At 47.1% G+C, this 72,089-nt stretch overlaps 2 protein-coding genes across 2 annotated transcripts in view; both read left to right on the top strand.

Annotated features, from left to right (window-relative positions):
* Positions 1–5,404, top strand: part of cbsa (cystathionine beta-synthase a) — a 6,142-nt gene extending 738 nt beyond the window's left edge. Inside the window, 5 exon segments of the mRNA XM_052126314.1 lie at positions 712–787; positions 790–850; positions 1,009–1,086; positions 1,246–1,380; positions 5,275–5,404. Of these exon segments, the coding sequence (XP_051982274.1) occupies positions 712–787; positions 790–850; positions 1,009–1,086; positions 1,246–1,380; positions 5,275–5,404 (480 nt within the window).
* A 19,067-nt stretch (positions 5,405–24,471) lies between these two features.
* cryaa (crystallin, alpha A) lies at positions 24,472–35,952 on the top strand. The gene is made up of 3 exons (XM_052126620.1): positions 24,472–24,845; positions 25,491–25,613; positions 35,015–35,952. The coding sequence occupies exons 1-3, from the start codon at positions 24,654–24,656 to the stop codon at positions 35,216–35,218; spliced, it is 519 nt and encodes a 172-aa protein (XP_051982580.1). The 5' UTR covers positions 24,472–24,653; the 3' UTR covers positions 35,219–35,952.
* Positions 35,953–72,089: the final 36,137 nt, after the last annotated feature.

Here is a 72,089-nt window from a genome sequence, read left to right on the forward strand (position 1 = left end):
ACTCAAGTGAGATTTTGAGCATGCATGTTTGATTGACAGACTGCACGTGAGCGCACATGTACTGTGTATGAACGCGCTCAGACCGACCATAGCTCTCATAACATCAGCCATGCTCTTATTGTATTTTTGTTTTCTTATTATTCCTCTTGCAGTCGAATTCCCTCTCCAACTTGATTCAGCAATGTAGAGAACTAGTGTAAATCCTCATGTAAATGGTCACCTTACAATTCATAAAGATTTGATAGCCTGCTTATATATATATTTCTGATGATGATATCATAATGCAGGCCGCAAATGATTGCTTGGGGGACGCGTGTGGCCCGCGGCCTACATGTTGACTAGCAATGCTTTACAGATTGTTGTTTATGAAAATCCCAGGAGATCAGCAGTTACAGAAATATTAAAACCAGCCCGCTTGCACCAACAATCATACCATGGGCAAAGTCACTGAGATGAAAATGTTTTCCCCATTCTGATGAACATTAACTGAAGCTCCTGACCCATATATGTATGATTTTATGCATTGCACTGGTGCCACATGATTGGCTGATTAGATGATTGCATGAGTAAGTAGGTGTACAGGTGTTCCTAATAAAGTGCTCAGTGAGTTTAAATCATGACTTTGAATTTTACCACATGCTAAATTATGCCTCAATGTTTATGAGAAGTAATATCATTATTGTAGTGCATTTGTGGAAGTTTATACTGTAGTGTTTATCATGTAATGCTCTGTCTCTGTTGTCAGGTGGTAGCTCGGGCAAAGCCATGGCAGCTGCAGTAAAGTTTGCCAAGAGCTGAAAGAGGGGCAGTGCTGTGTAGTTATTCTGCCAGACTCTATTCGCAACTACATGTAAGGAGAAGTCAGGGAGATAAAGGCACATGATTTACTTTTTATTCTCACCAATCATTGGCTATACTCCACAGAGAAAACGCACTTTATCTAAGGCTTTGCTCAATCTGAAACAATGGGTGTTTATTAATTTGTGATTAAAATTTTACCTTTTCAAGGTCCAAGTTTTTGAGTGATAAGTGGATGTTCCAGAAAGGCTTTCTGAGGGAAGAGGACATGATAGTCATTAAGCCCTGGTGAGGAGAGGATAGTTTTATTACTTAGGATTTAGACAACAAAGATGAAGTTGATTACTTATTTTTTTTATTAAAAAAATTTAGAGCCTGAACACCCTCTCATTTTTTCCTTGTTTTGTGTTTCTTTCCTTCCTTTATCTATTCATTGAAATTTTCCAGGTGGTGGAATCTGAGATTGCAAAGCCTGAAACTCTCAGCACCCCTTTCTGTTCTGCCCACAGTCACTTGCCAAAAAACCATCAAGATCTTGAAAGAAAAGGGCTTTGACCAGGCACCTGTCGTAGATGAAGCTGGGTGGGTCATACTTGCACAATATTTAAAAATACAGAAGATCGGTTCAGTTCTGAGTATTTACTAAGATTAAAATGGATGATACCTGTTTTAAATCAAATTAGGCCATGTTAACGAATTTTATTTGAAATAGGTTAAACAGTTAACATGTTTATTCAATTTTAAATTTTTTAAGTGTTTAATTCTGTTAATTCTGTGATTTCTAAAAACTGATCTCAAGCTTCGGTTCCAACTGACTGGAGCAGTACGAGTGTCTTTCTCACATATTTTCTCACATAGTTTCTAGAGAAGGAACGATTTATTTGTTAATAATGGAAAAAGACACTCTTTATTTATAATTTATTTTTAAATCAAACCCAGACCGAATATTCAACAGAAGTAAAGTAATTTGCTCTCTTTGTATGGTGAAATGTAATAATCATAGGAGCTCAACAAGTAAATTATCACCCATGAGCAGAACACAGTGTGGCAGGGCGGAGGTCGGGGCTGGGTTGTGATTATGCACACCCGGCCACTTATTAGGCTGATGAAGCCCGAGAGGGATAAAGGTGACCGGAGATGGCAGTGCAACAGAGAGAGAGAGAGTTACAGGCTTGTCTTTTGTTTAAGTTTATTATTAAAATATTATTTATATTATCAAGCTGGTTATCTCCTCCTCCTTTCCATTGAACTGTGTTACACACAGTCATTCACATAAATACAAATACCAATGGAGGACTTAATGCATAGGCCAGAAGCTAATTTAAACATATACGATTAGGTCCATAAAGTTTGACAAAAGTTGTTTTTGTTATCAAATTATTGCACATGTTTGTGCTTGCTGTGCTTTTGATTCTGTTTGAGAAGAACTATAGAAACTGTTGTTTTTTGTGGTAGTGAAACGAGTTATAAACACTGAAGTGAATTGATGCCATTAGTGTCATTCATACAAATTACCAAACCTAATAATTAAACATAGGCCTGTTATTTAGTTGGCTTGGAGCTGTGTGTATAATTTGTGTGTAGAAATACATACAGTGCTTAAGTGCATTTTTTAATGTACCTTACAGTTGTATAAATATTTCTTTTGACTTTCACTTTTACTTCTACATTTTGAAGTGAAAATACTTTTACTCCAATACATTTCTCCAGAACTTTTCATTACTTTTATGAATGCACACAAAAAATAACACTGCTGCAAATGTAAAATGCATCCGGCACAGTGATAGTGATTGCTTTTGTAAGGCGGGGTGCCAATGTGTTTGCATTCAAAGGCAAATAGCAAATGCTTCCTGAGGCACCACACCCCACTGAGCGAAGACTGAAAAATCACACCTCATTGTCGCCCTTCCACATCTGTCCCATTCTCTCCCCTCTCCTCCTCCTCATCCATTCCCTTTAAGCCCAGAATCACCCCAAACTCACCTAAGATCTGTATGTACCATATCTGATGTATACAAATAATGTAACTTTTGTAACATGTTTGGTATCATTTAAAATGTCTCGGTGCGTCTGGTATAGTGTTTTGTCCCCAGCTTTATAAAACTTAATGACAACAAAGTTATAAGGTCTATGCCAAATACTGAATAATTCTGGAGGCCTATCCCCCTCCTTGAAGGTTTAACACCAGGAAGCCAAGAACCCTTTCACCCCCAAATTCTCATTGAACAAAGGATAATACCATTTGGTACACAATGTGTATTCTGTCTGGATATTTAAGGAAGGCTGGCCCAGAGCTCAAGGTTCTCTGTAGTCAGATGATCCCACACCTCAATGTGTGTAACTGTAATAATAGGAATCTGCATTCAGATTTCCCATGCTTTGCAATTACATGTACTTTTCTCAACTGCCAGGTATGTTCTTTGACTTGCTTCTTTAACTTGTGTTTTAAATCCTACCTGGCAAATAAATTGTTACTTTTTGATTTATTCTGTATTCCTCTGAAATCATTTATATCAATACTGGGTCTTTAAAATAGGAGAAACCGCTCTGGAGGAACCGAGCAGGAGAATCCCATTTTAAGAATCATTTCTATCATAACTGAAGCTTTAATGTAGGAGGAAGCCACTTAAAGACTATCAGTTTGAATCTCATTAGAAACTGATCAAAAGGTAAATGAATAGAAGAGGATTCAGAGTAATCAATAACTTAAATGATTAAAATAAAAGAATAATCAGAAAGAATTTAGAGCTTTAATCTAAATCAGAGGTCAACTTAAAATTGGAGTCAGATTAATATAAAATTGGAGTCAGATAAAATTAATAACGGGATGAATTTGTAAAGTGCAAATTATTAACAATAATTGCTTTACTTCAGTGCTCAGAAAAGACAGAACAACGCAGAGACCTTCAAGGGGCAAATCTATGTATTTTTAGCAGTTTTGCCTGCCATTTTACACTTTTTACTAAATACCTGTGGCTTAGAGAATGATGTCATCCTAAGGGCTGTGGTTTGTTTACTATGTCAAGTGGTATGCAGAGTTTACATGCTCAACACTGCCTGCAAACTTCAAAAGAAAAGGATGCTATTAGCGGAAAAAATCGGACTTTGACTATAATATGTATAATAAAATAATCATTCTAAAAGCTGTCGATTTATCATGTTAATTCAGTGTGATTTATTTTATTTAAAATAATGCGTTAAAAATAACTAAATTATCAACCATACATAAATTCCATAATAAGAACTTTTCCTACCATCAGAGCAACTCAAGTTTGGGGGTGGGTCCCCCTGATAGTTTCGCCATTTGTGCTCCGTTGTATGCATGATGAGTACATTTTAATAAAGGATATTTTCCTTTATTAAAATCTGTCCAAGAACATTCAGCATAGTAAGAACTTGAGACAACATGAGTTGTGGAAAATCAGATGTGATCTAGGAGCTTTATACAGCTTTATACCATTCGTGCCATTGAAGAAACTGTAAGTCTATCCCTCACAGCCTCGTTGTCATGTCCATTAAAAATCAAAGATGGTGCTAGCGTGAAAAAGGTCTAAAGATGCATTTTTGTGACATCATTGAAACCCCATTATGATATTTCATAAAGTACACTTTGTTAATAGCTTTGTGGAAGGGCCCTACTTTCTGCACTGCCACTCAACTAGTTTGCCATGGCTATAATTATTACATTATTAATTATAACATTATTTATGTCTTAAACTTATATTTTGAATAATTAAGTATGTTTTTTATTAGTTGCTTTAATCCTTTACATAAGTGTTTTTCTTGTGAGTTACTTTAACTTTTACTCAAGTCAATTTCCATAAAGGTATCTTTACTTTTACTTATGTCTGAGAATTGGATAATTTATACAACACTGGAATGCAGAAACATGTTAACTATGAAAAAAATCTGATCAATAACGAATAAATAGTTTAATTGACAGGCCTAATTAAAATTAGATTTTATTTCATTGTAAATTGTTAAGGGTGCTGTAAGTGATTTTAGCCATTCTGGAACTGCCACTTGGACGTGGGCAAACTTGGCCATTGATTTCCCATGCAACTCTTTCCAAAACCCAGCACTCCGAAGACACATGCACAGACACAGACACACTTGGAGACATTGTATTAGAGCCGATGAGTGTTTCGCAGGAGCAAACACTTCCCCTGGGCATTTTGCAGAAGCAGGACACCGTACCTGCAATTATAAAATAATATATGGGCTGCCCTGTGAATGCGCACAATGATTGACAGGCAGAAAGTTTTCTGATTGGCTAAACAAACGATCAGACCATGGCCCACTGACAACTTTTTCGCTGATGTTAATCGAGCCAAGGGCTGTTACAGAGACATATGTGATATTTCATGGCACCTATAATGATATCTGATAGGTATGAAGGATGTTTTCTGCATGCCATTTAATAAAAAAATCACTTACAGCACCTTTAAAGAAAGCAGTTTTGGATTCAATCTGCAGGCAGATTCTTGGGATGGTGACTCTGGGAAACATGCTTGCTTCTGTGCTAGCAGGAAGGTCAAGCCCTCTGACACTCAGCAAAGTGCTCTAAAAGCAGTTCAAACTGAACTGTTTCAATTTCTTTTCTTAAGTCCATTTTAACCTTTCTCTCATACGCCCAATTTAGATTTGTCTTACTGATCATTTGGGAATGCTTTCTCGGATTTTGGAAACTGATCACTTTGCCCTGGTAGTCCATGAGCAGATTCAGTGTGAGTGTTTGTTCACAAGGTTGTTAGTGTTTATGAATAACTGTCCAGTCATTGCAAAATCACAGATATCCAAGCAGTATCATCTATTTACAGTACATTGTATGCTTGTTGTAATTTGTAATTTGAAAAATTTGACATGAGCTACTCACCCTTCATGACTTCTTGATTTGACTAATCTGTCGTTCCCACCCCATGTTATTTTCTAATTCTGCAAAATATCCAAGCAGCTCAACTTCATACAAAAAAGTGAATGGTGTATTTATTACTCTGTTATTTTTACTGTCAAGCTCCAAAATCTTTAGCAATATCACACAAGCAAGAGTGCGATATGGCCCTACATCAGCACTGCGGCCGAGTGCTGTAAGTAATTGTACAGCAGTGCTGATGTAGGGCCATATAGCATGGTTGCGAATGAGTTATTGCTATATATACAACTGTTCAATGAACAAGTACATTTTAAAAAATTTGGAAAAATTTAGAAAAAAACTACTTTATTACGCGACAGATCAGAATCTGCCGTTGCTGGTTCAAAACAAATAATGCATCCAAGCCTCCATTAGTAATTCAAAATGTTCACTTCAGAAATAGTATCACGGCTTGTGTTGTTTCTAACAAGTCATAGGATAAACAAGGATAGACAGATGGATGTGTGTTTTTGTCTGTGTGTGTGTGTGTGTGTGTAGAGAGAGAGAGAGAGAGAGAGAGAGAGAGATGGAGCATGTGCGATCACCTGTTGCCACACCCAATCATAGATGCATACAGCTTTTTGAAGGTCAGCTTTCTCCCATTTTAATACAGTATGTATCCAATGTGGAGGTTAAACTCACAGAGCGCTGTTCTATGTAAACAATGATTAACAGATTCACTTTGCATCACCAACTGGTTCATATTACACACAAAAATGATCTTTTGCCACCACCTGCTGGCTAACATATGTAATTTCAAAAATAAAGACAGTAACTCCTAACACATATTCACTACGCTTACACTTTAGTTTAGAACAGTACAAACACAAGCGGAGGGATACACACACAGTGAAGCGTCTGAGTGCTGATGCTGTCAAAAATCAGTGCTCATGGAATGTCTCTCGTCCAATCAGATTCGAGGACTGGAACTAACTGTGGTATATATATATATATATATATATATATATATACGAATCCTAGATACCCAGCCTTCAACATGACACCTCCACAAAAGCTGCCACCTTCCCCATCTCCGCGCACCACTCCGTGTTCCAGCCGACTTCCATCCCCTTAAAACAATCTGTCTGCCTATCAAAAAACTGGACAGGACCCACATTTTTATGTGTTAATCCCAATATTGATGACCACCCCATTGCCTAAAATACAGAGTCTTGGGCAAAATGAAATATGAGTGCCCAATATGTCACACATATGTCACAAACACTAAACCTTCAACCAAAATTCTTAGATCTTAACATACCACCAAAAAACATGGGTTGGCAACGCCAGCAGCTGGGTGTGTCTTTAAGATCAAGCCTTTACAATCTAGAGAGGGTCCAATAGAATCTATGTACAATCTTGAATTGCATAAGGCGCACCCTTGCATCTCTATATACAGACTTGACGTTTTTTAGAATCCTAGCCCACACTCCCTCCTCCAATACCAAGTTTTAATCTTTTTCCCATAATCTCTTGATAGAAGTTAAAGCTCCGTCCCCCAGATTCTGAATTAGCAGGGAGTAATACACTGATGCCTCATGTACTATGACTTTTGCTCTTAAGCCATTAGCTTGGTGTGAATATCAGATCAAGATTCAAGCCATTTGTAACACAGTTAAAGGATGGGCAAGGAGGAGGCGAGAACCGGCTTGTCAATATAAATAATATTTAATGAAACTCAAACCAAAAGCACAAACATAAACACACACGACGGACATGCCCATAATTCTCTCACTCTCTAACCATCATCACCGGCTGCCTTTATCCCTCTCGCGCCTCATCAGGCCGATTGGGGACCGGGCGCGCGATATTCCGACCCGGCCCCGCCCCCCTCCGCTCCACACTAATCTTGACCAATCATTTTTGAGATTTTGGTCTTTCTCCATTCAAGTAGATAGGAGCTGCACGGGCATGACTGGAAATAGCCTCCCGAGAGCGTTCCAAAATTGGCCAACTGTGGACTGACTTACAAGAAAGAACTTTGTACCGAGTACAAAGATAGCAATTCTTCTGTGATCGACCATAATGCCCGTTGATTATTTTGAATTTGGTCATAAAATGCTGCATTTTACAAGTGCTCTGGTGTATCCGGTTGTTAAGTCTGAAGTCACGTGTGATGTAATAGCCATTTCCGGGTCCAACCGCTCCTTCAGATCCCAAAAGCAAACAACAATGGCAGAACCTCAGGGTTAAATATGGTCTAAATTCTTTCAACTCCAATAGAGTTTTTTATTATTAGTTGAGCTGTCCTCCCAGGTGGTATAATCAAGGGTAGAGTCTGGCATCCATGATAAAGAGGTTTTACAAGGTTAAGGTGAGTAAGAAGTTAGCAGTAAGCTTGCAAGAATTTGTCCCACACTGATGTGAAATGCGTGTGGAAGAGGGCGAAGACAACTAAAATGACGAATTTGCAAACAAGATGGTGTCTGAGATGATACCATCCACAACACAAGGTTAGTAATTAATTTGCAATTGATGCTGATGTTGGTGTGTGGTTTGAATTATTTGCTTAATGTTATGTGGTTTAAAGCCATTGTATTATGTGAAGATGAATCGTATTTATCAGACATTGCTAACATACACTCACTAACTACGTTTCCATCCAAGGATTTTTTCAGAAAAAGTTTTAGCGCATCAAAATTAAACTGATTTCGACATAATATTTTTCTTTTAACTCTAGTGCATAAACTCTATGTCGATACTTCAAATGTCACGAAAAACTGGTTTGGAACACTTTGGTAGAGAAAATTGGCATTAAAGCAAAAATTTGGTGTCACATGACAGAATTTGCCCCAATCGTTAGCCTGTGTTAATCATGATGACACGGAAAACATCCTTTTTATTGTATTTTATTATGGATTGACCTTAACAGCATATAGATCCGATGCTGCAAACATGACACTTCCAGGAGTGCCAACACAAATATCTCATATCATGCACATTGACAAGTGCACAGTGAACAAATGAATGGCCACTCTTTGTGGTTTATTTATTAAAGATTATTTTCCACACCATTCAAAATAATAAATGGTAGTCATGGAATTAGCCCAAAATAAAAAAAGTTTTCATTTCTGTGTACAACGATGTTTTAAATTAAAAATAAATGAACAATACTAGGAGAAAAACATCAGTGTGCTTTTTTGGAACACTAACAGCCCAATTCTATAGATGAAAAAAGTCAGCTGATTGACATTCTCAGAATATTCTACACTTTTTTCAAGACTATAAACTATCAGAACTATTTGTCCAATGCCGAGTTCATTTTCAGAAAATGAGCTTTTGAACTTTTTAAAACGTTTTAATATTTTAAATCTAACCCTCTTTACCTCGGATCGCATTTTCTGAGTTTCTTCAGAAAATGTTAATTTCATTATGACACAAAAATTAATTTTAGATGATAATCAGCTCAGTTGGTCGTTAAAAGTTTTTCCCCAAGCAATCAGACTGTTGAACTCTTGATCTATCAGGATCAATAATTAGCACTGCACTTTATTAATCTATAATCTCACACTGGACTGTCAACATATTCTCCTCAATACAACTGCTATATATATATATATATACACATATATATTTCATATACTCCCACTTATTGTATTGTATTGTATATTCTGTTCTATATTCTGCATTGTATATAATTATTGTGTTGTGTAAGTATGTGTACATCTGATTTGTAAATTGTTTTGTGTAAGTATGTGTACATTTGATATGTAAATTGTTTTGTGTAAGTATGTTGTTTATTGTAATTGGTATATGTCTCGTCACTGTCATGACTGCTATGTTGCTCGGAACTGCACACAAGAATTTCACCTACTGTTGCACTTGTGTACATGGTAGTGTGACAATAAAGTGATTTGATTTGATTTTGATTTGATTTGAGTTGCTGGACAAATATGCGGGATATAATGCAGTTGTAATGGTGATGCTTTAGATTAGATGATTGTTCAAATTAGCCTATTGAATACCAGGAATATATCATATTTTAACCCTGATATTACATTGCAACAATTTTTCTTTACTAGTTGTGCACATGGCGTATACACATCAGTGGATGGTACTTATACTAAGACCAAAAGTTTTCCCCCACTTATTGGTGCAGGTTGTCAGCTTGAACAGGGCCATGATGATTCACTTTCGGGTCGGAACCGGTGGCAATCTGCGATAGGCGCAACATCAGGACAAATATTACAGTCCTATCAGAAGGGTAACTTGCAATTCCATCTTCTGATTATTTAGATCAATGACAGTAAACTGTCTAATTTCAGTGAATTATCTCAATACTCTCCCCATTTTACCAAAACTTCGGAAGAAAAAAAGTAGGGACATCTGAGAGGCAAAAGGTACACCATTAGCGTTAAACACACATTTCTGTTTGAAAAAGGCTTGAGGGCAGATTTCTTCTGTGATAAACCAAAACTTGTGCAACAAAGTGTTTTTTTAGGCATGATGTCATCACGCACACCATTTTTATCGACAAAAGGCCATTTGAATGGAAACAGGCAGAAGACGGCAAATTTCGCTAACTTTTTTTTAACACATTTTTACTCTGTTGATAACAATACAGAGTGAAAAGTGGATGGAAACTTGACACTCTGAAAACATTTAATATCTGCACTTGTAATTACCCTACATTCATGATCTGTACTAATGTCTTTTGAATTAATTGTGACAGTTAGGCTATAATAAATTAAGTTTTGGCACTTCACACAATAACATGATCACTTCCCAATCCGTCGCGCTGGTTGGCCAGGACCATCCGACTCAGCTACGCAATTCAGTTCGCCCGGCTCCTGCCTCGTTTCAGCGGTATTCGCTCCACTCTAATGCGCAGCCAACAAGCCAGTGCCTTACGAGCAGAGATTTCCACCCTGCTCCTCAAGGACGCGATAGAGCCCGTCCCTCCAGCCGAGATGAAGAAGGGTTTCTACAGCCCTTACTTCATCGTACCCAAGAGAAGCGGTGGGTTGCGACCAATCTTGGACTTGCGAGTTCTCAACCGGGCCCTGCACAAACTCACGCAGAAACAGATTCTCACCTTCGTTCGACAGCTAGATTGGTTCGCGGCGGTAGACCTGAAGGACGCGTACTTCCACGTCTCCATTTTGCCGTGACACCGACCCTTCTTACGGTTCGCGTTCGACAGCCAGGCGTATCAGTACAAGGTCCTCCTCTTTGGCCTGTCCCTGTCCCCTCGCACCTTCACGAAGGTCGCAGAGACCGCTCTTGCCCCCCTAATGGAAGTGGGCATCCGCATACTCAATAACCTCGACGACTGGCTGATCCTGGCCCACTCTTGAGAGTTACTATGCGCTCACAGGGACCAGGTGCAAAGGCACCTCAGCCGTCTAGGGCTTCAGGTCAACTGGGAAAAGAGCAAGCTCTACCCGGTTCAGAGCATCTCTTTTCTCAGCATGTTGTTAGACTCAGTCTCAATGACAGCACGGCTCACCAACGAGTGCACGCAGTCAGTGCTCAGGTGCCTAGCTCGCTTCGAGCCCGGCACAGCAGTTCCTCTAAAACAATTCCAGAGGCTCCTGGGGCATATGGCATCCTCAGCCGCGGGTTGATGCATATGAGACAGCTACAGCACTGGCTACAGACTCAAGTCCCAATATGGGCATGGTGCCACGGCACACATCGTGTGATAATCACTCCCTCCTGCCGTCAGACTTTCAACCCTTGGACAGACCTCTGCTTTCTGCGGGCCACAGTCCCCCTGCAGCAGGTGTCCAGACGACTTGTGGTAACCACAGACGCCTCTCGACAGGGTTGGGGCACCATGTGCAATGGGCGCACTGCCGCTGGCACCTGGAAAGGACCCCGGCAGCGTTGGCACATCAATTGCCTAGAGTTTATGGCTGTAATTCTTGCCCTACAGAGGTTTCTTCCACTAATCCGAGGAAAGCATGTTCTGATCCGTTCAGACAGCACCGGAGTGCGTACATAAATCGTCAAGGCGGCATGCACTCTCGTCATATGTCACAACTCGCCCGCCATCTCCTCCTTTGGAGTCAGCCACGACTCAAGTCGCTGCTCACCACTCAATCCTGGCAACCGCAACATGGCGGTGGACGTGATGTAGAGGCAGGTTTTGCCCAGCGGAGAGTGGGGGCTCCACCCCCAGGTGGTCTAGCTCATTTGGGACCGATTCGGCAAGGCACAGGTAGACCTCTTTGCCTCCCAAGACAACTCCCACTGCCCTTTCTCATGTTATCCTGAGACCCTGACCGGGCTATGTGCCCAAGGTTCCTACGACCCCTTTCAGGGGCCAGGTCATGAACCTGCAAGCGCTGCCTCTGGAGGAGGCAGACCCAGCCCTTTCGTTGCTGTGTCTGGTGCATGCTTTGCGTGCCTATGTAGACCACACGCAGAGCTCTAGATTTTCTGAGCAGCTCTTTGTCTGCTTTGGGGGACGGCGGAAAGGGAATGCCATCTCCAAACAGAGGCTAGCCCTGTTTTTGACATCATTGCCTTAGCCTATCACACCCAGGGCATGCCCGTCCCCCTGCAGGTCCGAGCACGCTCTACAAGAAGTGTGGCGTCCTCGTGGGCACTGAGCCATGGCACCTCCCTAGCAGACATCTGCAGAGCAGCGGGCTGGGCAACACCCAATACCTTTGCCAGATTTTACAATCTAAGGGTTGAGTCGGTCTCGTCGGCACAACCGACCGGGTGTTCCACTTGCACCTTGCGCCCTTCACCAAAGTGATCCAGTGCACCTTCTCTCCCAGGTCAGCCACTGGGTGTTGCTGCCTGGATGTTTTTCCTCCCTAGCCTTCTGGCCTGTGAATTCAGTGGAGCAACTTGCGGCTAGACCCACTACGAGCCTCAGGGCTCTGTAATGGGGTCGGGCTCCACGGGCCTAGTTCCCTCTTCAGGCTAACTCCCCGTGATGTATTTTCTGCGGTATGGTCCCCCTCTTGGCGGACCCACGTTTCCCTCAGGCAGCCCCGCTGCCTCGGGCCTGTGCTTGTAGAGTTACCCCCTTCATTAGGCTGGACCTAACACCGCGCCGTATCCCACGTCTGGCTTCAAAACCCTCGTGATGTATTTGCCACACATCTCCTCCCCCTGGACTGGGCAGGGTGTGGCCTCCGCAGGGTCTTCCCCTCCTGAAAGAATAGGACATTCGCGGACTGGACAGTTACCTTACCTCCGGTCTCGCTTCAGCGCCCGGCATGCCGGCGTTGGGGAGGGCAACGTGCACTCAGTACAGGTGCCTCTAACATGCAATAGCCTGCTGTGCACCTGTTTCGACAGTCATGTAACACGGTCAGTGCGTGGCATTTTTATATGGACCCCTTGTGTCACTTCCTTCGACACAACATCGAGAGAGTGACAGAAGTGGAACATCTGGTTACTGTTGTAACCTCTGTTCCCTGAGGGAGGGAATGAGACATTGTGTCCCTCCTGCCACAGCAATAGACCTAGCACTGTAAATGGCCATGCTTAATTTTTGACTCAGTGCAAAATCCTGACTGGCATTCGCTGCCCCGCTTCCCTTTATACCTGTATGTCCGGGGCGGGGCATGCAAATTCAGTCTGCCAACTTGACATTGGCCTTTTCTCAGGTTCAGAGGTACGATTCGGTGTCCGAGAAGACCCCTTGTGTCACTTCCTTCGACACAATGTCTCGTTCCCTCCCCCGGGGAACGGAGGTTAAAACAGTAACCAGATGTTTTAGGCACTAAAGAAAAATGTTGCTTAGTTAGGATGTCTTCAAAAATAATGCCATAAATAGTTTTCATTTATCAATTAACATCATACAAAGTCCAGTAAACATAAAAACGCTATATCAATATTTGGTGTGCCCACCTTTGTCTTTAAAACAGCCCCAATTCTCCTAATTACACTTGAACACATTTTTTCTTGGCTGTTGGCAGATAGGATGTACCAAGATTCTTGGACAATTTACCACATCTCATTTGCTTCTGTCTGTTCATGTAATCCCAGACTGACTTTATGTTCAGTGGGGGGCTCTGTGGGAGCAATGCCATGTTCTTCTATTCTAATCTTTTCTATTTGCAAAAGTAATGTTTGTGAGTATAACATTTATTTTTCCAATTGACACACTAAAGCTGAAGATATAAATAACCATCTTAAAACAAATGTTTTTGTGAAACATCTTAAGTGCCAAAAATTTTGCACAGTACTGTATGATTTGTAAGTTCGTACACAAAGATGCTACAAGTTGGGATAAGTGACTCAAATCCATGTTGTTTGCAGTACGAGAGGTCCCACAAGCCTCCACAGGGTTTTTCCCACACGAGCTACTGTATAGGCGTCGGCCACGAGGATTTCTCAAAGTCATATGGGAAGCTTGGGAGGAAGGACCTTCGAATAGCAAAAACCAAATTCAATACATTCTTGACCTCTGAGCAAAAGTCTTTGGGGCAGGTAACACGGGAGTACACACATTTGCAAAGGGAGATAAAGTGCTTGAATTGCTGCCCACTTCGAGCTCCAAATTACTCACCAAGTGGCAAGGACCCTTTGATGTCACACGACGAGTTGGAGATCTTCATTACGAGGTTAGGTGAACAGATAGCGGAATGGTATGTCAAATTTAACATCTCAGTCTCCGCAAACCATGGAGGGAGGTGGTACCTGTAGACTTGGTACCACCATGGTAGTTGTAGAGAGGGTTGAGCTCGGGCCGGAGGTAACTCCCAAACCAAATTCATTCACCCCGGTCCCTTGTGAAGACCACATCTCACCGTCGGCCAGTTGCAAGCAGAATTCGCGGACGTGTTTCACCCCTTCCTGGTCGCACGATCCTTGTAAAGCACCTTATTGAGACCACCCACCCTGTTCATAGCTGCCCCTATCGTCTTCCTGAACACAAGAAAAAGGTTGTTCAGGAAGAATTAGAGAAAATACTTGACATGCGCATAACACAAGAATCGCTCAGCGATTGGGCCAGCCCGGTAGTTCTGGCACTGAAGAGCGATGGCTCAGTCCGTTACTGTGTTGGTTACCGGAAAGTGAACGCAGCGTCCAAATTTGATGCTTATCCAATGTCGCATATTGAAAAGTTTTACTGGATGCTGGGCTTAACAAAGGGTTATTGGCAGATACCTTTAACTCCAATATCCTGAGGAAAAACTGACTTTTTCACACCGTTCGGATTACACAATTCGTGACGCTTCCGTTCGGTTTGTTCAGAGCCCTGGCCACGTTTCAGCGCCTCATGGACAATATTCTCAGTCCACACACGGCATATTCTGCCCCATATCTAGACTATATTATCATTTATAGTAATGACTGGTGGTGGCATAGCCCTCAGATGATGGATGTCCTGAGATCGCTGCGACAGGTGGGACTCATGGCCAACCCTAAGAAGTGCACAATTGGGAAGGTGGAAGTTAGGTATCTGGGGTTCCACTTGTGTCACAGGCAAGTGCATCCACAGTAAGATGAGTCCAACTGAGTAAGATGAGTCAAATTGGCACAAAGGAAAACATTTTGAATACAAATCTTCTGAATCCAATGAAGAAAACTTGAAAAGGAAACATCCCAAAACACTCATTAAGTCCAGCAAGGGAAAAAAATTAGAACTCACAACTCGTAGTTGCAGGGCAGGCTAAGAGAGCAACACAAGGGACTGGTGGCTAGAACATTCGAAAACCAAGTGACAAACAAGGGAACTGAGGTAACTTAAATACATAGTACCAAACAAGACACAGGTGAAAACAATGACATTAAAAATGGCGGGAAAACAGGACACAAAAACAGAGAACTAGGGACATCTAGTGGGCAAAATGAGAATTACAGATAAATACATGACAACAGGTTAACAAAACCACAGCAATCGCAGCCTAAGACCAAAAAGGAGGTAAGGTTTTTGGGGCTGACTACCGGAGGTTTGTGCCTAGTATTCTGATGTCACCAGCCAACTGACTGAACTTACTAAAAAGTGGGCCCGATCTGGTCCAGTGGATAGAGTCGTGCCAACAGGCTTTCCCTAAGGTAAAATCTGTATTTTGTGGGGGGCTGCCTTTACATGCTCCTCTCTCCCCTTTATTTTGCAGACAGATGCATCTGACAGGGGGCTGGGGGTGGTGCTCTCGCAGGAGGTGGGAGGGGAGGAATGACCGGTACTGTTTATTAGTCGCAAGCTCTCCTTCAAAAGAGAAAGTACAGTACCATCGAGAAGTGTCTTGTGATTAAGTGGGCTGTTCTTACCCTCCACTACTACCTGCTAGGGTGGGCCTTCAGCCACTGTTCCGATCATGCTCCTCTGCAATGGCTCCACCACATGAAGGATACTAACGCGCGGATCACCCGAGGGGGCTGGATGTTGCCCTGGCCTGAGTCGGCGGTGGTTGTATGTGGCATGGGGGACGTGGTCATGTGTCTGTCTGCAGGAGAGGGAGAGCATTAAGGCTCATTTGCGTATTTTGGCCACCAAGTGCCCTTTTTGTTAAAATGTTGTATGATGCTGAAAGATTAATAAAACTACTCACATTGACTGTTTGCTGTCTCCTGACTCAGAAACTATCACAGCTACAGAGAGCTGGCGGAAGCATCGATTTAAAGTTAAAAACATTTTAATTCGTGATTTGTTTTTCACACAAATGTATAGATTCACTTCAGAAGACATCGCTAAATTGACTGGACTCATGTGGATTACTTTGATGCTGCCTAAATATGCTTTTTGGACCGTCACAAATTGTTGTCCATTCACTTGCAGTGGATGAAGCTAAAAACCTGGGATACTTTCCTAAAAATCTTCAATCCTGTTCTGATGAAGAAGGACATATACATCTTGGATGGCCTGAGGGTGAGTAAATTATCAGCGAATGTTCATTTTTGGGTGAACTATTCCTTTAAGGCAGCTAGCAGACTACTGATTTAGACAGTCTGCCTGCTTCCTGACCTGGGCCCCGGTGAGTTAAACACTAACACAATTAAGACTATGAGCTAAATTGCTAGAGAGGAGAGAAATCATAGCAAATCTACGTTTAGTAGCCAGCACTTTAAAATTTGCTCAGATGTCAGGCGCATTCACCTCTAGAAGAAATTTGGCTAAAGTGGCTAGAGTCGCTTTGCGTCAAAACTTTGTGTCATTGCCACCATGCTCTGGCATATATCCTATCAGTTTGGTGGCTTATATGAAATGTGCTTTCTTACCCTGCAGCATAGGCAGTAGTTTTGTTCATGGTGCAGTTCATTGAGAAAAAGCCTCAACTGATCAAAGCTGCTGACTGAGCTGAAACTGGGCCAAAGCTTAAACCCCCCATCCGGTCGCTTGGTCAACCATGTTCATTCCATTGGCCTGTGCACCCCTCCCTTAGCTAGGGTTGTTTGCCTGGGCCTTTGTGTCTGTGGTATAGGAAAAGGGCCTTGCTGGTGGTTTACAGTTAAGCCTCACCAACATGCCAGGTGAAAGCCCCAAGGGATTACTCTAATGCTATCCCACAGACCAGAGGGGAAGCCATCACATCTAGGATCAGAATTATGAGTTAAGAGCTGCATTGGTCGTACATATAATAGATATGCTAAATATTTCCCATTCTTTGCCTTTTCACTATACAAGTGTATTTGAGTCTCTGCTCTTATATAGAGTATTACATTATTACCACAAGGTTAAAACACAGTCCACCTAAACCCACAAACCACACAGTATGTTGTTTATGTTGATAATCATCATTATTACCATGTTACTTACAATCATGTCATGATAAAGTCTCTACCTTATGTCAGCATCATCATGAAGTGCTTTTTAACCTTTTTTTAACTTTTATAATAGCAATACATGAAATACTTTGATTGTTCCTTGGATCTGCAGGTGAGTTTACAAAAAGAGGTTGAAAAGATTCATTTACTGATTATATCATCAAAACTCAAAACGTTTGGTTACGTATGTAACCTCCGTTCCCCGAGGGAGGGAACGACACGTTGTGTCGGAGAAGCGACACTAGGGGTCTCTCTTGAGTGCCGATATTCACCTCTGACCTATTGAAAAGGGCCAATGAGAGTTGGCAGTCAGTATTTGCATACCCCGCCCCCGCATACAGGTATTTAAGCGGGGCAAATACGGAAGTTTAGTCAGGATTTTTCTGAGGAGCCGGAATGGTCCGGCCACAACAGTGGCTCGGTTCAGCGACATGGCGGAGGAAAGACACAACGTGTCGTTCCCTCCCTCGGGGAATGGAGGATACATACGTAACCAAACGTTCCCCTTCTGTCGCTCTCTCCATGTTGTGTCGGAGAAGCGACACTAGGGGACCCATTCCAATCTTGCCACGCTCTGAACCGTGTACGTGAACCGCCGATACAGAGGTGGGCAGGGATTTCATCCAGTGCCGTGCATCATCTGCTTTACCTGGCTGCACGTACCCTTCCCCATAAGAACATCGGAACCCTTCTAGTTACCCTGGGAGGGGAACAAGGTGATGTTTGCCAACATGGGAACGGGCCAGCCTGGCTGGGCCTTCATTTCTCTCTATGTTTCTCGCATAGAGCAATCACGGCCGGGGCCCTTACACGCATATAGGGAAGGGGGTCTTACCCAGACCCTGCGGAGACCACACCTGCCCTTTTTCTTGGGGAGGAAAAGTGGTAGACACGTCACACGGCCGTCTTAGGGCTCGTGTGGAAAGTATGGTGCGGTGGTAGATCCAGCCTCGAAAGGGGGGAGTTGCTACAGCACGGCGACCGGGGCAGCTGTAACTGCCTAAGGGAGACACGGGGGTCTGCTCATAAGGGGACAGAACCGTGGAATTACACACAGGGGGAGTCCGAGCAGGAGGTCTTACCTGCGGAGCACCTATACCAGTACAGGGTAGCCATCAGGGTACCCGCAGTGGCTTCTGTCGGCGAGTTCCTCCGCTGAACCACGGACCTGGAGGGCTGAGGAGGAATCGACCAGGGTCCTGACTCGGAGTGGGGCGCCCTGGGAAGAAGGGTAGGGGCACGGCCTGGGTGTGATAAGCCAGTGTGATGGCGTCGACAACCCAGTGGGCGAGCCTCTGTTTGGAGATGGCATTCCCTTTCTGCCATCCCCAAAAGTAGACAAAGAGCTGCTCAGAGCGTCTGGTGCTCTGTGTGCGGTCCAGGTAAATGCGCAGGGCGCGCACTGGACATAGCAACGCAAGGGCTGGGTCTGCCTCCTCCCGGGGCAGCGCCTTTAGGTTCACTACCGGATCTCGGAAGGGTGTGGTATGAACCTTGGGCACATAGCCCGGTCGCGGTCTTAGGATCACAGACGTATCTGCCGGACCGACCTCCAGGCAAGTGTCGCTGACAGAGAACGTCTTAAGAGAGAGGGCCCTGAGTCCAGTTGATTCAAGCTGCTCGAAGGGAGGTCTCTGGTGTCCTGCCAAGACTACCGAGAGATCCCAGGAGGGAACTAGGCCTGCCCGGGAGGGATTCAACCTCCGGGCGCCTCTCAGGAACCTGAGGATCAGGTCGTGCTTGCCCAAAGACTTGCCGTCTACAGGATCGTGGTGGGCGGCAATAGCGGCAACATACACCTTGAGGGTGGACGGGGACAGCCTCCTGTCCAGCCTCTCCTGTAGGAACAGAAGCACTGACCTAATCGCGCATCTCTGCGGGTCTTCGGCTCGGGAAGAACACAAATCTGCGAACAAGCGCTACTTTAGGGCGTAAAGGTGCCTGGTAGAGGGGGCTCTGGCTTGGTTGATTGTATTCACAACGGTCGCCGGTAAGCCGGCTAGCTCTTCCGCATCCCATCCAGGGACCAGACGTGGAGGTTCCAGAGGTCTGGGCGCGGGTGCCAGAGCGTGCCCCGTCCCTGAGAGAGGAGGTCCTTTCTCAGAGGAATTCGCCAGGGAGGAGCTGTCGCGAGGAGCCTGAGTTCCGAGAACCAAGTCCGAGTGGGCCAGTAGGGGGCCACCAACGTGACTTGCTCCTCGTCCTCCCTGACCTTGCACAGCACCGGTGCAAGAAGGCTCACTGGGGGAAATGCGTACTTGCGCAGCCCCAAGAGCCAGCTGTGTGCCAGCGCGTCTGTCCCGAGGGGAGCCTCTGTTAGGGCATACCAGAGCAGGCAGTGGGAGGTTTCCTGGGCGGCGAACAGGTCTACCTGGGCCTTGCCAAACCGTTCCCAAATCAGCTGGAACGACTGGGGGTGAAGCCTCCACTCCCCGCCGTGCAGGCGTTGTCGTGATAGCGCGTCCGCTACGTCGTTGAGCTTGCCGGGGATGTGAGTGGCACGCAGCGACTTGAGTCTGCTGGCTCCATAGGAGGAGACGGCGGGCGAGTTGTGACATGTGGCGGGAGCGTACGCTGCCTTGGCGGTTTATGTATGCCACCACTGTGGTGCTGTCCGATCTCACGAGGACATGTCTGTCCCGTACTAACGGGAGGAACTTCCTGAGAGCAAGAAGGACGGTCAGCAACTCCAGGCAGTTGATGTGCCAACGCAGCGGGGCCCCTTTCCAACGGCCCGCTGCTGCGTGCCCGCTGCACACGGCACCCCACCCGGACCGGGAGGCCAGACCAGAACGCGTTGGGAAACCTGCTGCAGGGGCACCCCTGCCCGTAAAAAGCAGAGGTCTGTCCAGGGTCGGAGTGTTTTGAGGCAGGCGGGGGTGACCCGATGCGTGCCGTGGTGCCATGCTTGTCTCGGGACTCGAGTCTGGAGCCATTGCTGGAGTGGTCTCATATGCATCAACCCCAGTGGCGCGACCGCCGCGGAGGACGCCATATGCCCCAGGAGCCTCTGGAAAGGTTTTAGAGGGACCTCTGTGCCTGGCTTGAAGGAAGCGAGGCAGTCCTGCTCCGACTGAGCACGCTCGCTCGTGAGACGTGCTGTCATTGAGACTGAGTCTAACTCCAACCCGAGAAAAGAGATGCTCTGAACCGGAGCGAGCTTGCTCTTTTCCCAGTTGACCTGAAGCCCCAAGCGGCTGAGGTGCCGGAGCACCTGGTCTCTGTGTGTGCATAGTAACTCTCGAGAGTGTGCTAGGATGAGCCAGTCGTCGAGGTAGTTGAGAATGCGGATGCCGGCTACTCGTAGCGGGGCAAGGGCCGCCTCTGCGACCTTCGTGAAGACGCGAGGGGACAGAGACAGGCCGAAGGGGAGGACTTTGTACTGAAACGCCTGGCCGCCGAACGCGAACCGTAAGAAGGGTCGGTGTCGTGGCAGAATTGAGACGTGGAAGTACACGTCCTTCAGGTCTACCACTGCAAACCAATCTAGATGCTGAACGCCAGCCAGAATATTTCTCTGCATGAGCATTTTGAACGGGAGTTTTAACAAGGCCCGATTGAAAACTCGCAGGTCCAGGATTGGTCGTAGGCCGCCGCCTTTCTTGGGTACAATGAAGTAAGGGCTGTAGAAACCCTTCCTCATTTCGTTTGGAGGGATGTGCTCCACCGCGCCCTTGGCTAAGATGGTCGCGATTTCCGTGCGCAGGGAACTGGCATGCTCGCCGTGTGCTGCGGAAAAGCGGACACCCTGAAGGGGCGGGAGCCGGGCAAACTGAATTGCGTAACCAAGTCAAATGGTCCGGTGCAGCCAGCGAGATGCGTTGGGAAGCGAAAGCCACGCTTCCCAGCTCTGCGCTAGGGGCACCAAAGGGACGAGTATTTTGGACGTACCCGGCGGGGCCTCGCAGCGGGGCGGAACAGGTAATGCAGCGTCGGCGGCTTCGTTGCGGCCTGAGGCTGCGGTGCTGAGAATAGACTGAAATTGCTCCGCGCACCCGGCAGGGGGCGGGTTCGTGACTGAGGAGGAGGTCTGATGCTGGCGTCCTCTGGACTCGTCCAAACCGGCCGGCCAGGGGACAGTCGTGGGCAGGCGGAAGGCGGGATCGCCGCGTCCGGTGTACCGGGACAGTCGTAATCTGAAAGCAGATTGCCGTGAGAACGGCATTTGCGGGCCAGGTGACCCAGAGGCAAAGGAAATAGCTCTTTTATTAATAATGTGGGTACCACAGCCCCCGTCAGGGGGTGTGGCAAATGAAAAAACAAAGGATTCTCCTCCCGGCCCTCCACCGGGGGACGGAGCGGTCTTACCACCTCCGGAGCTAACGTCTTCGGCTCTGGGTCGGCTGTCTCTGGAACGCTTGGGAGCCTTCCAGGTCCTAGAGGGGGTTCGTGAGACAGGGGGCGTGCGCCGCCTGCGGGGTGCTCGATGCTGGGGCTGAGAGCTGGGCCCGGGTTGAGGCGGAGCAGGAGCTGGTTTCTTCACAGGGGGACGCCCTCGGCGGGCAGACGGGGCAGGGCCCGTAGCGGCAGGTCTGAGAGATGGCCTCCGTCTGCTTCTTCACCGCGGAGAACTGTTGGGCGATGTCCTCGACGGTGTCACCGAAAAGGCCAATCTGGGAGACAGGTACGTCCAGGAAGCGGTTTTTATCAGCCTCACACATCTCGACCAGATTGAGCCAAAGATGGCTTTCCTGGACCACTATGGTGGCCATCGTCTGTCCGAGTGCCTGCGCTGTGGCCTTCGTCGCTCTCAGGGCGAGGTCGGTCACTGAGCGCAGTTCCTGCAGCACATCAGGATCAGGTCCACCCCCGTGCATGTTTCTGAGAGCTTTGGCCTGGTGGACTTGCAGGAGGGCCATCGCATGCAAGGCAGAGGCAGTGCGTCCAGCCGCACCGTAGGCCTTCGTGTTGAGCGAGGATGTTGTCCTACAGGGCTTGAATGGGAGTACGGGGCGACCACGCCAGGAGGTAGGGCTACCGGGGCATAGATGGTACGCAACTGCCCTATCGACCTGGGGAATCGCGCCGTATCCGTGGCGCTCTCCGCCGTCGAGGGTGGAGAGAGTGGAGCGGGTGGCACCTAGACGAGCGGAGAGCGGGGCTCTCCATGTAGATGTCAGCTCATCATGCACCTCCGGGAAAAACGGGACCCGGGGGACGCAAGGCCGCGAACGGCGCGCTGCCCCCAGGAACCAATCATCCAACTGCAAAGGCTGTGGGGAGGACGGAGGGTTCCAATCCAACCCCACACTCACGGCGGCCCGGGAAAGCATGTCGGACATCTGAGCGTCGGCCTCAGCCTGGGCCTGCTGGCCCGAAGGCGGCAGTCCAGGGGAGTCCTCGGCAACAGACACCGCACTCTCCGATGCAGCGGCGAGCTCATCTGCTTCGGACTCGGGAGGATAGACAGCCAGGCCGTGAGGCGAGCTGCTATCGCCACGAGCATGGACGGGGACCAGCGAGCGTGTCGGGGAACGGGAGGTTCGTGGGGGGCTACCCGGCGAAACTGCACCCGCTGCTGCCCCCAAATCGCCCCCAGCGCCAACCGCATCGTCCTCAATCCCGTGGGAAGAAGGAGCAATGCGGGGTGCAGCTGGGGTGGCTTGCTTTCTGTTGAAAGCAAGCCGCGACCGCAACGTGGTCATGGTCATGTTCTCGCAGTGAGAACATGAACCATCCACAAACGCAGCCTCGGTGTGATCGCGGCCCAAACACACGAGACAGCGCCTGTGGCCGTCTGAAGCGGAGAGGCTTCTACCACATCCAGGAATGACACAGGGGCGGAAGGGCATCTTGAAAAAGATGCGCCCTAAGAAGGACGTTCAACGCCACTGTGTTTGCTCTTTTAGAGGAATTTGCTCTTTTAAAGGAAATTACTCTTTTAATACACAGTGTGTGTGTGTGTGTCTGCGCTGTCGAAGCGCTCAGGGGCAACAATGCACGCCGTGCAAAGTAGGAGAAAGCCGCTGTTGTGCGCCGTCAAATCCAACAGCAGGCAGATCGTCAGAGATACAGGCTCGCAGCAGACTGCAAACAGACCATCGGCTCCGTAAACTTCCGTATTTGCCCCGCTTAAATACCCGTATGCGGGGGGCGGTGTATGCAAATACTGACTGCCAACTCTCATTGGCCCTTTTCAATAGGTCAGAGGTGAATATCGGCGCTCAAGAGAGACCCCTAGTGTCGCTTCTCCGACACAACGTGGAGAGAGCGACAGAAGGGGAACCATGTTTCTAATTACCTTTTGAGTTACTTTCTAAAACACTTCACAAAAAAGTTTGAAATGTCTATATTTTCTCCTTGTTCATTATCGCACTCACTTCAAAGAAATACATGCAGATACGCAGACAGTCTTCAAAGAAACACAGATAAACATATGAACATATAAATTAATATTTTAAATGTATCATACATAAAAATATTATTTTAGAAATATGTGTAACGTACTTTACACATTAAAGTAATTACTTTAATTGAAAGTCAGTAACTGTAATCTGATTACAAGAATTTAAGGTAATACATTTTTATTTGTTAAAGGGATAGTTCACCCAAAATTTAAAATTCTCCCACCATTTACTCACCCAAATATCATACCAGATGTGTTTCTGATGTGACTTTCTTTATTCTGCTGAACACAAATGAAGATTTTTAGATGCATATCTCTGATGTGTAGGACCATACAATGCAAGTGAATGGTGGCATGTTGGTGGCAATGTTCTAGCAGTAATTTTGGTGTCAATTCTCACAGAATTTGAACAGAAACAAAAATTGAAGAGGAAGTAAGTCTCCAAAATAATGTGCTTTTAATTAATGGGCTAATAACAAACCATAAGTATTTTTAAGGCACTCCACTTAATTTGTATGCTTCGGTTTGTTTTGGCAGACACTTATTTTCCGTCAATAGCTAGCCACCAGTGAACTGCCTGAAGCTATTCAAGGCTAGACTCTCATTCACAGGTCAGTTTGCACCCCAAATATTCTGCTGACAGCACTGTTCCCACCATTAGATATTGACATACCAGAGAGATCCACTTGTAAGCCCCTCTTTCTGCAGCACAGGTATATAACCATGGGGTTGCCTCCACTAAGGACATTTGGGGATCTCTGTTCACTCTATCGGCCTCTCTATACTCGCTTTAGACTTCCATCTTCTCCTTGAAACATTTCTTTAACATCAGGTAAAAATAGTCATAGTCATAGGCTCAAAGTGACTTGACAGTCCACATTTAGCTGATCCAAGCCAAGATTTGCAAAGCCTGACATTATGGATATTGCCATCCAACACCCCTGGTTCAGACGCACACTGGGCTACCCCACTCGTCTTTTCGATCAATTCTTTGGAGAGGGGCTCTTCGACTATGACCTCTTCCCCTTTGCTGCCTCAACCATCAGCCCTTTCTATCGACACTCACTGTTCCGCAATTTCCTGGATTCCACCAACTCAGGCATCTCTGAGGTAATGAGCTGCTTTATTACTTGTTGATATGAGAAGCCTTAATTGTGATAAATCTTTACCATTGTTGTAACATTACAGCATATACCATAAATATAAATGCTGTGATGTGGGTGCAAACTCATGGTTAGGTATATTGTGCAGCTGAGAAAACTTGAACATTTTAGGCAGCTTAATTCACCTAGAGAAGATTTGTTTCTAGAAGATCTGTTTCTGGAGGAATAGAGGATATAAACTGTACGCTATTAATTTAAGCAAGTGACATGCTAAATGATGATGGAATAAAGCACTGAGACATTTACCTGCAGATAAATGCAACATAGGTACTTAAAAGCATTTCAGTCTGAATAAAATCAGAAGTGTGATATGACAGTTTCAGTAGATGCTTTGTGTGACGCTCTACTGATGTTTGCTGAACGAATTGATCTGTAAAAAATAAACATGCTTTATTTTTTTCTCAATTAAAGGGCAAAATCATTTAATTTCCTAAAGTGTCTCTTATTATTTTGGTTTTGCATTCCTTACCTTATTCATTGAAGGACAAGGATCTACGGATGAACTTTAGAAGTGTTTCATGGTTTATTACAATTGTTAAGTGTGTACACCACATTGTTGTTGAGACTCCACTGTGCTTGTCCATCTTTTCAGGTGAGGTCTGACAGAGATAAGTTTACAGTATACCTTTACGTGAAGCACTTCTCTCCTGATGAGATCAGTGTTAAGGTAGCAGATGACTATGTGGAAATCCAGGGCAAACATGGAGAGAGACAGGTGAGGTCACCACACACACACACACACAGGTGAGGTCACAGTTCAGTGGCATCTTCAATGTGGACAAAATAGTATTCCTCTCTCATTCTTAACAGAACACAAACCTGATTGTTAGTTCAGGTGTGAATCATGAATGAATCCAGCTCTAAATATTGTCTATACTTCTTCATTTACACCCATTCAGCTTGATTGTGCAGTGAACTATGCAACACTACTTTCTCAACATGTATGTGCATGGTTGTTTAAATGTATAATGTAAAAGTGCAAATTTATGTTTGTGTGTTTAACAGTTTTGAAGAGCTGAATAATAATAATAAAAAAAATAACAAATGTAACATTACATTTTTATTTCTTGTTATCAGATTACAGTTACTGACTTTTAATTAGTTTATTTACTTTAAAGTACACTAATAGAGTTTCACATAATTTTTAAATAATATTATTTACAGTATGTAGAATGCATGTAAAATATGAATTATGTTAATATCTACATCTGTTTGCATTTCTGTGACAGCTGAAGGGTGTAAAGAATGACCCCTAACAAGTCATTGTAAGGGAGAAATGTGATGTGCTGAGTGAATGACATGTATTCAACAATGGAGGAAATCGTTGAGCGAAAACATGTTTTAGAATGTAATTTTAAAGTACAGTAATCAGTATAGCAATTAATTTTCAATGGTCAAGTCATTTTTATTTGTGTACACATCATTTCATAGCAGCTTTACAGAATATCAGGCATTAACAGATGATAAACTGTAATGTCTATAATGTCGATGAATCATCATTGTGTAATTAGATAAAATACAATTGTTAATCATGTTTAAAAATAAGTAATTAAATAATAATTGTATTAATAACCCCAGTGAGCAAGCTGAAGTCGACTGTGACAAGGAACACAAAACTCCATAAGATGTTGATTAATGGAGAAAAATAACCTTGGGAGAAACCAGACTCACTGTGGGGGCCAGTTCACATCTGGCTAACATCATGAATATAATGTAAATATTACTTTTATGTATAGTTCAAGTCGTGGTCAAGTGTTATGGGTCAGTGTTTAAACATCGATTTAGTTTGAACTGTAATATTAATGACCAACGTCTTTGAAGTCCTGTGAAGGGACAGGCAAGGAATTTGGATCTAAATGCAACTTTAATAAATAAGTTAATTCCAAAGGAAAAGCAAAACACAGGGAACCTGGCACTGAGCATAGACAAACCCTTCATTCCCCTTCTGTCGCTCTCTCCACGTTGTGTCAGAGAAGCGACACTAGGGGTCTCTCTTGAGGGCCGATATTCACCTCTGAACTATGAAAAAAGTCCAATGAGAGTTGGCAACCAGTATTTGCATGTCCCGCCCCCGGACATACGGGTATTTAAGCGGCGCAAATACGGGAGTTCATTCATAACATTTCTTCGGAGCTGATGGTCGTGCATGAACTCTGCTGCGAGTTACACACCAAGCTCCTGTTTTAATCCTCTGACGCTCTGTATGCTGTTGGATTTGACGGCGTACAACAGCGGCTTTCTCATTCGTGCACGGCTGTGCCCTGGGCGCTTCGACAGCGCAGACAACTCGAAAGAGTTATTCTAAAAGAGTCATTTTCGCTCTAAAAGAGCAAAAACACAGCGCCGTTGAACGTCCTTCTCAGGACGCGTCTTTTTAAAGACGATTTTCCGCCCCGGTGTAGTTTCTGGATGCGTTGATTCTCCCCACCTTTGACGGCCATAAAAACTGCCCTGCATTCCTGGGTTGCGATCACACGCAGGCAGCGTTTTTATTAGTGGTCAATGTTTTCAGTGCGAGAACATAACCATGACAGCATTGCGGTCATAGGCTTTTATTTGTAGTGAGAAAAAAACGCTTCAAACGATGAAAACGATCTGGGGACAATGACGGGCTCCGTTTTCGCCGGGTAAACCCCCTAGAGACCCCCCGCCTCCCCGGCAAGCTTGCTTGTTTCCGTCCGAGCTCGGGATGAGCACTCTCTCCAATGGGTTATGTTTTCAGTGTGAGAACATAACCGCAGCAGCGTTGCGATCTCTGCTTTCTCTTGTAGTGAGAGATAGCCATTTCAGCCGCCCCTGCGCCTCGCCTCCTTCCTACGAGATTGAGGCAGGCGCCGTGGGGGATGAAGAAAGATCTGGGGAGAATAACGGGGCGCTTTCGCCGGGTAAATCCCCTCGAAACCTCCCGCCTCCCCGGCACGCTTGCCTGCTTCCCGCGAGTTCAGGATTAGTGCGGCCCGCTTACTGGCCTACCATCCGGTCCCTCGAGCTCCCCGACATTGGATGATGACATCACCGCTGCATCGGAGAGCGTAACAGCGGCGTCAGATGCGGATAACTCGCCTGGGCTGCCACCTTTTGGGTCCCCGCCCAGTCTGAGCCTGACGCACGAAGGTCCGCTATGCTTCCCTGGGCTTAATTGATTCCACGGACATGTGCGCCGCTCACAGCCGCACCCCCCTGGATCCCTTCCCGGACGTGCATGACGAGTTGAGCAAGCCCAGCTTCCTCGCTCCAGAGCTCTCGCTACTCTCGGTGGTAGAACGGTCCCAGACCGCTCCCCCTGCACGCCATGGCCCCCTCCTGCAAGTCCACCGGGCCAGGGCACTCCAAAATCTGCACTTGGGTAGTCTTGTTCTTGATGTGCTGCAGGAACCGCACTCAAACAGGCGATGGCCACTCCGTGGTCCAGAAACGCAACGATGGACAGGCAGTACAAGAGGCAGACAAAGCACGCTTTCTCAAACACCCCCGTCTCCCAGTTCCGTCCATTTGGCGATGCCACTTGACGACTTCGCCCAGCAGTCCTCAGTGGTGGAGAAACAGACAAAGGCTATTTTCACACATCTTGCCCTGACGCAAACCTGCCGCCAGGGGCCATGCCCTGTCTGCTCGCCGAGGGCGTCCTCCTGCGGCTTTCAAGGAAGAAAGAAAGTGGTGCTCCGCCTCAACTAACAAGTGAGTGGGCCCAGCTCTCAGCCCCAGCGTTGAGCTCCCCGCGGAAGTTGGACGCCCATCGTCTCACGGACCCCCTTGAGGACCCAGAAGGCTTCCAGGCGCCCCTGAGATGACCGACCCAGAGACCGAGAAAGTAGCTCCGGAGCTGGTAAGACCACTCCGTCCCCCGGTGGAGGGCCGGAAGGAGAATTTTTTGTTAAATTCTTTACACACTATAGAGCTATTTTCTTGTTGTCTCTGGGTCACATGGCCCGCAAATGCCATTCTTACAGCACTCTGCTTTCAGGCCTCAACAGTCCCGGCTTCCCGGACGCGGTGCCCCCGCCCTCAGCCCCACGACTGTTCCCCGGCCAGCCGGCCGGTTCAGACGAGTTCAGAGGTTGCCAGCATTAGGATGAAGCCGCCCCCTGCCGGGTGTGCGGAAGGTAAGCGCTTTGAGTTTGTTCTCAGCACCAGAGCCTTGGGGTGCCACGTTGCCCCCCGACGCCCCGAGTTACCTGTTCCGCACCGCTGCGAAGCCCCGCCGGGTACGTCCAAAAAACCCGTCCCCATGGTGCCCCTTGCACGGTGCTTAGAGGCGTGGCTTTCACTGCCCAACCCGTCACGATGGCTGCAACGGACCATTCGACTCGCTTACGCAATTCAGTTTGCCAGGTCTCCGCCCCCCTTCGTGGGCGTTCGTTTCTCCGCAGTGCACAACAGACACGTTCAGTCCCTGCACGAAGAAATCGCCTCCCTTTAATCAAGGACGCGATAGAGCCTGTCCCTCCAACCGAAACGAAGAAGGGTTTCTACAGCCCTTACTTCGTTGCACCCAAGAAAGGCGGCGGCTTAAGACCAATCTTGGACTTGCAAGTTTTCAGTCGGACCTTGTCCAAACTCCCGTTCAAAATGCTCACCCAGAAACAAATTCTATCTGGTGTCTGGAATCTAGATTGGTTCGCAGCGATAGACCTGAAGGACGCGTACTTCCACGTCTCGATTCTCCTTCGACGGCCAGGCGTATCAGTACAAAGTCCTCCCCTTCAGCCTGTCTCTGTCCCCTCGCGTCTTCACGAAGGTCGCAGAGGCGGCTCTGGCCCCGCTCCAAGGAGCTGGCATACGCATACTCAATTACCTCGACGATTGGCTCATTCTGGCCTCCTCGAGGGAATTACGATGTGCACACAGAGACCAGGTGCTCAAACACCTCGGCCGTTTGGGGTTTCAGGTCAACTGGGAAAAGAGCAAGCTCACCCCGGTCCAGAGCATCTCTTTTCTCGGTTTGGAGTTAGACTCAGTCTCAATGACAGCACGTCTCTCCAACGAGCATGCTCAGTCAGTGCTGAAATGCCTCGCTTCCTTCAAGCCAGGCGCCGTGTTACCTTTAAATCGTTTCCAACAGCTCCTGGGGCATATGGCATCCTCCGCGGCGGTCGCGCCGCTGGGGTTGATGCATATGAGACCACTTCAGCACTGGCTCCAGACTCAAGTCCCGAGACGAGCATGGCGCCGCGGCACGCACAACGTAAAAGTTACCACTGCCTGCTGCCAAGCCTTCAGACCCTGGACAGACCTCTGCTTTCTAAGGGCAGGAGTACCCTTGCAGCAGGTGTCCCGACGTGTTCTGGTTACGACCGACGCCTCCAAACTGGGTTGGGGCACCGTGTGCAACGGGTGCGCAGCCGCAGGCCGGTGGAACCGAGGCCCGCTGCGCTGGAACATCAACTGCCTAGAGCTGCTGGCTGTTTCTCTTGCCCTGAAGAGGTTTCTTCTGTTAGTGCGCGGCAAGCACGTCCTAGTCAGGACAGACAGCACCACAGTGGTGGCCTACATAAACTGCCAAGGCGGTGTACGCGCCCTCCACATGTCACAGCTCGCTCGTCGTCTCCTCCTTTGGAGCCAGCAGCGACTCAAGTCACTGCGTGCCACTCACATCCCGGCAACCTCAATGTGATAGCGGATGCGCTGTCAAGACAAAGCTTGCCCGCCGGAGAGTGGAGGCTCCACCCCCAGTCGGTTCAGCTGATTTGGGACAGGTTCGGCAAGGCCCAGGTAGACCTGTTTGCCTCCCAGGAAACCTCCCACTGCCCGCTCTGGTATGCACTCACAGAGGCTCCCCTTGGGACAGATGCTCTGGCGCACAGCTGGCCCGCGGGGCTGCGCAGGTACGCTTTTCCCCAGTGAGCCTTCTTGCACAGGTGCTATGCAAGGTCAGGGAGGACGAGGAGCAAGTTACTCTGGTGGCCCCCTACTGGCCCAACCGGACATGGTTCTCGGATCTCGCACTCCTCACGACAGCCCCTCCCTGGCGAATTCCCCTGAGGAAGGATCTTCTTTCTCAGGGCTGGGGCACGCTCTTGGATCCGCACCCAGACTTCTGGAACCTCCACGTCTGACTCCTGGACGGGACACGGAAGATCTAGCCGGCCTAACTTCGGCCGTCATAGACACTATCAACCAAGCCAGAGCCCCTTCAACCAGGCATCTTTACACCCTAAAATGGCATCTGTTGGCAGACTGGTGTTCTTCCCGAGCCGAAGACCCACAGAAGTGCGCAGTTAGGTCAGTGCTCGTGTTTTTACAGACCCTCAAGGTGTATGTCGCCGCTATCGTGGCCCACCATGACACGGTAGACGGCAAGTCTCTTGGTAAGCACGACTTAATTGTCAGGTTCCTAAAAGGTGCCCGGAGGATGACTCCCTCCCGGCCTAACCTGTTCCCCTCCTGGGATCTCTCGGTCGTTCTCACGGGACTCCAGAGACCCCCCTTCGAGCCGCTAGACTCAGTTGGACTCAGGGCCCTCTCTCTCAAGACCGCCCTGCTGATCGCGCTCGCTTCCATCAAGAGGGTCGGGGACCTGCATGCGTTCTCTGTTAGCGACGCTTGCCTGGAGTTCGGTCCGGCAGACACTTTCGTGATCTTAAGACCGCGACCGGGCTATGTGCCCAAGGTTCCTACCACACCCTTCAGGGATCAGGTGGTGAACCTTCAAGCGCTGCCCCGGGAGGAGGCAGACCCAGCCCTTTCACTGCTGTGTCCAGTACGTGCTTTACGGTTTTACCTGGCCCGCACACAGAGCACCAGACGCTCTGAGCAGCTCTTCGTCTGCTTTGGGGGACAGCAGAAAGGGAATGCTGTCTCCAAGCAGAGACTCGCCCACTGGGTTGTCGACGCCATTTCCCTGGCTTATCACACCCAGGCCGTGCCGGGTCCGAGCTCACTCCACCAGGAGTGTTGCGTCCTCATGGGCACTGGCTAGGGGCACCGCCCTAGCAGACATCTGTAGAGCAGCGGGCTGGGCAACACCTAACACTTTTGCGAGATTCTATAATCTCCGAGTTGAGTCAGTATCGTCCCGTGTTTTCTCAGGTCTGAGCCCGTAGAACTCGGTAGCACGCCAAGGGAAAACAGTGCGCCTTCGTTCCCAGGAGATCCCATGTTTGGGACGCTGGTTTACTCCTCCCTAGCCCTCGTGGGTCGCAGTTCAGCGGAGGAACTCCACTGAACTGTGGACCCATGAGGGCTAGGGAGGAATCAACCAGGGATTCGAGTTGAGTGGAATCTCCTGGGAAAAAAGAAGCACAGTTTTACCTCAACCGAGGGAAAGGGCGCTATCTGCAAGCGATTCACCCGGCCAGCCCATCAGCGTGTTACAGAGTTCTACTGGCTCGGACCTGAGAAAACACAGGATGAAACTGACTCAACGGCCTGAGTGTGATAAGCCAATAAAATGGCATCTGTGTCAGATAGGTACGCAAAGCACGTACCGGACACAGCAACGACGGGGATGGGTCTGCCTCATCCCGGGGCAGAGCTTGCAGTGTCACTACCTGGTCTCTAAAGGGAGTGGTAGGAACCTTGTGCATGTAGCCCGGTCGCGGTCTTAGGATCACATGAATGTCTGCCAGACCGAAGTCCAGGCAAGTATCGCTGACAGAGAACGCTTGCAGGTCCCCGACCCTCTTGATGGAAGCGAGCTCGATCAGCAGGGCAGTCTTAAGAGAGAGGGCCCTGAGTCCAACTGATTCTAGCGGCTAGAAGGGAGGTCTCTGGAGGCCCGCGAGGATTATCGAGAGGTCCCAGGAGGGGAACAGGTTTGGCAGGAGGGATTTAACCTCGGGGCGCCTCTTAGGTACCTGATGATTAAGTCGTGCTTACCAAGGGACTTGGGCATTTCAGAGCGGGTAGTGGGAGGTCTCTCGGGAGGCAAGCAGGTCTACCTGGGCCTTGCCGAATCGTTCCCAAATGAGCTGGACCGACTGGGGGTGAAGCCTGCACTCTCCACTGGGCAAGCGTTGTTGTGACAGCGCGTCCGCTACCACATTGAGTTTGCTGGGGATGTGAGTGGCACGCAGCGACCTGAGTCCTCCAAAGGAGGAGATGACGGGTGAGTCGTGACATGTGGCGGGAGCGTACGCCACCTTGCCATTTTATGTGCGCTACCGCAGTGGTGCTGTCTGACTTGATTAGGACATGTTTGTCTCAAATTAACGGGAGAAACTTCCGCAGGGCAAAGAAAACAGTCAACAACTCTAGGCAATTAATATGCCAGCGCAGCGGGGCCCCTCTCCAAAGGCCCGCAGCTGTGTGCCCTTTGCAAACGGCGCCCCGACCCGATTTGGAGGCATCGGTAGTGACCAGGATGCCTCGGGACACCTTCCCGTAAAAAGCAGAGGTCTGTCCAGGGTTTGAGTGTTTGGTGGCATGCAGGGGTGATTATCACACGGTGCGTGCCGTGGCCGCATGCTCGTCTCGGGACTCGAGTCTGAAGCCAGTGCTGAAGCGGTCTCATATGCATCAACCCCAGTGGCGTGACTGCGGCGGAGGATGCTATATGCCCCAGGAGCCTCTGGAAGAGTTTTAGAGGGACCGTTGTGCCTGGCTTGAAAGAAGCAAGGCATTTCAGCACCGACTGTGCACACTCGTTGGTGAGACGTGCAGACATTGAGACTGAGTCTAACTCCATGCCGAGAAAGGAGATGCTCTGAACCGGAGTGAGCTTGCTCTTTTCTCGGTTGACCTGAAGCCCCAAGCGGCTGAGGTGTATGAGCACCTGGTCTCTGTGAGCGCATAGTAACTCTCGGGAGTGGGCCAGTCTGAGCCAGTCGTCGAGGTAGTTGAGTATGCGGATGCCGGCTTCTCGGAGAGGGGCAAGGGCTGCCTCTGTGACTTTCATGAAGACGCGAGGGGACAGAGACATGCCAAAGGGGAGGACTTTGTACTGAAACGCCTGGCCGTGGAACGCGAACCGTAGGAAAGGTCGGTGTCGCGGCAGAATTGAGACGTGGAAGTATGCGTCCTTCAGGTCTACCGCTGCAAACCAATCTAGGTGCCGGACGCATGTTAAGATACACTATTGCGTAAGCATTTTGAATGGGAGTTTGAGCAGTGCTCGGTTGAAAACTCGCAAGTCCAAGATTGGTCGTAAGCCGCCGTCTTTATTGGGTACCACGAAGTAAGGGCTGTAGAGACCCTTCTCCATTTCGGTTGGGGGGACAGGCCATATCACGTCTTTGCGCAGGGATTTGGCATGTTCGCCGTCTACTGCGGAAACGGACGCCTGCGAAGGGGGGGTGGGGGCCTGGCAAACTGATTTGCGTAATGAGTCGAATGGCGAGTCGAATGGTCCGGTACAGCCAGCGTGACGGGTTGGGCAGTGAAAGCCATGCCTCCAAACTCCGTGCTGGGGGTACCAAGGGGACGAGTATTTTGGACGTACCCAGCGGGGGCTTCGCAGCGGGGCGAAGCAGGTAGTATGGTGTCGGGAGGCAAGGGTGCGTCCCGAGGCTTTGGTGCTGAGAACAAACTCAAAGCACTTACCTTGCTCCGCGCCCGGCAGGTGGGTGGTTCGCGGGGATTTACCTGGCGAACACAGCCCGTCATTTTCCCCCAAATCGCCTCCATCGCCCACGGCGCCTGCCCCAATCATGTAGGAAAGAGGCAAGGCGCGGGGGGCGGCTAAAGTGGCTTTCTCTCATGACAAAAGAAGCCGCGACCACAATGCTGCCTCAGCTATGTTCTCGCACTGAGAACATAACCCATTGGAGAGAAATTGCTCATCCCGAGCTCAGACGGAAGCCAGCAAGCGTGCCGGGGAGGCGGGTGGTTTGCGGGGATTTATCCGGCGAACACAGCCCGTCATTGTCCTCAAATCGCTTTCATCGCCCGGAACTGGTGTGATCTCACGCGCACAGCATGCACAATCATCGGCTCCGAAGCAAATTTCTGAATGAACTCTAGTATACTAGCTGCCATCTTCTCATTGGCCTTTTTTCATAGATCAGAAGTATATTCGGTGCTCAAGAGAGACCCCTAGTGTCGCTTCTCCGACACAACGTGGAGAGAGCGACAGAAGGGGAACAAAAGATAATATCTGTGCGTGGTGGATTTCTGTATATGAGTGTGCCCTGTACCCACACAACTTCTGTTTTCTGTTTCTGTTCTGGTTTGCCTCAGGATGATCATGGCTACATCTCCCGTGAGTTTCACCGCCGTTATCGTCTGCCCTCCAGTGTGGACCAGTCTGCCATCAACTGCACACTGTCTGCTGATGGCCTACTCACTCTCTGTGGACCCAAGACTAGTGGCATAGACACTGGCCGTGGAGACCGCAACATCCCTGTCACTCGGGAGGACAAGACCAACTCGGGCTCCTCCTAGATAAGCTTACCCACAGCCAGGTGGTGATATGGAGGTGTGAGTGGGGCTCACAGGGGGGTCTAGGCTTTAATTGCAGAGGGCACCTGGATTTAAGCAAATCATCTATTTGTTAAATTATCTACAAGCCCTTCTTCCCATGTCTATGTCTAAGGGTATCAGAGTAGATCTGGCTTAATACCCTCTTTCAATAGACTACACTAGCTAAAAATCTCCATAATCCAAAATATTGTTTTTATATTTAATTACATGCTAGTCACACAGGAAATGGATCAAGATGAGTGGATGGGGGGTCTGAAAGATTAAGATGTAATATATGTTGATTCAAGCCTCTTTCCTACTAGTCAGATGTTAAGTGAACAGCCATTGCAGAACCGCTCCAAGATCTTTGACCATCTTGGTGATATCCTATGGAAGTAATCATTCTTTAAAAGCATTATTTTTCTTATACAATATAGTTTTAATTGGAGAACTAAATGGCCTGAGGAAGCTTATTTAAGGGAGGTGGAGATCTTGGTTTATAACTTGCTCTGTTTAGAAGATTTCTGATCCATGAGAGATTCCATCACTGGGATCAGTCAGACCCCACCTTCTTCCTTACCTGTGTCAACAGTTTTCTAAACATCTATTGTCATTGACTCTTTCCTGTCTTGTAGGTTCTTTCCCTGTTATACTGATTGTTGGCTCCTCTGGGCTCTACTAAGTAGTGATAAAAATAAAGTTGTACCATTAACAATAAGGAAAATCCTGTTTGTCTTTTTTGCTTAATCACAATTAATCACATACATTAAAGTAATTAAGCTATATAGGACTCACTGATTTAAGTTATATTAATGCTGAGAGCTGGATGACATATGTATGCAACTACAGTTAGCAAAACCAGATTCATATTAAACCAGAGAGAGCTGGTTTACCTTGAGTTTACCTGATTCTCACGAACACACAAACCCACTGACATCAGCTCTAAAAAACATTTGTCAAACAGCTATTGATTATGTATTGACTATTGCTGTTTTCTTTCAATTGAGGTTATTTTTTCATAGTGTAAATATGTGCAGTTCCCAAATCTTCCTAAACACACCTGGTTAACAAATTATTGTTTAAATTACTTTTTAAAAGAACCTAGGAATAAAAACCTTTAAAAAACTGCTAAATGAACCATGAGAGGAACAATGTGTTTTCCTGACATGGGGCATTATTGTGTGAATGGAGAGCGAGTATGGGAGATGAGAATGAGAAGGATTGTGACCTGTTCAAATCAGTCTAACACCTGTTTGTTGTTCTAGTGAGGGTGCGGTAGAGTTTAAAAGAAAGCCAGGCACCGGAGAAGACCAAGAGAGACTGACACGCCTGTCCTTTGTGCGTTCGTGTGTGTGTATATTGGAGTGCCCAAAGACACATTAGTGTGTGTGTGGCAAAAAATGTCCAGTTTAAGTGTAAAATAAATGATACATCGACTGTTCACACGGCTCCTGCTTTCTCCTTATTAAGATCTGTTAAACTGGTGCAGAAACCTAGGATAATTGGAGAAAGTGCTGTTACGGAAGCCTCACCGCTGGGCGAAGTCATCCGTGCCCTCGCCGGCATTCAAGAGCAACAACATCAGGCTCACCTCGCCTAGGAGAAGCATTTCCAAGAGCTCCTACAGATCGAGGATCGACAGTCACTGCGTTGCATTCCCAGGGGGAATTTTCTATCCTACACCAGCTCTCCGGATTCGTGGACTGCACCACTCGCCGGTTTCCCCTGTCTCTCCCCACTCTCACCCAAAGGATGACAGATGTGCTACTGCAGGTGAGGGCGTGAAGCCTGGGCCTGTCTGTTGTGGCTGCAGGGAGCCCGGGCAGTTCGAGGACCAATGGAGGTGGGGACATTGGTCCAGGTCTCCGACACACCACAGGCCGCCCTCAATTGAGCTGGGACGTACCGCATACCTGTGTTAAGAGTATTAAGGGGGTACATACCAGGCCTTGGTGGATTCGGGTTGCAGCCAAACCTCCATCCATCTCAATGTTTTGGGTGCTAGTCACAAGGTGAAAGTAAGGTGTGTGCATGGGGCTATCCATGATTATCATGTAGTGACTGTGACAGTTCAATTTTGGGGTCAAAAGCATTGTGTCGGTGGCAGTTAGTTCCCGCCTCACCCATCTGCTGATTTTGGGCACGAATTGGCCAGCATTTTCCACTTTATTAAGAGAAATTTGTGCATTTATTACATGGCACGCAGACATCGCTTTGTGTTGGTTCTGGTGGACTATGCAATGCGATATCCAGAAGCAGTGCCTATACGCAACATTTCAGCACATAGTGTTGCGGAGGCACTCTTCAAAATTATCTCCCGAGTGGGGATTCTGAATGAAATCCTCACATATCAAAGCACTACTTTCATGTCACGTACATTACCTGAGATGTACCAATTATTGGGAATTAGCCTCCATTGGGTTCTCCCCGTTTTAATTATTGTATGGCTGCAAGCCTTGTGGGGTCTTAGATGTTTTGAAGGAAAATTGGGAGTCAGCAAAAACTTTCTTGACCTGAGAGCAAATCTCCACACATTGGGGCTGTATAACGGGAGCTCGGCTACGGGAGTTTACACAGGGAGATAAAGTCCTTGTATTACTACCCACATGAAGCTCTAAATTCCTTGCAAAGTGGCAAAGATCTTTGAGGTTACACAGCGATTCGGGGAAGTCGATTATGAGGTTGAACGGACAGGGGTGGAGCACTGCAAATTCACCACCTCAGACTCTTAAAACTGTGGAGGGAGGTTGTCCCCATGGCTTTGGCGGTGGTGGTACTGGAGAGGGAGGATCTCGAGCCGGAGGTGAATGTAAAAGCCAATCGGAGGCACCCTGGTCACTTGAGAAGACCACCTCTCACCATTGCAAGTCACAGACGTGGCCCAGTTGCGGAATTCTCTGACATTTTCTCGACCCTTTCCTATATGTTGGTGCTGGTTCCGAAGAGCGATGGCTCGGACCAGTTCTTTGTGGATTATAAAAAGATCAATGCAGTGTCTAAATTTGACGTGTATCCAATGCCTCATATTGACAAAATGCTTGATTGGTTGGGCACGCTTGCTTTTTTCAACACTGGATTTGACAAAGGGATATTGCCAGATCCCCTTAAAGCCAATGTCCCATGAGAAAACGGCCTCCTCCACACCGTTTGGCTTACACCAATTTGTGACCCTTCCGTTCGGTTTGTTTGGGGCCCCAGCTTTGTTTCAGCGCCTTATGAACTGAGTCCTCTGACCACACTCTGTGCACGCTGCTGCCTATCTGGATGGCATCATTATATACAGTAATGATTGGCAGCAGCACATGCAGCATCTGAGGGCAGTTCTGAGGTCGCTGCGGCGGGCGGGACTTACAGCAAACCCCAAGAAGGGTGGAGGTACGGTATCTGGGGTTCCACTTGGGTCAAGGGCAGGTGTGTCCCCAAATTGATAAGACTGCAGTGATCACAGCCTGCCCGAGACCCAAGACCAAAAAGAGTCAGTTCATGGGGCTGGCAGCTACTATCGAAGGTTTGAGCCTAATGCTTTGGACGTCACAAGCCCACTGACTAATCTCACTAAAATGGGAGCCCCAGACCCGGTCCAGAGTCGTGCCAACAGGATTTATTGCAGGTGAATGCTGCACTTTGTGGTGGGACGTTGTTACATGCTCCCATTTTCTCTATACCTTTTGTTTTACAGACTGACACATCTATCAGAGGGTTAGATTACATTGAGAAGGACTGTCTGGCCATCAAATGGGCAGTCCTCACCCTTCGGTATTACCTCCTGAAAAGGGCTTTCATCCACTGTTCGGACCATGCCTCCATCGCATGAAAGATACCAACCATATTTGTATGGTCTTGGTCTTGACTTGGGAGTATTTGTACTCGATATTGACTAGGACTCAAGTGTAGAATCTGACTTTCCCCCAAGACCAGTCTAGAGCCTTCTAAAATTAACAATGAGTAATATTTCTCTGACCTACATAAGGCCAAATAAATTTACATGGGGCGGGGGGGGGGGGTGTATACTGGTGTTTTTTCAAAATGTTTTCAGAATGTTAAAAACATAAAATAATTGTTTTTTCCAAATGATTGTGGTGACAATTCAACATTGATCAGTTCAGATCGGTTCAGTTTTCATATAGAATCCAAGTTAGATTTTTTACGTCTGAAAATTCAAAAAATGCCAATGTATGCCTCTTGCTGCTTTCTGAAGGAATTTACAGACAGAAACTGAGAGAGTGGATCCTCATTTTCACCTTTGTGCAAGGATGGGGAGTGCCCACAGGAGGTTCCAGGACCTGGGCAGGGTGGCTATGGCAGCTCAGTTTCCCTGGGCTGCGGTGAGTGTGAGTGGAAAGGGCGGCCCGGCATCCATGCCCGTCAGCCATGATGCATGGTCCAGTCCCCCAGTGTCACATCTAATTCGTACCGAGTCTGGGGGTGTGGGTCAGGTGTTGGTGAGGCTCTACAGGTGTGCCTCTTCATCCGCTGCCCAAAGGAGGCTCATAAAGTTTAATCTGTCAAGTCAAGTCAAGTCAAGTCAAGTGGTTTTTATTGTCGTTTCAACCATATACAGTTAGTACAGTACACAGCAAAACGAGACAACGTTCCTCCAGGACCATGGTGCTACATAAAAACAACAAAGGACCAACATAGGACCACATGAGACTACACAACGAAATAAAATGCCTATATAAACTACCTATATAAAGTGCACGTGCAAACATGTGCAAAAAGTACGGGACAGTACAACAAATTACTGACAATGAACAGGACAATAGACAGTGCAGCGCCGACCAGTACTCAGTAGTGCAAAAAGATGACAGTTTCTAAAAATGTAAACATAACATACTATGAGATAATGTTCTATGCACATAGCAGTTATTGAGGTAGCAGACAGTTATAAAGTGACAGTTATTAAAGTGCAACTCAGGACACGTGTGTGTCAAACCAGTCTCTGAGTATTGAGAAGTCTGATGGCTTGGGGAAGAAGCTGTTACACAGTCTGGCCGTGAGGGCCCGAATGCTTCGGTACCTCTTGCCAGACGGGAGGAGGGTAAAGAGTTTGTGTGAGGGGTGTGTGGGGTCGTCCACAATGCTGGTTGCTTTATGGATACAGTGTTTTTTGTAAATGTCTTTGATGGAGGGAAGAGAGACCCCAATGATCTTCTCAGCTGTCCTCACTATCCTCTGCAGGGCTTTGCGGTCCGAAACGGTGCAAGTCCCAAACCAGGCAGTGATGCAGCTGCTCAGGATGCTCTCAATAGTCCCTCTATAGAATGTAGTGAGGATGGGGGTTGGGAGATGTGCTTTCCTCAGCCTTCGAAGAAAGTAGAGACGCTGCTGGGCTTTCTTGGTGATAGAGCTGGTGTTGAGGGACCAGGTGAGGTTCTCCGCCAGGTGAACACCAAGAAATTTGGTGCTCTTGACGATCTCCACAGAGGAGCCGTCGATGTTCAGCGGAGTGTGTTCACCTTGTGCTCTCCTAAAGTCAACAACCATCTCTTTTGTTTTGTCGACATTCAGGGACAGGTTGTTGGCTCTACACCAGTTCGTCAGCCGCTGCACCTCCTCTCTGTATGCTGACTCGTTGTTCTTGCTGATGAGACCCACCACGGTCGTGTCATCGGCGAACTTGATGATGTGATTCGAGCTGTGCATTGCTGCACAGTCGTGAGTCAGCAGAGTGAACAGCAGTGGACTGAGCACACAGCCCTGGGGGCCCCAGTGCTCAGTGTGGTGGTGGTGGAGATGCTGTTCCCGATCCGGACTGACTGAGGTCTCCCAGTCAGGAAGTCCAGGATCCAGTTGCAGAGGGAGGTGTCCAGGCCCAGCAGGTTCAGCTTTCCAATCAGGTGCTGGGGAATGATTGTGTTGAATGCTGAGCTGAAATCTATGAACAGCATTCGAACGTATGAGTCCTTATTGTCTAGGTGGGTGAGGGCCAGATGGAGGGTTGTGGTGATGGCATCGTCCGTTGAACGGTTTGAACGATACGCAAACTGCAGTGGGTCTAGTGAGGGGGGCAGCTGGGTCTTAATCTGCCTCATGACGAGCCTCTCGAAGCACTTCATGATGATGGGTGTAAGTGCGACGGGACGGTAGTCGTTGAGTCTCGGTACCGAGACTCGTTGAGACGGTAGTCGTCTGTCCCCGTCTCCAGCCCACTTCCTTTGTTAGCCTGGCTGATGGGGTGAAGATGGCAAGAGAGGGGGGCGGGTTGGGTTATCATTGAGATTTTAAACTGCTATAAGCAATATCACCCATTCTGGAACATCTGCCAAAGATAGTAGGAGAGCAGCAGCATGTCATCACAGTTGTAAAATTTGTCAAAAGCAATGGTAAAACAACATTCTCACATGTCAAATAGCTGATAACTACTGATGAAATGGAATATGGTTGTAAAATTGAATGATCAATTTCAACTACAACACTCACAGTGTCCTATTTCCCATATATGGGCTGCCCTAAAAACGTGTAAAGCTGTTTACTGACAGAAAGCACCTCAAAGTCTGATTGGATTCAGATTGGATAAACAAAGAATCTGACCACAACTCATGGTCAAATTTGTTTGACAGCTGTCTGTGTAACGAAACTTTTTGCGACAGAGAGAGATCGTTTACGGGAAGCTGACCGTCATGTGTGTTTCTGTCTTTTGTTTAAGTTTTTCAAAGATAAGAAAGTGTCTCTCTATAACAATACATACAAGATGTGCCACAACGCAGCATACATATTCACTTTAAAATGATGAATAAATGGTTTAACAAAACTAATGTTTGGCTTTAGTGTAACAAATAGGTTTATTTTACTAAAACACAATAAAGTATTTCATTTTAGCTATAGCTCTAACAAAAAATGTCTTACATTTTTACTTTTAACTAAGTGGTGAAAATGTGTTTCTAAAAACATGGATATTGGCTGTGAAGCAAACTCATTCAGATGTTCACTTTTAAAAATAATGAATAAATGGTTTAACCTAGATAAAGTTTAGCATTAGTTTAACAAACATGGTTATGTTACTATAACACAGTAATGCATTTCATGTCATTTTAGTGTTGTTATTTTACTTTTAACAGTGTGATGTTTTTCTAAAACAAAGACAACTGTTATGCTGCAAAACTCACATCCGCTTTAATATAAAATAAAGTTTTGTAATGTTACAAGCACAATTGAATTTTAAATAAAATATAACTAATTCAATTTCAAATGTAACTTTAGCACAAAGAATCTTAAATTTTTCTGATCAACGTCCTTTCACAAGCACATCCAGGCGATAATGAGATTCTAACGGGCACTCAGATTTTTAGCATTTTTTAACATAATCGGCATCGGCCAATATCCAAATATATCAAGCCGATTATTAGGTAGGCGCATCTGTGGGCAGCCTAGTGTTGTTGTGGAACACGTGTTCGACGCATGCTGCCCCTAGAGTCATTTTCCAGCAGAGTGAGCAGACCTCATCCAGTGCTAAGTTCCTTGGAGAAAACAGTAAGGATTAAATTTGTGTAACTTCTTTATATTTAATTAAAAACTTTTGATATGTTACTGCCAACTTCGAGAAAAAACGCGACATGACGTTCGGCTACTTTGGATATTGATAGCGTAGTTGAAGTTGCATTATCACAGCAGAAGGGTTGCTATCATGTCACAATAAGTAAGCAAGAATTTTGCAATTACAGACAGTGAATCTGAGACTTTTATTTGTTCTGTTTGTGTGTCTTATATTTGAGAGGGTTGTCACTCAATGCAGAGAAATAAGTAATAAAAAAGATACCAATATAGGCTTTGGTAAGCTCGGACGTTATCGGTTCTGCTGTCGGTACTGGAGAAATTAAGAAAATACATTTATTATTGCTATAAAGAGAAAGTTATTTTATCTCGCCAGCCATTTCTATGTATAATAATTCTATGAAACCATTTGTCTGTTATGCAATTTAGCTATTCGCAGTCAGAGAGAGAGAGAGAGAGAGAGAGAGAGAGAGATCTCGCGCACAGCGACCACAACACGAGCTCTGCTTAAGGAGTGACAGAACTAAATATTCAAACGTAGCCTGGTTTAGATCTGTGATATTAGTCTGATTTTATTTTAGATTTCGCCTTCCAAAGATTATAAAAAGAATATTTATACATAAGCCGTGTTCTGTCTAGCACAACTTCCTTCCCTTCACAGCGGTTCACTGACATTTCTCCCTAAAACTCAAACTTAACGTCAGAATCAGCATGATCGGTGATTGTTGTAAATGCAGTCTAGCTACTGTTGCTAAATTGCAGGACGCGATTAATAATAAAAAGAGCGCAAGAGATACCGTTCCAAAGGCGGCACGCGCTCCGAAACAGACTGCAACGAGACAAGCAAAGTATAGGCTACATTGGGTTTCATGTGCGCGTCTAAACGATCAACTATACACAAAAATATGTCAAAACGACCGGCTTGGAGATTCATTTAAACACAGATTATGTCTTAAATGGATGTAGTTATTGAAATAGTTGGGAGAAAATATGGTGCATCAGGAGCCTATTAGACTCGGTCTTAAAGGGGAAGCAGTCTAATGAACATGCTGACGATTGAGCCATTACTGCGAATCAAACAACAAAAGACGAAGAGATAATCACTTACAGCTCTTGAATGAATAACTTCTGCATTAATAAGCATTAATCTATCTATGATAAACTATGCAGTGTTATTTTACAATTGATTACTTTATTAGATTTCTTTTTAGACCACACCTGAACAGTAATGTTAGTAGACCTTCCTGATATTAAATCACTGTGCCTATATAACGTTTATCTTTGTGTAATATATATATATATATATATATATATATATATATAACAAAAAGAACCGTTAAGAATACCGTTAAAGTACCGGATCGATAAGCAGTATCGGTAAGATAGTAATACCATTAAAACCTTAACGATACCCATCCCTAGTTATGCCTGTGCTTTTCTTGGATGCTCTGAATATTGGATTATGTGTCTGGATTGCCCCTTAATTAAAGCTGCATTTGGATCTCAACCTTCGTGTCTCGGAGCAGTTCGTAACACCTGCTTTGTTTATTTAATATATTTTTTATACATTATTTATACAATATGTTTTTACATTATACATTTTTAATTTAAGTGTACAAGTGCAGATTGGTCAAGTGTTCAATAAATGTATTTGTTGAGAAATTTTGTCTATCTTAAGTAATTATTTGTGTTACATTTTATCTTTCAAATAAAAGGTTCAAATAAGAGGTTAAAAACAAGCACATATCGGCCAAATATAGGCCAAAATAAATCAGCAGCAGTAATCGGCCATCGGCTGACCCGGATTTCAAAAGATCGGTATCAGCATCGGCCTGAAAAAAACAATGTCGGTCGACCTCTAGACTGGAACCCTTTAACACAAAAGTGTCTTACACTTTTTACTTTTATCAAAGATAAGAAAGTGTCTTTCTAAAACAATACATACAAGATGTGCCATAAAGCAGCTTACATATTTACAAAAATTATGAATAAATGGATTAACAAAGCTAATGTTTGGCATTAGTTTAACAAATATGTTTATTTTACTAAAACACTATAATGTATTTCGTTTTAGCTTTAGCTCTAACAAATGTTATTTTCTAGGTTACTATTGTAACCTCCGTTCCCTGTTGGAGGGAACGAGACGTTGTGTTGAAGAAGTGACACTAGGGGTCTCTCTTGAGAGCCTCGTGCATCTCTGAACCTAAGAAAAGGCCAATGAGAAATTGGCAGAAAGAAATTTGCATGTCCCGCCCCCAGACATACGAGTATAAAGGGAGGGAAATGTGTCTGTCCATTCAGAATTTTTCTTTGGAGCCGACCGGTTGTGTGATCAGCAAGCTGCATTCACAAGACTGTTTACTTCATCTCTTGAAAGAGTGTATGCTGTTGAATCTATGGCGCATATCAGCTGCTTTCTCCTCCTCAGCACGGCAGTGCAGCTTTGCCCCTGGGTGCTTCGACAGCATTTTCCATAAAAGAGAATATTTCTTAAAAGAGTTTATTTCTCTAAAAGAGCAATACACAGCGGCGTTGAATGTCCTTTTCAGGACACGTCTTTATAAAGATGCCCCTTTGTAGTTCCTGGATGTGGTCGAGTTCTCTCCACTCCTGATGGTCACAGGCGCTGCCTCGTGTGTCTGGGCCGCGATCACACCCGAGGCAGCATTTGTGGATGGTTTGTGTTCTCACTGCGAGAAACTTACCATGGCAACGATGCGGTCGAGGCTTTCCTTCATAAAAAGGAACGCCACTCCAGCCACCCCCGCGTTGCTCCTTCTTCCCACGGGATTGAGGACAACCCTGCTGGTGATGGTGGCAATTTGGGGATGGCAGTGGCCTCGGTTTCGCCGGGTACATCCCCATGAACCACCCGCCCCCTGACACGCTCATTGACTTCCGCCCGGGCTCGGGGTGACAGCGGCTCACCTCACGGCCAGACTGCCTATCCTCTTGAGCCCCCCGAGCTGTATGATGAGCTCACCACTGCATCGGAGAGTGTTCCGGCGTCTGATGCAGAAGACTCTATTGGGCTGCCACCCTCGGGTCGGCACGCCCAGTCAGAGGCTGACGCCCAGATGGCCGACATGCTTTCCCGGGCTGCCATCAGGGTGGGGCTGGACTGGTACCCTCCATCCTCCCCACAGCCTTTACGGCTGGATGATTGGTTCTTCGGTCTGGCGCCACTCCCCCCAGTTCCTTTCTTCCCGGAAGTGCATGATGAGCTGACGAGGTTGTGGATGGCACCTTTTACTGCCTGTAACCGACCCCCTCACTCATCCACTCTCACTACCCTCGATGGCGGAGCGGATGTTGCTGGACACATGCAGCTATACAATCAATTGGAAATGGGCAGTTACTCTGTTGGTGGACACATACAGCTATACATTAAATTGCTAATGGACAGTTAGTATGTTGGTGGACACATATACCTATACAATCAATTGGAAATGGGCAGTTAGTCTGTTGGTGGACACATACAGCTATACAATAAATTGCTAATGGGCAGTAAGGCTGTTGGTGGACACATACAGCTATACAATCAATTGCTAATGGGCATTTAGTCTGTTGGTGGACACATACAGCTATACAATCAATTGGAAATGGGCAGTTAGTCAGTTTGTGGTTACACGCCTAGGTCTTTCAGGTCAAATTGGGCAAAATAGTTGGTTTGGGGTCAGATAGTGAGTCTGTGGACAGCCGCAACCCCTACAGTTGGTCCAGGGTTCTCATTGGACTAATTGGGCAAAATAGTTGATTAGGGGCAGATAACGGGTCTGTGGAATGCCCCTCCCCCTACGGGTGGTCTGGGGGTCTCTTTGGTCAACTTCGGGAAAAACAGTTGGTTAGGGGGCAGATAGTGGGTCTGTGGACAGCCCCGCCCCCTCTGGGTGGTCAAGGGGTCTCATTGGTCAATTTTGGAAAAATAGTTGGTTAGGGGGCATATAGTGGGTCTGTGGACCGCCCTGCCCCCTCCGGGTGGTCAGGGGGTCTCATTGGTCAATTTGGGCAAAATAGTTGGTCAGGGGACAGATAGTGGGTCTGTGGACCACCAGGGTGGCACAGTGGTCTTTGGGGGGGATTGCATCCCAGTCCCCCATTAAAAGAACACAGTGCGACAAATTGAACGAGGGACAGCACTGTCCCGAGAGGTGCCCGCCTGCCATCGATTTGAATGGCAAAGGTACCCATTCATTTAAGCCAAAGTTGGGATGTGAGGCCACCACCACTTGGGTCAAGGCTGAAGTGCATGGGAAATGCTCATTGTGTTTTTTTTTTAAACGCCTGTGGCAGGGGTCCACGGCTGGCGCGTGGCATCCTCAAACCCACGTACAATTCCCATTTCCTAACAGCTATGTTACCACCGTTCGATTCTACTTTCCTTAGGTAGGAGAGGTGCAGTGGTAAGTCCTGCCCTTCGTGGGAAGGGGTGATTCTAAAAACACAGTGACCGGGGCAGAGCGGGCTCTGCCAAGGGAGATGTGGGTCTACCACAAGGAAGGGGGCACTTACCCTGGTACAGGGCATGTAACACAAGTACTGGGTCTTGCAGGTCCCTGACCTTCTTGATGGAAGTGAGCGTGGTCAGGAGGGCAGTCTTCACAGAGACTGCCTTTAACTCAACTGACTCGAGGGGCTCAAAGGGGGCTCTCTGTAGGCCTGAGAGCCTAGGAGGTTTCAGCCTCTTTCTGGAGGCCATTTCACACATCCTGCCCCACCGCAAACCTGCCGCCATGGGCCATGCCCCGTCTGCTTGCCAAGGGTGTCCTCCTGCGGATTCCCACCAAAAAAAGAAGAAAAAACGTGCTGCTCCGCCTCAACCAAGAGTGGGCCCAGCTCTCAGCCCCAGCGTCGAGCACCCCGCAGGAAGCACACGCCCCCCATCTCACTGACGCCTTCGAGGGCCCGGAAGGCTCCCAAGCACTCCTAGACCCAGAGATCGAGACGTTTGTTCCGGAGTTGGTAAACAGACCATTCCGTCCCCCGGTGGAGGGCCGGGAAGAGAACCTTCAGTTAAAGATATTTTTTGAAAGTTTTTCAATAATAGATTAATTTCCTCTATCTGGGTCACCTGGCCCGCAAATGCCATTCTCACAGCACTCTGCCACACCATAACAGTCTCGGCACGCTGGATGCGGACCCTCTGCCCTCAGCCCCACGACTGTTCCCCGGCTGGTTCTGATGAGAATAGAGGATGCCTCCACCGGACCTCCTCTTCAGTCACTAACCCGCCCCCTGCCAGTTGTGCGAAGCAAGGTACGGTGTCGGGAGCCTCGGGACACACCCTCGCATCTCAACACCGTACTACCTGCTCCGCCCCGCTGGGTACGTCAAAAGTAATCGTCCCCTTAGTGCTCCTAGCATGGAGCTTGGATGCATGTCTTTCACTTCCCAATCCATCATGCTGGCTAACCAGGACCATTCGACTTGGTTACGCAATTCAGTTTGCTAGGTCTCCGCCAAACTTAGCAGGCGTCCGCTTTACCGCAGTGCACGGCGAATACGCCAAATCCCTGCGTGTGGAAATCGTCTCTTACTCAAAGACGCGATAGAGCCTGTCCCTCCAGCCGAGATGAAGAAGGGTCCCTATAGCACTTCATCGTACCCAAGAAAGGCGGCGGCTTACGGCCGATCTTGGACTTGCGAGTTTTCAACCGGGCTTTGCACAAACTCCGGTTCAAAATGCTCACGCAAAAACACATCTTAACTTGCGTCCGGCATCTAGATTGGTTCGCTGCGGTAGACCTGAAGGACGCGTACTTCCACGTCTCAGTTCTGCCTCGACACCGACCCTTCTTATGGTTCGCGTTCGACAGCCAGGCGTATCAGTACAAAGTCCTCCCCTTCGACATGTCTCTGTCCCCTCGCGTCTTCACGAAAGTCGCAGAGGCAGACTTTTTTCCCCCCTCTCCCAGAAGCCAGCCATCGCATACTCAATTACCTCAATGACTGGCACATTCTGGCCCACTCCCGAGAGTTACTATGCGCTCACAGAGACCAGGTGCTCAGGCACCTCAGCCGGTTGGGGCTTCAGGTCAACTGGGAAAAGAACAAGCTCGCCCCGGTGTAGAGCATCTCTTTTTTCGGCATGGAGTTAGACTCAGTCTCATTGTCAGTGCGCCTCGCCAGTGAGCGCACGCAATCAATGCCTTGCCGCCTTCAGGCCGGGCATGGCGGTCCCTTTAAAACCTTTCCAGAAGCTTCTAGGGCATATGACATCCTCCGCGGCGGCCGTGCCGCTGGGGTCGATGCATATGAGACCGCTTCAGCACTGGCCCCAGACTCGAGTCACAAGACGAGCATTTAAAAACCCTGGAAAGACCTCTGCTTTCTGCGGACAGGAATCCCCTTGCAGCAGGTATCCCTACGCGTCCTGGTCATGACCGACGCCTCCAAATTGGGTCCGGGCGTCGTGTGCAAAGGGCACACAGCCGCGGGCCATTGGAAAGGGGCCCCGCTGCGCTGGCACATCGATTGCCTACAGTTTCTGACTGTATTCTTTGCCCTGTGGAAATTTCTCCCGTTAATTCGAGACAAACATGTCATAATCAGGTAAGACTGCACCACTACAGTAGCGTACATAAATTGCCATGGCAGCGTACGCTCCCGCCACATGTCACGACTCGCCCGTTGTCTTCTCCTTTGGAGCCAGCGACTCAAGTCGCTGAGCGCCACTCACATCCCCGGCAACCTCAATGTGGTAGCGGATGCGCTGTCACAACAATGCTTGCCCAGTGGAGAGTGGAGGCTTCATTCCCAGTTGGTCCAGCTGATTTGGGAATGATTCGGCAAGGCCCAGGTAGAACTGTTTGCCTCCCGAGAGACCTCCCCAGGTGCTGTGCAAGGTCAGGAAGGACAAGGAGCAAGTCACCCTAGTGGCTCCCTACTGGCCCACACAGGCCTGATTCTTGGACCTCGTACTCCTCGCGACAGCCCCTCCCTGGCGAATTCCCCTGAGGAAAAACCTTCTCAGGGACGGGGCAAGCTCTGACATCCACACCCAGACCTCTGGAACCTCCACGTCTGGCCCCTGGACGTTACGTGGAAGATCTAGCTACCACCTGCCGTCCTAGCTACCACACTTGCCTGGAGTTCGGTCCGGCAGACACACATGTGATCTTAAGACCGCGACCGGGCTACATGCCCAAGGTTCCTACCACGCCCTTCAGAGACCAGGTAGTGAACCTGCAAGTGCTGCCCCGGGAGGAGGCAGACCTAGCCCCTTTGTTGCTGTGTCCGGTTTGTGCTTTGTGTACCTACTTGGACCGCACGCAGAGCTTTAGACGTTCTGAGCAGCTCTTTGTCTGCTTTGGTGGACAGCGTAAAGGGAACGCTGTCTCCAAACAGAGGCTTTCACACTGGGTGGTAGATGTGGTAGGAATTCGCCGACCCAATCCATTGCGGGTACTCAAATCTACCCTCTACTTGAATAGATGCTGCACAGGTTAGGACTCCTGCGTGGACTCCTCCTGTGTATATTTTCCGCGGTACAGTCCCCTTACGAGTGGACCCGCGTCTCACTTAGGCAGTTCCAGCTGCCCTCCAGTCGCTGTTTTGTAGCAGCTCCTCCCTCATTGAGGATGGATCTACCAGGGTGCCATTTTTCCACATGTGACCTGAGTGGCCTGTGTGATGTATTTCACCACTTTTACCTCCCCCTTCCTGGGCAGGTGTGGTCTCTCTGCAGGGTCTTTTCCACCTGAAAGAATAGGAAACTGGGTAATTTCCGATGAAATGCCCTCTTGCCACACACCCACACTGCTGCAGGTGAAGTTTCATGTGTTTTGCTGAATGGGCATGTGAAGTTGACTTCTTTGTCGTTGATGACAGCTGTACAGTTCTTTGTCCTTCACGTTGATTCTGACACTGCAGTCAAACCTTCCAGCTCTTTCTCCTCAAGTCATGAATCACAACGAAATCACCAGGCCTGATTTTATGCAGGAAGGTTTCAGCAACCTTCCCCTGAGCAGCTTTAACCTGAACACAAACATTGGACAACAGAGAAGACATTTCTTTGCAATAATTCAACATGTCATTCTCACACAGATCTGTTGATGGCAGCCTTTGTTTCCCCCATTCCCATGAATGGTGGTCGACCAAAGAGTATTTCAAATGGACTTAAATTTGTTTTACATTTACATTTACATTTATGCATTTGGCAGACGCTTTTATCCAAAGCGACTTACAGTGCACTTATTACAGTTTTGACTCTTTGTCTCATTCTGGTGTACATCAACACAATTGGGAGTGCTTTAACCCATCTGAGCCCAGTTTCCTCACAGCACTTAGCCAATTTGTTCTTGATCATTTGATTCTCCCTCTCAATAGCACCTCCACTGGCGGCATGGTAACTGCAGTGTGTTCTCATGTCAATTCCCAAAAACTGACCCACCTGCTTTATTGCTTCATTGACAAAGTGTATCCCATTGTCTGAGCTGATTTTCCTTGGAATTCCCCATCTCGGAACAATCTCGGTTAAAAGAGCTTTCGCTCCTGCTGCCAAGTCTTGTTTCGAGGTTGGGAAGGCCTCAACCCATTTGGACCACATGTCAACCATCACCATGTATTTCTGTTTCCCAGAAGGGGTTAACGCGATGAAATCCATCATCAGATACTCAAAAGGCCCCCCTGATGGTGGTTAAGATACTATAGGTGTTTTTATCCCTCTTGCCACGTTATGTGTGTTACAAATGACACATCTTTTTCAGTAAATATCGTGAAACCCTTTGTAAACCACAATTCTTTCATTTGCACAACCATCCCCGCTTTTGATACATGGTCTAACCCGTGTATCAACTTTCCATAATGAGTAAAGAAGTGTTTGGGTAAACAAGGCATGCCATCACAGCTCATCCACACATTCTCCTTAAAACCACAGCCAGCCACCTTCCACTTGTTTTTCTCCTCTCCTGTGGAAAAAGTTTGCATGCTCTGTAAACAAGAAGAAATGTTGAGGTTATTGTCAGATATCAAAGCACACATTTCGTTTGTCCCCATCGCTGCCTCGGCCTTCGCTGCCGTGTCTGCTCATGCGTTTCCTGTTGAGACTGAACTGTTATCGTTAGTGTGCCCTGCGCATTTGCAAATTGCGATCTTGTCGGGTAAAAGAATGGCCTCCAAAAGCTCAGACACAAGAGATGCATTTAATATTGGACGACCATCTGACTTCAAACATTTTCTGTGCTTCCATAAAGCACCAAAATCGTGTGTTACCCCAAAGGCATAACGCAAATCTGTGTAAATTGTTACGCATTTGTCTGCCATAAGGTTACATGCTTCTGTTAAAGCAACCAGCTCAGCTGCCTGAGCTGAATAATTTGATGGCAGTTTGCCAGATGTCATGACCTCAAATTCAGTGGTTATTGCGTAACCAACCTTATTCTTTCCTGTTTGTGGATCTTTGGAAGCTGACCCATCCACAAAGAGGATATTTTCACAATTGTCTAATGGCGTGTCTAATAGATCTGGACGTGGTGTGCACACCTGTTCAAGCACTGACAGACAACAGTGATGTTCCTCGCCATCCTCCTCTGTGGGGAGAAGTGTGACAGGATTCAAAGTTGTGCATCTTTTAACAGTTATGTTTGGCATGTCCAATAAAATTGTGTGGTACCTCAGCCATCGGGCTGTAGATAAATGTGACATTCTCTGTTCTTGCAAAATCATGGAGACTGCATGTGGGACCATCAAAGATAAATCAGAATACCCCACAAATTCCCTGGATGCTAGTACTGCCAGTTCAGCAGCCGCCACAGACCTCAAACAGTGTGGTAGACCTGCTGCTACTGCATCGAGTTTGGTTGAAAAATATGCCACAGGTCGCTCTCCATGAGTCTGCAAAAGAACAGAAGTCATAAACCCATTTTTCTCATCAACCATCTGAACAAACAGTTTGTTTACATTTGGCAGACCCAAAGTGGGGAGCCAGAGCCATTTGTACTTTCATGTTAGCAAATGCCTCCTCGGCTTCGCTTGTCCAAACAAGCTTGTCACATGACCTCAGCCCTTTCCCTGTCATCAGGGAAGGCCGCGAAGGGGGGCGGGGCCAGAGTGGAGGTCAGCCGCCCGCTCTTCCATTCAATGTAACTTGCATTCACCGCTTGTGTGAACTCAGGTCTCAGAAACAACTTCACTGCCCGAGTCGGGAGAAGCTGCTTGTGGTGCTTGTCTTCTGGGCAGAGAGCAGTCGAGGTCGGGGTTCAGTTTCAGGGCTTTCAGCTCCGCCACGGGATAGTGATGATTATACGCCGGCGGCGCCGGCACAATCGCCGTTGCATGTGGGGAAACACAAACATACTTTTCATTAGTCGGTTCTGGTGGTGCTGACACACAAACAGATCTTTCATCCACATACACTGCACAACCGTCACACTGGCTGCACTGGACAATTCGACTCGGTTACGCAATTCAGTTTGTCAGGCCTCGCCCCCCTTCGCGGGCATACGTTTTTCCGCAGTAAACGGCGAACATGCCAATTCCCTGCGCACGGAAATCACCACTCTTTTACTCAAAGATGCGATAGAGCCTGTCCCTCCAACAGAAATGAAGAATAGTCTCTACAGCCCTTACTTCATTGTACCCAAGAAAGGCGGCGGCTTACGACTGATCTTGGACCTGCGAGTTTTCAACCGGACTCTGCTCAAACTCCCGATCAAAATGCTCACACAGAAACAGATTCTGACTTGCGTCCGGCATCAAGATTGGTTCACAGCGTCAGACCTGAAGGACGCATACTTTCACGTCTCAATTCTGCCGCCACACCGACCCTTCCTATGGTTCGCGTTCGACGGCCAGGTGTATCAGTACAAAGTCCTCCCCTTCGGCCTGTCTCTGTCACCTTGCATCTTCACAAAGGTCGCAGAGGCAACCTTTGCCCCGCTCCGAGAAACCGGCATCCGCATACTCAACTACCTCGATGACTGACTCATCCTGGCCCCCTCGCATGAGTTACTATGCGCGCACAGAGACCAGGTGCTCAGGCACCTGAGCCGTTTGGGACTTCAGGTTAGCTGGGAAAAGAGCAAGCTCACCCCGGTTCAGAGCATCTCTTTTCTCGGCATGGAGTTAGACTCAGTCTCAATGTCAGCACGTCTCACCAACGAGCGTGCACAGTCGGTGCTGAAATGGCTCGCTTCTTTCAAGCCAGGCACTATGGTCCCTTTATAACTTTTCCAAAGGCTCCTGGGGTATATGGCATACTCCGTGGCGGCACGCACCGTGTGATGATCACCACCGCCTGCCGCCAGACACTCAAACCCTGGACAGACCTCTGCTTTCTGCGGGCAGGAGTACCCTTGCAGCAGGTGTCCCGACGTGTCCTGGTTACGACCGACGCCTCCAGATTGGGTTGGGGCGCTGTGTGCAACGGGCACTGTAAAGGGGCCCCGCTGTGCTGGCACATCAACTGCCTAGAGTTTCTGACTGTTTTCTTTGCCCTGAGGAAGTATCTCCCCCTAGTTTGGGAACAAACTCAAGTCACTGCGTGCCACTCGCATCCCCAGCAACCTCAATGTGATAGCGGACGCGCTGTCACGACAACGCTTGCCCAGTGGAGAGTGGAGGCTTCATCCCCAGTCGGTCCAGTTGATTTGGGAACGATTCGGCAAGGCTCTTGAGAGGCGGAGCCCTGGAAGGCTCGAGAGGCTTGAGAGGCGGAGCCCTGGAAGACTTGAGTGACTTGAGAGGCGAAGCCCTGGAAGGCTCGAGAGGCGGAGCCCTGGAAGGCTCGAGTGGCTTAAGAGGCGGAGCCCTGGGAGGCTCGGGAGGAGAAGACTCGAGAGACTTGAGAGGCGGAGCCCTAGGAGGCTCGAGAGGCGGAGCCCTGGAAGGCTCGGGAGGCTCAAGAGGAGGAGCTCTGGGAGGCTCAAGAGACTTGAGAGGCGGAGCCCTGGGAGGCTCGGGAGGAGGAGCCCTGGAAGACTCGAGAGACTTGAGAGGCGGAGCCCTGGGAGGCTCGAGAGGAGGAGCCCCGGGGGGCTCGAGAGACTTGAGAGGCGGAGCCCTGGGAGGCTCGGGAGGAGGAGCCCTGGAAGACTCGAGAGACTTGGGAGGTGGAGCCCTGGGAGGCTCGGGGGGAGGAGCCCTGGAAGACTCGAGAGGCGGAGACCTGGGAGGCTCAAGAGGAGCCCTGGAAGACTCGAGAGACTTGGGAGGCGGAGCCCTGGGAGGCTCGGGAGGCAGAGCCCTAGAAGGCTCGAGGGGTGCTGGCTCTTGGACGGTCATGGCTGCTGGCGTTAGCTCCGGGACGGTCGAGGCTACAGGCGCTGGCTCAGGGACAGTCGAGGCTACAGGCGCTGGCTCAGGGACGGCCGAGGCTACAGGCGCTAGCTCAGGGACGGTCGAGGCTACAGGCACTGGCTCACTGCTGGCGGTGGCGACAGGCGCTGGCTCACCGACGGCTGAGGCGACAGGCGCTGGCTCACTGACATCGGGGGCTAATGGCTCTGGCTGGTTGACCGTGGGTGACGCAGGCTCTGGCTCGCTGACCGGTGTAAGGTATGGCGGAGGATCAGTGGCCTCTGCAGATTCATGAATAAGAAACCCCACTTTTAAAACTCCCCTAATTACTGAAATAGCGCCATCCAGTCTCCACAAGCACAATAAATGTATTGACAAAGAGACAAGGAACCATTGACAGAGGATCCTCGTGGTGCTTTCTAAAAACCCCCGCACATGTGAGACTCTGTGCTTCACCACGTGAGAAAAGGGCACATGAAAAGTTGGCAACAGAGAATGTGTGTGTTTTCAGTTTTAAACTTAGAAATGTATTTTCTAGTGAAATATGTTTTAATCCCCGTATGTTTTGTGTGTCTGATGTTAGATCAAAACTAGTAGAATTGTTTTCATTTGTGTAGAAAGCTCTGAGGCTTGATATTTAATAGCCGAAGAGTGTATATTCCTTCTTGAGTGTACCAAATACACGTTTCTTGGTATCAAATTAAACCTTACGATTTGTCCGAGCTGAATTCGAATATAAGATCTCTGTAGAATGATATTACGCTATGTTTTACTATCTTTTGAGTCATTCAGCCCAAAATCTCTTACTGTCATAAACCCGGTCATAAACATGCAAATGAGCCTTGACAAAGGAATCATTCTCCTGTCCCAATGGAAGGAGAATTTTACGACCTCCAAAGGAATGTTCAGAGAAGTGCTGACCCTCACTTCATTCTCTTACTGAGAAAGAGAAATGAACCCTGTTAATCCTATATATATATATTCTATATATCCATGTGATAAATTCATTGACATGTATCTAATGTTCCATCTCATAATTTTCCTAAATGTTGTTTGATCTGTGTTTTCTTTCAAACTCTAATGGGTTAATGTTTCAGACTTTGCATACTATGGTTAACCGAAATCATATGTGTGGCATATTTGGTCTCTATAACTTGGTATTTTGAAGATCGAAATGACTGTGTACATGATATGTCGATAACAACAACATATTAGTATTACAAGTATATTTCCTAGTTTCTTTCTTGCTCATGCAATGAGAAATGTGAGAACAAAGAGCAATAAACCAAATTCCCGCCTGGAACCCAAACCCTTCTCATTGGTCGAGCCAATGAGAGGTGGGACATGTTTTCTAAGGTTATAAATGCTCTTAGCTCTTATCTCTTTGCTCTTTTAGTCCTCTTGTCTCTTCGCTCTCTTATGCTCCTCTTGCTTCCTGCCTCTCTTGCCCTCTGAGCCTTGTGCTCTCTCACTCTCTCGCTGAATGACGCCAAACTAGAAGGCCCCAAGGACTCCCAAGCGTGCGCCAGGCTACGGCCTTGTCTCTGACTCCCACTGGTTCTCTCTCTCATCAAGACAACATCATCAAAGAAGTATCCTTAACCCCTTTCTAAAAAGGGCGTGTCAGAACTAATATGATGGTTTGCTCAGGCTGTTGATCTGCTGAACTTCAAACAATGCTATAACTTCTTGCCTTCCTGTATTCTGCTTCAGCCCTCTTTCCCTTGGTAAACTGTATGAATGTATGTATATGTATGTTAGAGTAGTTTAAATGTTTAGTCTAGTTAATAAAGTCTTGTTCATGTCACATGTAAAGTTGTCTGTGTCTCAAGCTCATATCTAAAGTCACTAATCATAGATTTTGACTACTTGCTCTTAATACTTAGTAAGAAAGACATTTCCCATGCCCCGGAAATGTACCTTTCTATTAATTAATTAATTAATAACCAATGTTGAGTGTTCACGGGATGAACCGAGTATTTGGTTGTAATGTTAATGTAGCTACATCAAGTTAACCCGATTAACTGATCCAAATATTCATAATCGATTATAACAAGTTATGATTGATTATTAATATTTCATAGAGCTGATTCGCTACACCGGGGCTGATGAGGGCTCAGGCTCGTTGACCGTGGCTGACGAGGGTTCAGGCTCGCTGACCGGGACTGACGAGGCCTCAGGCTCGCTCACCATGACTGACGAGGGCGCAGGCTCACTCACCGTGACTGACGTGGGCGCGGGCGCGCTCACAGTGACAGGCGTGATCCAAACACGGTTTATTTCAAAATAACAAACAAATAATAATAATACAAACACAGGAACAAAGGAAAAGTCCACGATGGGAAAAAGTTAACTCAAACACAAAAGAACACACAGCGGGTAAAACAGACAGTGAACATAAACGAAGGGCAGGGTAAACCTTGAACGAACCAGGGGAACAGCGGGAGAACAACGGCATGAACAAGAAACATAACATGCAACGATAACGAACCACAAAGGAAAGGGAAACAAACAGGGTTTAAGTAGACAGACACGGTAATAACAAAATCACGAACAGGTGCACAGTGCAGGCAGTGAAGAGGGCCGGGAAACATGGGAAATGTAGTTTCTTACACGGACAGTGAAACACGGGGCGGACAACAAGGAAAACGTGACATGGAACGTGATAAGTGATATGTGAAACAGAAAACGCGTGCAGACAACGCGGGATCGTAACAGATACAGTCTCTATGTGTTGTTGTTAATATTACCTGTATGACATCTCAAGGCAGCTAGCAGACAATTGGTTTAGCCTGTCTGTCTGATTCTTGTCTTGGGTCTCCTGAGTCAAACACCAACACCATTAAGACTATGATCCAAATTACTAGACAGGAGAGCAGCACCTTCCCTAAAGGGTTGGAGTCCTTCTCTCTTGAGCAGGTCAAACTCATCCAATTGTCTATAGATCATATGCTATTCTCTGGAATCCAATCAGACATCCAGCCATTCAGTGACAATAGTCTACTATATATCTCATAGGGGTGGGCAATATAACGGTAGACACAATAAACCACTATAAATTGTGGATTATTATCTGTATCATGGTTATGCAAAATCACCACCACATGTCTATTTATGTAACACATACGTGATACACATTTTGTCAGAGAAATGGAGGAGGAAAGTGTATCAGCTTCACGTGAGACTGAGATTATTGAAGAAACAGGGTTTTTAGTCACTGCCAATTTTTGGCGGCCACCCAAGCGAAATTCAGTGACATTCATCTGAATCTCGTGAGTAGTAAATATTATATACTTTGTGTCAAAAATGATTTATGGCCTATGATTTACGACCTAACATGTGTACATTTGACATTTTGATTGCTGCCCCTCCCGTACCCTCCCCACCCCTCCCTCCAGCAGTTGTAGAGATTGTGATATGACGTGTATGGTCAGCTGTTCTGATATCTCCGCGCTGTAGCCGAGACCATCTGTGTATTTAAAAGGGGTTAGGTCTGTTCATTGTATGTATTCAGCAAGTATTTTGTGATTTCCACTTGAGCAATGGCATCCCCCGGAAGTCCTAAAAACCCATTGGTAAATGATGTAGAAACGATTGCTAAGTTATGTTGGGCTCCGAGGAGATGTCATGGTCCATGCATGACCAAGTCTCTCCATGAGCCATTAGAAAATCTGAAATATGAATTTCATCTAGACAACACATAGTTGTGTGTGTACGACTTTGACAGAACATCTCGTTCTGTTAAGTTATTCAACATGGGGGCTACAACGGATGAAGACCGTTGTCTGTATTTCATGGAAAAGGACTGGGATGTATTTTACAATCATGTTTGGAGGGACCTGAATGATTCTGGAGATGACCCATTATTCGTTGCAGAGGGGTTTGGTTCAACATCACCATTTCCAAGAGGCCGTGTGTTTGGTAACCACACTATCAAGAGGGTGGATGACCATGTCTACTCACCAGCGAGGACAAACTGGGTCTCAGTGACAGAGTGTGTCCTTCCCCAGAGACAGAGCACATTAAGTTTTTGTTTCAGTGGAAAGATGTTCCTATCCTGAATTATGTTTTTTCAAAGATAGACAAACTGTTTAAATGGTGTGATGCATTTGACCGATACAATTAAATTAAGCTCTCCCATTAAAGTGTGGGAGAGTTTGCAGGAGTGACCGTGTAACACCGCCCACCTTCTATAGACCTTAAAAGCTGGTGGTGACCGACCGCATTTCAAACCAACATGTCTCAAGACTTTACTACAGACCTTCCCTGGCCCGTCGCATCACCCGATGACATGGCTACTTCGTCAAGGGGTGACCCCCCTGTAGGGACTCCTGACATCGGCCATTGGCTCGACAAGTTTTGCATGGAGCTTGGCTACAACAATCTAATGTTCATTTCATCCCACGGATCAGGATGCCCGCTTCCGGATGCATCGACTCTTAAGGGAGATGACGACACTGATGGCATTATTGGCGTGAAGGGGTTCAATTTCATAAAAGCAGTCATAGTGGTCATTCTGGATTATCTCCTCGACATAAAGTTAAAAGAGTTGTGCTACGGTTGTGAAGTGGATCACCCCAGTCAGATCCAGCACACGTGTTTGTTTGATCCTTACAAGTATTTCTTTAACACACATTTTGATGAAATTTCCTGTAAACGGTTTAAACCTGTGTTAAATCAAGTCATCGCCCAGGCTTTAAAACCATTTGGGTTGACACCGCATCCTCAGAGAATCCATGTCGAAGGTGTGTTGTGTGAACTAAGAGAGGAGCCGCACATTCTACAGAGACTGCGTGAAATCCGTGAGACGCTAGTGAATGATAGCAGTGAACAGGTTGTCTATGACGCTGTGGATGGGTGGAAAGGCTGTTCGGCTGGTTCCAAATTTTGACGCTAACAATGGGTAACTGCTGCGGAGCTCCTGGCAAGATTACATTTATTCTGAGACATCGACTTCAATGTGAAATAACCAATATGCTGTATAAGATCATTGATGACGAGCGTTCTGGACAAAACAAGATTGTAAATTAACCCTATATTAACAAACGGCTGATTTGTCTAATGAAGCACATGGACATAGTCAGAGGTCTATCAAACAACTGGACTGAAATGATACAACTCTATGCCTGCCATAATGATTCGCCCTGTGTGTTGCTTAAAAACATTCTAAATTCATTGTTTGAACATGATAATGTCTGTAAAATTGCTGATATAATATGCTTATGTGCGTATGTAATGGATACGTGTGTGATGTTATTGTCAAGAAACGATCAGAGTGATAAAAATGCTGATACATGTGTTAATTTCCTACAATAGCTCGACATTGGTTGATGTTGGTGTTTCTCTTTTAACTATTTATGCATGCATTGTGCTGTGTGATTAACCCTGATTTAAAATAAAAGGATGCTTTTATAGAATCACTGTTTCATTATTTACATGGTGTCTGATCTGATAAGATGTCTGATCTGATAAGCGGCTGACGAACTGGTGTAGAGCCAACAACCTGTACCTGAATGTCGACAAAACAAAAGAGATGGTTGTTGACTTTAGGAGAGCACAAGGTGAACACACTCCGCTGAACATCGACGGCTTCTCTGTGGAGATCGTCAAAAGCACCAAATTCCTTGGTGTTCACTTGGCGGAGAACCTCACCTGGTCCCTCAACACCAGCTCTATCACCAAGAAAGCCCAGCAGCGTCTCTACTTTCTTCGAAGGCTGAGGAAAGCACATCTCCCAACCCCCATCCTCACTACATTCTATAGAGGGACTATTGAGAGCATCCTGAGCAGCTGCATCACTGCCTGGTTTGGGACTTGCACCGTTTCGGACCGCAAAGCCCTGCAGAGGATAGTGAGGACAGCTGAGAAGATCATTGGGGTCTCTCTTCCCTCCATCAAAGACATTTACAAAAAACACTGTATCCATAAAGCAACCAGCATTGTGAACGACCCCACACACCCCTCACACAAACTCTTTACCCTCCTCCCGTCTGGCAAGAGGTACCGAAGCATTCGGGCCCTCACGGCCAGACTGTGTAACAGCTTCTTCCCCAAGCCATCAGACTCCTCAATACTCAGAGACTGGTTTGACACACACGTGTCCTGAGTTGCACTTTAATTACTGTCACTTTATAACTGTCTGCTACATCAATAACTGCTATGTGCATAGAACACTATCTCATAGTATGTTATGTTTACATTTTAGAAACTGTCATCTTTTTGCACTACTGAGTACTGGTCGGCGCTGCACTGTCTATTGTCCTGTTCATTGTCAGTAATTTGTTGTACTGTCCTGTACTTTTTGCACATGTTTGCACGTGCACTTTATATAGGTATATATAGGTAGTTTATATAGGTATTTTATTTCGTTGTGTAGTCTCATGTGGTCCTATGTTGGTCCTTTGTTGTTTTTATGTAGCACCATCGTCCTGGAGGAACGTTGTCTCGTTTTGCTGTGTACCGTACTAACTGTATATGGTTGAAACGACAATAAAAACCACTTGACTTGACTTGACTTGACTAACTGTTACGATGAGCAGGAAGGCAGATGAGGGGCGAGGATCTAATTGCGGGGTTAACTTTATTGGACAGGGAGAAAACTAAATAGACAAAACCAAAACAAAGGAAACACCTGCAATGGGGAAAATACAACAAAAACACGGAAAACATACAACGGTTTAACAGGCAGGATAAACATCACAGAACACGGAAACAAGCATCCATAAACATCGAAAATCGACAGGGGAATGGAGAAACAGCAGGGTTTAAATACACAGGAGACATGATGATGACAAACGACGATCAGGTGAGCACAATGACACAGGGCTGGCAGTGATGAGGGCCGGGAATCATGGGAAGTGTAGTTTTTACAAAGGGAATAGGAGTTTGAGACAAAGACTAGTGAAACACAGGGCAGACAACAAGGGAATTGTGACATAACCCCCTCAAAGGAGCGGCTTCCAGACGCTCCTCAGAAACAAAAAGAAAAAGGGAATACTCAAAAAAAAATAATCATCCAAGGAGTGAGGGGGGAGCAAACAGACAGACCAAGGGAGCACAAGGGGCAAACAGACAGACCAAGGGAGTACAAGGGGCAAACAGACAGACCAAGGGAGCACAATGGGCAAACAGACAGACCAAGGGAGCACAAGGGAGGTTCTGGAGGCTCAGGAGGCGGAGCCAAGGGAGGCTCAGGAGACAGAGCTGAGGGAGGCTCTGGAGGCTGGGCCGAGGAAGGCTCAGAAGGCGGAGCACAGGAAGGCAGCACCGTAGGAGGCTTTAGAGGGAGAGTCCTGGAAGGCTCAGGAGGCGGAGCCGAGGAAGGCGGCGCTGTAGGAGGCTTTAGAGGTGGAGCCCTGGAAGGCTCAGGGGGCGTAGCCAAGGGAGGCTCAGGAGGCAGAGCAGAGTGAGGCTCGGTAGGCAGAGACCTGGAAGGCTCTGGAGGTGGGGCCGAGGGAGGTAGCGCCGTAGGAGGCTCTAGAGGTGAAGACCTGGAAGGCTCTGGAGGTGGAGCCGAGGAAGATGGCGCCATAGGAGGCTCGAGAGGCTCAGGGTGCTCGGGAGGCGGAGCCCTAGGAGACTCGGGAGGCGGAGCCGTAGGAGGCTCGGGAGGCGGAGCCGTAGGAGGCTCGAGAGGCGAAGCCCTGGGAGGCTCAAGAGACTCGGGAGGCAGAGCCCTGGAAGGCTTGAGAGGCTCGAGAGGCGGAGCCCTGGGAGGCTTGAGAGGCTCGAGAGGTGGAGCCCTGAGAGGCTCGAGAGGCGAAGCCCTGGGAGGCTGGAGAGGCAAAGCCCTGGGAGGCTCGAGAGGCTCAAGAGGCGTAGCCCTGGGAGGCTTGAGAAGCTCAAGAGGCGTAGCCCTGGGAGGCTCGAGAGGCGGAGCCCTGGGAGGCTCGAGAGACTCGGGAGGCGGAGCCCTGGAAGGCTCGAGAGGCTCGGGAGGCGGAGCCCTGGAAGGCTCGAGAGGCTCGAGAGGCGGAGCCCTGGGAGGCTCGAGAGACTCGGGAGGCGGAGCCCTGGAAGGCTCGAGAGGCTCGAGAGGCGGAGCCCTGGGAGGCTCGAGAGACTCAGGAGGCGGAGCCCTGGAAGGCTCGAGAGGCGGGCCCTGGGAGGCTCGAGAGGTGGAGACCCGGGAGGCTCGAGATGCGGAGCCCTGGAAGGCTTGAGAGACTCGGGAGGCAGAGCCCTGGAAGGCTTGAGAGGCGGAGCCCTGGGAGGCTCGAGAGGCGGAGCCCTGGGAGGCTTGAGAGGCTCAAGAGGCAGAGCCCTGGGAGGCTCAAGAGGTTCGAGAGGCAGAGCCCTGGAAGGCTCGAGAGGCTCGAGAGGCTCGAGAGGCGGAGCCCTGGAAGACTCGGGAGGCGGCACCCTAGAAGGCTCGGAAGGCGGAGCCCTGGAAGGCTCGAGATGCGCTGGCTCTTGGACGGTCATGGCTACAGGTGCTGGCTCTGGGACGGTCGAGGCTACAGGTGCTGGCTCTGGGACGGTCGAGGCTACAGGCGCTGGCTTGGGGACGATCGAGGCTAGAGGCGCTGGCTCACTGACATTCGAGGCTACAGGCACTGCCTCACTGACGTTCGAGGCTACAGGCACTGGCTCACTGACGTTCGAGGCTACAGGCGCTGGCTCACTGACGTTCGAGGCTACAGGTGCTGGCTCACTGACGTTCGGGGCTGCAGGCATTGGCTGGTTTGCCGTGGTTGGAGGAGGCTGGAGTGCAGAGGCCTTTCTTCTCCTCCTCCTCCGGGCGGATGAAGTTGGCAGCACAGGTTTGTTGACCACGGCAGGCGAGGGGGTTGTCTCACTCACCGTGGCTGGCGAGGAAAGCCCAGAGGCGGGAGCCGGGATCAGGAGAGGTGGCTCCCCAGCAGCGACCTCCTCCACGATGAGTCCCACATACTCCCGCCAGGTGCAGTCTCCGGTCTCCGGCAGTTCCCACCACCGGTGTTTGGGTACACCGAACCGGTACGCCACCTTCAAAGTATGGTCATCCCAGCCGGTGTAACTGGCCACGCTGGCAAAGAAGTGGGAGAATTCCCAGACAGACAAGTCCGCCTCCGTCAGCTCTTTGAGGAACCCTGCTAGATCCATTTTGGTCGATTGTTCTGTTACGATGAGCAGGAAGGCAGACGAGGGGCGAGGATCTAACTGCAGGGTTAACTTTATTGGACAGGGAGAAAACTAAATAGACAAAACCAAAACAAAGGAAACACCCGCAATGTGGAAAATACAACAAAAACACGGAAAACATACAATGTACAACTGTTTCTCCATTCCAAGGGGAATGGAGAAACAGCAGGGTTTAAATACACAGGAGACATGATGATGACAAACGACGATCAGGTGAGCACAATGACACAGGGCTGGCAGTGATGAGGGCCGGGAATCATGGGAAGTGTAGTTTTTACAAAGTGAAACACAGGGCAGACAACAAGGGAATCGTGAAAATAACATGACCGAGCAATTGCATAAGGTGTACTACACGCCATCAAGCTCTTTAGGGGTGTGAATAGATTAAAACATGGTGTATTAGAGGAAAGTGATGAAGTTTCAGACTGGCTAGCCAGTCAAGATGCTAATACGCTCCACAGACCACTACCCCATAATTTAAAAGGAATAGGGTCATTGTTTATGGTATTGATACACCGTTTCAAATGGACCTGGTAGATATATCAATATATTCTATTGAAAATGACAATACTAAATTTCTGCTTACATGTATAGACGTGTTTAGCAAATATGCATGGGTACATTGTATAAAGAACAAGACTGGAATGGCGGTGGCCAATGCATTTAATTCAATACTACAAGAGGGTAGAGTCCCTCAGAAAATTCAGACTGACAAGGGGAAGGAATTTTTTAAAAAGCATTTCCAACAACTAACTAAAAAGCACAGTATTTACCATTTCAGCACGGGGAGTGAATTGAAGGCAAGTGTTATTGAACGCTTTAATAGGACATTAAAAGGACGGATGTGGTGGTATTTAACAGCTATAAACTCTAAACGCTACATCAATATTTTACAAGACATTATTCAAGGATACAACAGTAGTTATCACAGAAGTATTAAAATGAGGCCTGTAGATCTCAACAAAGAAAATGAACCGGTCATCTAAGAAGACACTTGTATTTAAATACAAAATCAGCGACGTGTTTTGAATATCAAAGATGAGGGGGCCTTTTACCAAGGGGTATGAACAAAACTACACTGAGTTCTTCACTATAACCGAATGTATACCACGTCAACCACCAGTCTACAAACTATCTGATTATGATGGTGACGTTATCGATGGATCGTTTTATGAAGAGGAGCTACAACAAATTACTGTGGACAAGGACAAAGCTTTTAAAGTGAAAAAGATATTAGACAAGAAGCACGGCAAAAGGAACCATGATGCTCGTGCAGTAAACGGTCATGGATGAAGCAGGGTTTTATGTCACATTGCCATGCAATGCTTCATTAGCTCTTTACCCCGAAAACCGAATTTCAAATTACAGAACGAGATTAGCCAGACCTATAAATTAAAATCTGGATCTGGCTGAAATTGAATACCCTAGATCATGGTACACTATTACTGATGATGATGCAAAATTCCACTTGAGAGAGGTTAGAAATGGCAGAAAAATATATTTTTAGAACATGAATCTGAAAAGCGGATATTATGGCGAAGTTTTGTTTGTAATTAGGGAGATAAATGCTTTGCTACCTCAACATGTACGTCTCGGTTATGATCATGTGAAAAACAAAGTGTACATGACAGCACCACCAAGAAGATCTTTAACATTCCATGGTAAACTAGCCATTATTTTGGGTGTAATACCGAAGAAACCATTGGAAGTTGCAAATGAGCATTCTGGAAATGAACGCCATGAAACCAATTCTACAACAGTGTACACACCACACCAAGCCGACATAAACGGAGGGTTTTACACCATGTACCTGAACACAGATGTTATCGAATATCAATCTTTGGGGGATGCACACGCTCTGCTTTTGAGATGTGTACATATAACCGGATCAGATCGTGTAATGGTCAGTGTTGCATATGACAGAGAGTACACTACGTGTCAGTGAATATAAATTCTATTGGAGAGATTTGTATTGAACTCAAAGACGACAGAAACAGGGAAGTACCATTTTCTTACGGTAAAGTTGTCGTTAAACTACACTTCAGACCTGTGAAACAACCAATCCTTTAAAAATGGTGTATTATAACCCGTACCAAATGGATCCTACTCACTATTATAAAAATCAAGCAGGCGGAGGAATGCCGGGGTATGCTGGTGGAGGTGTTTGTATGGGGCAGGGCTCGTAGATCTTTTCAGGGGGTTGTTTCGAATGGCTCTTCCATTGTTAAAGGAGGTAAAAAAAAAGAGGTAAAAATAGCCAGACCACACCTAAAACAGACTCGGCGACGTTGTCACCAATGCCATGACACATTCCTTTAATAACAATAAATCTCAAGATGGGTCGGGTTTAATGGTTATGTTAGGTAAACGGAGGTTACCTGGAGTGAGGAGGGGGAGGAGTGGCCAAGTGGTAAAGAAAACCAGGAACACCCCTAAGAAAACCGCAGTTAGGCAACGAAAACGAAAGAGATCTGTGAAGCGTGTCTCATCTGTTAAAACTATATTCTAAACCATGGCTCTGCTACATACCATGTCCGAAGAGTGTATTAAATCCGAACTGGATCTGTTTACAGTACCGATGACTCAGACGGCTATTGAAAAAAATACATACATTGAAATCCCTCCTCTATCTGCAATATCGAACAGCACTCCATTGGAGTTTTTCATAGCGGGGAATGGTGAAGATTATATAGATTTGAATAACACACTACTTTACATGCGTGTTAAAATCACAAATCCGGACAGTTCAAATATCAGAGATGGGACTCCTGTTGGTCTGGTCAATTATCCAGTAAACACTATTTTTTCACAGGTTGATGTATCACTTGGTGATAGGTTAATTTCACAGAGTACAAACACGTACCCTTATCGATGCATTATAGAATGCCTTTTAAACTATAGTAAAGAAAGGGTTTTCTCAGCAGGTTTATTTACAAACATTCTACAGGCCATATGGATGTAGGCGATCCGGCAGGGGCTAACAATGGTCTGACAAAGAGGGCTGCCTTTAGCAAAGAAAGTGCAGTAGTAGAGCTTTTATCACCCATACACAGTGATATTTTCTTTCAAGAAAAACTAATGCTTAATGGGGTGGACATTAATGGGGTGGACAAGAGGCAAAGATGAATTTTGTCTAATGAGGAGTGATGCTATAGCATACAAACTAAATATATTGTCAGCATCCCTGTTTGTCAAAAAAGTATCAGTATCACCAGGAGTGAGACTGGGACACGCTCGAGCACTACTCTCAATCACGACCAAATACCCCATTGATAGGGTCTGCCTGAAAAATTTCTCCATACCGGCTGGAGGACGTGTATCAAAACAGGAAAACTTATTTTTAGGCACACACCCCAAATCTATCATACTGGGTATGGTCGATAATGATGCTTTTGCAGGGTCATACGATAAAAACCCTTTTGCATTTAAGCATTACGATCTGGAGTTTCTAGCTGTTTATGTGGATGGACAGCAACTTTGGAGCAGGCACCGCCGTGCGAGAATTTTACCAGCTTGCGCATCGACAGAGAAGATTTCTGCAGGGTTATACCTTTATGGTTTTAACCTCACTCCAGACGAAGATTGCGGCCAACACATCTCGCTTGTTAAGTCTGGGAATATCAGACTAGAAGTGCGGTTCAGACCCTTGTGAAAAAAAAAATATGCTAAGTATACTTGAAGCCAGACTAATTTAAGTATGTGTAAAGGTATTCAATGGAAAGGAGGAGGCAAGAACCGGCTTGATAATATAAATAATAGTTTTAATGATAAACTTAAAATAAGACATTAACACACATGACGGACATGTCCGTAAACAATCTCTCTCTGACGCACGGTCCCCTGCAGTCAGCCTTTAACCCTCACAGAGGCATAATTAGCCTAATACGGGACCGGGTGCGTAGGATCACGACCCGGCCCCGCCCTCCGCCCTGCCACATTCCTCCCTCGTTCTCTCAGGCTGGGGAGCCCCTGGCCTGACGTACACCCCCCTTTCCCTGGGGGAGGGCGCGCCTTCTGCGCCGTCAGCCGGCAGGTCATCCCCATCTACCTGGACGAGGGAGGGGACAAGGGGAGGGAAACAGAAATAATTAAAATGGGGGTACTTCCTGTAACAGTGTAGTACCCCCCAAAACTGTAAAATTTAAAAGAGGGAAAATGCCAACGCAGAGCGACAGTGAGAGAGAGAGAGAGAGAGAGATGAAAAAAAAAAGAAACTCTTACTCGCCAGTTCTCCGATACGCCGCAGCTTGTTCCTCGGCCACTCCTCCACCCTCTATCGGATGACAGCCGCGCCTCTCCGGGCGGATCCGAGGCAGTCCTCCAGCCCCTGGCGGACGGAACACCCCGCTGCGTTCTCGGGGAACAGAAGGGGTCTCCCCCGCCCCTGGCAGCGGTTCTCTCGCTCCAGGTGGTCGCCAGTGAGCCCCTCACCGCTCGTGGTCAGCGGTCTTAAACCCTGCTGCGTTTCAGCGGCCGGTAGGCGACTCCTGCGCCCCTGGCAGCGGCCCTGACCACTCCAGGCTGTCGGCTAGGAGCCCCTTCTCCCCTCGTGGTCGGCGGCCATCATCCTCTTTAAGGCGGCTGGGCTCCTCGTCCCCCGGCAGATGGCCACGGCTGCTCCGTTGGGGTGGCCGGTAGTGGCGAGAACTCTACTACGGCGTATCCCTCCTCCTTCCCGGGCTTCAGCAGCAGTGTAAAGGTATTCAATGGAAAGGAGGAGGCGAGAACCGGCTTGATAATATAAATAATAGTTTTAATGATAAACTTAAAAGACATAAACACACATGATGGACATGTCCGTAAACAAACTCTCTCTGTCGCACGGTCCCCTGCAGTCAGCCTTTAAGCCTCACGGAGGCATAATTAGCCTAATACGGGACCGGGTGCGTAGGATCACGACCCGGCCCCGCCCTCCACCCTGCCACAGTATGCTTCAATTGTGTTAAATTAGTTAACTTGAAGAGTACTAATTTGAAACAACTAATTTTGTACTAAGTATATTTTAGTTGTATTTAAATTGTAGTAAAGCAAAACTTTAAGTGTATTTAGTGTACTTTTGTGTACTAAATTGGAACAACTTCAAGTATACTTAGTATACTTTAAGTATATGCCAGTGTAGGGTAATTCCATGCTTGATTAGTGATATTAAAGTGCACTTTATTTGTGTTACAAGTACATTACAAATTAATTGCAAGTACATTACAAATTAATTGCAAGTGTATTCGAAACATACAAACAATATACCATAAGTGTATTATATTTGAGTAAAAAGTATATGCTCCGTAACACCTTTGGCTTATTAAAAATACTACAAATCAGGGGCGTGTCTAGGGGGAGACTGGGGAGGCAGTGCCTCCCCTAGGATAAGCTCTGCCTCCCCTGAGAATTTGAGAAATAATCTGTCCATCTGTTGTTTTGAGTGTAGCCCCGAATGTATTTTGAATAGTTGACTGACAAATATGAAACCGGACAATAGCCCATGTAAACCCCCGAAATCATAAGTTGCCTTATTTCATTGTGCTTTGGCTTTGCACATACTGCATACAGCCTGTAAAAATAGACATAGGCATAATCTAGCCTATAGAATAAGTTCCTTTGCTGTCGGTAGCCTATGGGCTAGTCCATTTCTTCCTCTCTGTTGAATATGCAGCAGGTAGAGGAGGAGCTTGCACAGTCGTTGACGTCAACTTACGTTACTTAGTGGTGAGTTAACGGCAATTAGCAGGAAAGACAGCAAAAATTAAGCAAATGAGACTTTGGGGATTTTTCCGAAAGAAGTCAGTGGGTAAGAATTCACATTTGTTTTTGTCCTTAAAGTCTTAAGATCATCATCTAGCTGGCTTTCACCCACAGTAGGCTAAACCTCAAGAGTTGTAGCCTCTAACCTGCTTGTTTAGATTGACACATCTTGGTAGCTTCGAGTTAACGCAGTCGCCTCTCACGCTGGAGACCGCGGTTCGAGCTCCATTCGCAGCGTACTTTTCTTGTTTATCAGGTGTTGTTTTCGCTAAGGATAACCAATAAGCATTAGCATAAAATGTATGTGTGACTTGTTTTGTGATATTAGTTTGTAGGAAATATACACTTTGATTTGATTAAATGGTTTTGTAGAGTGTAGCAAAGATGAGCTACAGACTAAGGAGCAGCAGCTGTGCCAGAATCAGGCATGGAAACTGGTAACAATTAATAAGTTACTTTACTTTAGAGAAAGTTAAAAGTGAAACATTGTTTATCTCAATGATCCTAATGAAAGGATTTTGAGAGATGAATTATTCTCATAGAGATGATGAGAATTACACTCACCTAAAGGATTATTAGGAACACCATACTAATACTGTGTTTGTCCCCCATTCGCCTTCAGAACTGCCTTAATTCTACGTGGCATTGATTCAACAAGGTTCTGAAAGCATTCTTTAGAAATGTTGGCCCATATTGATAGGATAGCATCTTGCAGTTGATGGAGATTTGTGGGATGCACATCCAGGGCACGAAGCTCCCGTTCCACCACATCCCAAAGATGCTCTATTGGGTTGAGATCTGGTGACTGTGGGGGCCATTTTAGTACAGTGAACTCATTTTCATGTTCAAGAAACCAATTTGAAATGATTCGAACTTTGTGACATGGTGCATTATCCTGCTGGAAGTAGCCATCAGAGGATGGGTACATGGTGGCCATAAAGGGATGGACAAGGTCAGAAACAATGCTCAGATAGGCCGTGGCATTTAAACGATGCCCAATTGGCACTAAGGGGCCTAAAGTGTGCCAAGAAAACATCCCCCACACCATTACACCACCACCACCAGCCTGCACAGTGGTAACAAGGCATGATGGATCCATGTTCTCATTCTGTTTACGCCAAATTCTGACTCTACCATCTGAATATCTCAACAGAAATCGAGACTCATCAGACCAGGCAACATTTTTCCAGTCTTCAACTGTCCAATTTTGGTGAGCTCTTGCAAATTGTAGCCTCTTTTTCCTATTTGTAGTGGAGATGAGTGGTACCCGGTGGGGTCTTCTGGCACCAACAACCATGCCACGCTCAAAATTGCTTAAATCACCTTTCTTTCCCATTCTGACATTCAGTTTGGAGTTCAGGAGATTGTCTTGACCAGGACCACACCCCTAAATGCATTGAAGCAACTGCCATGTGATTGGTTGATTAGATAATTGCATTAATGAGAAATTGAACAGGTGTTCCTAATAATCCTTTAGGTGAGTGTATATACAGTTCGATGCCATAGTGTGTCAATGAACTTAGACTAAAGTCATTCATGTATTGCTTTAACTTAGGATCTTATACATAATTTTTACTATTTATGTCAAAAAATATAAATTATTTATATTCAATATTTTTTTTACCTCACTTTACTCACTATAATATAACTCTTTTGTGATGACTTTATGTTAATGTACATGAAAATTCAAGAATCATGATAGATCTAAGGGCAATCCCACTGATCTGCTCTTCCCAATACATTTTCTTCAATGGTATTGGTCCACAATTTGACATATGTAGCCTTTGATGAATTAGTTGTTTGAAGCTGATTTGCAATAAGTTATGTGCTGTATCTGTTCTTTTGCATCACAGATGATTCAGGGAGGAGAGAGGATGAGTTAGTCGAGGATAGTACTAGAGTGGAAGATTTAGGAACTGTAGAAACAGGCCCAGCCAGAGCAAAACTCAAAGAATACCCTCTCACCAGCTTTGGACTACAGAGAAGTGGTTGCTAGTGTGAAAATAAAATTGTCTGGGCTAAGCCACGGATGTCCTTCAATGGTGGAACCGCCTCTGCATCTGATGATAAATTACAATTTAAAAGTGGATTGCTTTGTGCATATTTTTCCATCGCTAGCAGATGAGTGCGGTCTGACACAACAAAAATCCAGTTTAAGCCCTATAGTCTAATAGGGGCCCTGTGCCTATCTCTGGGTTCCTGGCTTAGAAAAAGATATGCACTAAAACAGATTGTGTGTAGTATAGCTTAATTTTGCGCA

This window comes from Xyrauchen texanus, chromosome 5, assembly GCF_025860055.1.
Source record: "Xyrauchen texanus isolate HMW12.3.18 chromosome 5, RBS_HiC_50CHRs, whole genome shotgun sequence".
NCBI lineage: Eukaryota > Metazoa > Chordata > Actinopteri > Cypriniformes > Catostomidae > Xyrauchen > Xyrauchen texanus.

Coding starts and splice junctions, on each gene's coding strand:
- cryaa (XM_052126620.1), top strand. CDS start 24,654: ATGGATATTGCCATCCAACACCCCTGGTTCAGACGCACACTGGGCTAC. Junction 24,846..25,490: donor CCAACTCAGGCATCTCTGAG/GTAATGAGCTGC, acceptor CCATCTTTTCAG/GTGAGGTCTGACAGAGATAA. Junction 25,614..35,014: donor GCAAACATGGAGAGAGACAG/GTGAGGTCACCA, acceptor GGTTTGCCTCAG/GATGATCATGGCTACATCTC.